This window comes from Macaca fascicularis, chromosome 14 (genome assembly GCF_037993035.2).
Source record: "Macaca fascicularis isolate 582-1 chromosome 14, T2T-MFA8v1.1".
Lineage (NCBI taxonomy): Eukaryota > Metazoa > Chordata > Mammalia > Primates > Cercopithecidae > Macaca > Macaca fascicularis.
Genome location: NC_088388.1, coordinates 41416188 through 41488276, shown reverse-complemented (window position 1 = coordinate 41488276; position 72089 = coordinate 41416188). Strand labels below are relative to the sequence as shown.

Genomic DNA, 72089 nt, shown 5'->3' with positions numbered 1-72089 from the left:
TACTCAACTGGCAAAACTGAAACTTTATACTCATTGAATAACAACTCTCCATTTTCTCCTTTCCTCAACTCCTGACAACCACAGTTCTAATGTCTGAGTCTATAATGTTGACAATTTTAGATACCTCATGTAAGTTAGATCATGTAGTGTTTGCCTTTCTGTGACTTTCTGATTTCATCTAGCATAGTAACCTCCAGGATTTTATATGTTATACCATATGACAGAGATTCTATTCTTTTTTTTTTTTTTTTTTTTTTTGAGACGGAGTCTCGCTGTGTCTCCCAGCCTGGAGTGCAGTGGCGCGATCTCGGCTCACTGCAAGCTCCGCCTCCCGGGTTCACGCCATTCTCCCGCCTCAGCCTCCGAGTAGCTGGGACTACAGGCGCCCGCCACCACGCCCGGCTAATTTTTTGTATTTTTAGTAGAGACGGGGTTTCACCGTGTTAGCCAGGATGGTCTTGATCTCCTGACCTCGTGATCCGCCCGTCTCGGCCTCCCAAAGTGCTGGGATTACAGGCTTGAGCCACCGCGCCCGGCCCAGAGATTCTATTCTTAATAAGGCCGAATAATATCCCATATAGTGTATGTGTGCATGTGTATATGTGTGTGTATGTACGTGTGCATCTATATACGCAACATTTTCTTTATCCATTTATCTATCTGTGGACAATTGAGTTACTTCCATACCTTTGCTATTGTGGATAATGCTATAATGGCATGGGAATGGGGCATCTCTTCCAGATGCTGATTTTGTTTGCTTTGGTTACATATCCAGAAGTGGGATTGCTAGATCCCATGGTATTTCCATTTTTAAAATGTTTGAGGAACTTCTCTACCATTTTTTCATAATGGCTGCATCATTTTATATTCCCAACAACAATTTACAAAAGTCCCAATTTCTCCACATCCTCACCAGCGCTTGTTATCTTTTGATTTTTTTCATAGTAGCCACTCTAACAAGTATGGCGGGATATCTCACTGTGGTTTTCATTTGCACTGACCTGATAATGGCAATATTGAGCACCTGTTGATCATTTATCTGTCTTAACCAGCAACAAAAGCTAAAAAGGACAAATGGGACTGCATAAAACCAAAAGGTTTCTGCGCAGGAAAGGCAAAGTTAAAATGAAAAAGCAACCTATGAAATGGTAGAAAATATTTACAAACCATATATCAGATTAGAATTTAATATTCACAACGTATAAGGAACTCATACAACTCAATAGCAAAAAACAAAGTAATCCTATTTAAAAATAGGCAAAACACTTGAACAGGTCTTTCTCCAGCTCTGCTTTTTATATTTTAAATTAAAAATCACAGAAGTGCTATCTAGAGACTGGCAATTAAGACCCCCCCCATTCATACCCCACTCTCTGTGGAGAGTCTTATAGCAAATTTTATGTCCCTCAGAAAGAACCAGTGCTTGACAAAGATGAGGACTGGGGTAAGGGCATTAACTGAGGGGAAGGAGGCTGCAAAAAGAATGTCTACCGGGAAACGTGCTTTCCTGAAATGTTTGGAGGAACTGCATTTGAGACAGAGTTAGAAAGGATAAGGAAGAGAGTGGCACATATTTAAAAAATAATAAAGATACAATTATTCAGTAATGTTTTACTTAAGTAAATCAGTGAGAAAGGTATCCCTATAAATAAGTATTCCCTTTGACATAGTCATTGACTTATAATAACAGCAACCTTTTGAATAACTTTATTAAGACCATGCTGCAACCTTATTTTGTGATGTGCAGGTTTAGATTGTGATCCAAACAAATGTGAAATCAGTCTAATTATTTCCTGATGTTACTTTGATTTTTATCTAAAATCACATTTCCTAGATTTATTATTCACCATATTTACTAGATTTGTATAATAATTTGCTTTTGGATATTAAAAGCAGTTACACAATTTTGTGGGTTGTTCTTTAAATAACTTTTCTCTCATCATTAATCTTTATATAGAGGCAGAGGAGAGGGAGAGATGAAGAAACAAAGCAGATAAAAAGATGAAAATAATAAAATACTTACTGAAAGAAACATAATTTAAAATAATTACCACTGAGATAATTTTGCCAATATTTGTAATAATGACACATGTGAATGAAACCCTATTCCCAGTTTATTAATGTTTTTTTTATTTTAGTTCAAACAGTAAGGCAAAATAACTTAGCTATTACCATTCTACATGTTAGTATTCGCATTTCAAAACCTGCTGACGTTTATTTTTCTTCTCCTACGGTCATACAAATAAAGTACTCATGATAATTTTCTCAAAGAAAAAAATAGAATTGCAAAGAGGATAAAAGCTTTACAAAGATGACACAGCTGAGTATAAAAATTTAATTGGCACAGAAACTCAGCCTTATAACTCCCAGGTCATTGTTAATCTTTCTCCTACCAAAATACAGATAATTAAGCTATAGTTTTCCTGACTTCCTTCCACCCTTCCTCCCTCCTTACCTGCCCCCTCTTCTTTTTCCTTATTTTCTTTTGTAGTTGTTGTTTCACATTTATCAAACCAAAAATCTGCTTAAATATCTCTTTAATATTATTTTGTGTTTGTTTTTTATCTTAGAATTCTGGTAATTCCAATTAATCAACTTTGTAAGATGCAATATATATATATATATGCAAGTTTGCTGTAAGTAACAAGACCTGTTTTATTAGTGACATGTGAAAAATGATTCTATTACACTTTCATTAGTATAGAGAGACATATCTCATATTGTTCACTGCACATATCCCTGGCTGAGGATTTTAGTCCCTGGACGACAGGTAAAACACAAATTCAATTCAGGGATACTATTCAAATTGTGACTCTGAGATTACAACTCGCAGATGGGGTACTCAACCTGAAACCCAAAGGACCTCTTAATAATGAGACTATTTTTCATTGTTGATAAATAAGAGCCTTCTGCTTTATGGAGGAATGCACACTGAAGAGAGATATATTGGTAAATATCCTCAAGCTAAAATCAAGGTTATTATAGACCATTGGCTAGGATCATTCAATCTGGCTTGGTAATTAGATATCACTTTCTGGGAAGCATATACATTAGAAAAGGTTAAGTAAGTTACATTTTGGCTCAGGAGCTCTATTATGTAATGATACTATTGTGTATTCACGTTCTATGCTCTTGAAAAACTATCATAGTTTGCCCTTGGAAATACATCTATTGCTTCTTTATTATTTACATCTTTCCGCATTCAAAAATAGCTTCTTTATTAGTTTTTTTTTTCTTTAATCAGTCTCTTCCATAGGATCCTCCAATATATTCTCCACTATTTTGCCAAACAATAAGCTATATTGTCTTTCTGTCATATATAGTGATCAAATGATTGGATTTGGAAGTTACCATGTACTTTCAAATGTCTACTCATTTGTCTAATATGTTAATTATAACATTTAGCAGATAATATGTTTAAAACATTGGTCATTGTTATTACTAATACACAGTTAATGACCAATAGTTTGTATTAGTGATTGTAGTTTTCTTGTAGGAAAGCGAGTTTTTATTATTAAAACATTTTAGAAACTTATTTTATATTTAAAGTAAAGATTGCAAATTTACTATTCCCCAAAGACATTTTCATATAGATAAACTGATCACATCAATGTCTTTTTTTAATTCCTAGCATATCAGATGGTTTTGGTTATATGATCTTTTTCAATTATATATTGCTGCATAAAATACCAATCTGAAATCTAGTGGCTTAAAACAATAACAATATGCATTTTGCTCACAGATCTGCAATCTGGCCAGGTCTCAATAGAGACAGCTCAACCTGAAGGCTTAGTCACTCACATGTCTGGCCACTCACACTGGTTGTGGCCTGGGACTTTAGCTGGGACTATAAAAGAAACACTTAAAAATGGTTTTGTGATATGCCTACCTGGCTTCCTAACCGCATGGTAGCTGGTTTCCTCATGAAACATCTCAGGAAGACTAGGAGTAAATTTTGCCACTTTTTAAAAACTTAACCTCAACAGTTACATAGTGTTCAATTCATTGCAGTCATAAGCCTACCCTTATTTAGATGTAAAGAAGAGATACCTCATATATCAGTAAAAAAGTATCAATATTACATTTTAAGAAGTGTATGGAGGATAAAATAAATGGTTGAAACCATCACTGGGAAATACAATTAGCTAGATTGCCCTCTAATCAAAACAGTTTATTTTCTTTTGATCACACAAAATGCATTCAGACTTTCTCCCCAGGAAACCTGTCAAATTATCATGTATTGTAGCACTAGGCCCAGGCTAGAGGCCTAGGAACTTACCATCAAAATTAGGTTCAAGAATAGTTTAGTCTCTTTAGGTCTGATTCCTTCATTACAGCTCTCCAAGTTCAATTTTCTTTCTTAGAGTTGGACTTTCATCTTGATCTTTAAAGAGCATATAGTAGCTGTTAAATTTACTTTAAAATAGATTCCAATAGACAAATGTCACATTCATGTAAATCTCATAATATTTTCTGAAACACCTATTCATTTTAGGGCATTACTACAGAATTGACTTATATTCTGAAGGAAATAAACACTCTAGTGTCTGTAGCCACAAAATATGTTTACACAGAACCAACTAGAGTTTTAAAGAGACTGATTAGCCTTATTTACAGAGGATAGTCCTCTGAAGTCAATATCTGTATTTCCTATTACCAGCTGATCTCATCTTTGTGGGAACTGTTACATAATGTATTAATGGAAAAGAAAACCAAGATTTAAATGATTAACAGTGTGAAATATAATAGTGTGCATTCTAAACAATATTGATTTTTGCCTTTCATATATTTATTGTCCCATAACATTCATATAGGTAATTTTTTTTCTTACTAACTATAGTATAATTTTCTAAAGCTCTTTTTTATTTTAAAATTTGGTCTCCCATAAAGACTAAAAAAAGGAAACTCTATTGGACATACAATTTCATTTTCACATTGATTACCTAACGGTATCTTTGCACATATCGGTACTGTCCCTTTTTACATTCTGAGCAAAGACCATGAGTTGCAATGTAGCAATATTAGGTTGAAAGCTTAAAATATCTTCAGAAATTAGGGCACATTTGAAAGGAATGAGGTACTAGTGGTAATCAAAATATGACAAAGGGTATACATCAAAATAATTCTGGGCAGAGGACATATTTTTTCCAACACAGCAGATTAGACGTTTTTGCGTGCCTCAGTCATTGGAAATAGCAAGAGAGTACAAAAATATAAACTCTGTGAGATTTAATACAAGAAAGAAAATGTGAATCCACTGGAGTCGTGAAGGACACCTCAGACCCCAGAAAGGAGAACATGGAAAAATTGCCCCTATGATGGCATCTGGCTGATAAAAGTGAGTGAAGAGCCAGTACCTGAGAGAGGCAGAGAGCCCCTCCTGTGACTCACCTTTCCACTGGGGATCCGAGTAACCTAGGCCAAGGAAGAGCACTTTGTCTCTCCCAAGCCCTGGAGGGAACTCCGGCAGAGGATTGGAGGGACTGAGATGGAAAGATACCAGGAAACGCTGCAGGCATTTTCTCAGACCCAGAACCGGGGCCAGGATGCCATTTTTAATTCAATTGTATACAAAATAAGTCATTCTTAGTGTGGCGACCTGACAATGTGGTCATACATTTCTGTCTTGGGGCAAAGATTGGGGCGCTTGATTTATATCAGGGCTGGAGCCTCCACAGCCAGAATTGTAGAAAGTACTTCAACAGTAGACACTGGAATTATTCTCTCCCTTGTCACAGGACTTGGGTGAGAGGAAAGCTATTAAAGCTGCAGTTTCTCCGAGGTGATGAGATTTGCAGCCAGAGACAATTTGGTGTCCAGGAACAGGTCTGTGTGTGTCACTGCTATAGGCTCCAGGCTGCACCCCTGAGGTCATAGTGCAACAGAGACCTCTCCACTCCACCCTCAGGCAGAACCCCAGGCATTCGGAGCACATATGTGTCTCGACCAGAGGCTTGAAGAGCCCTACTTTTCTTGTGCAGAGAGTTTGGTATAGTGGGATCCCCCATACTTCATCCCCAGGAAGATCTATAGGGATTCAAAACACATGCTCACCCAGATTGCCAGCCTGAGCCAATCTACACTTCTTGGGCAAAGATCCTGGTTCAGAAGTTCTCTCTCTGCTCCATGCTTAGGCATATCTCCAGGCATTTGGAGTACTCACTTGCACAGATTGGCAGCCTGAGCTGTCACGCCCTCCCTGTGCAGAAATCCAGGTGCAGCGGGACTCTCTCTGCTCCATGCCCAACCAGATTTCCAGGCATTCAGACATCTGCTTACCCAGATCAGCAGAGCTAAGTCACCCATTCTTTCTATGCAGAGATTGTGGCACAATCAGACCTCAGCTCCAAGCACAGGAAGATCTCCAAGCATCTGGAGCACCTACTCTCTGGGATTAGGAGTTTAGGCTTCCCAGCTATGTACAGAACATCGCTCCAAGGAGGTTTCCCAGCTGTATGCCTCGGCACACTTTTGGGTGCTTGGTGACTGCCCACTGGATTCTCTCTCAGTTCTGGTGCTTCTGTCTGCCTTCGGATAATCTGTAGCTTGGCCTGCCAGATCTGGTCCTGCCCATCTTGCAGCCTATATCCCCTGGGATGAGTAGGAGGTTCAGATCTCTGTGCACTCTACATATCAGGCCATTGCCTGAGACAACAAAGAGCTTCTCCCAGTAAATAAGGATCAAGTATATACCCAACCACATTGGCTAGCTCTTACCCATAAGTGGCACATACTGGCTTTTAGATCAAACTGCACAGCCCAATATAAAACCTAAAATAGACATTCATAAGTCTATAGAAGCAAAGCCAAAAGACCCTACCTAACATTATCTACAGTCACACTCTCCTAGGGAGGAAGGGAAAGGGAAAATTAAAGAAACATCGAACCAATAATATAATAGAAAAAGAAAAAAAAAGAAAAGATATCATCCACATGAAAATAGTTTTCCAACTTAGAAGTGCCAGCATCTCTGGATGTGAGGAAACCAGTGCAAGAATTCTGGTACCATGAAAAATCTGAATATAATGACACCTCCAAAAGATCACACCAACTATCCAACAATGGTCTTTAACCAAAATGGAAACTCAGAAATGACAGATAAAGAATTCAAAGAAAGGACTGTAAGGAAGCTCAATAAGATTCAAGAAAATGTTGAAAATCAATACAAAGTAATGTCTAAGGCAACCCAGGAAATGAAGATATACACATATTAAAAATAAGTCAATCAGAGATTGAGGAATTGAAAAACTTTCTTAGGGAATTACAAACTACAATTGAGAGCTTTATCAATAGATAAGAAGAAGCAGAAAAAATAATTTAAGAGCTTGAAGACTGATCTTCTGAACTTGTTCAGATGAAATATTATAAAAATAAATTTAAAACATGAACAAAGTACTAAAGAAATATGAGATTATATAAAGTGACCCAAACCTATGAATTATTGACATTTTTAAGAGATAAGGAGGAAAGTACATAACTTGGAAAATATATTTGAAGAAATAATTCAATAATATTTCTCTAATCTTGCTAGAGAGGTAAACATTCAGAGATTAGAAATTCAGAGATAAGAAATCCAGAGAACATTTGTGATGTAGTATACAAAATGAACATCATTAAGGCATATAGTCACCAGAGTGTCCAAAGTCAACATTAAAGAAAAAAAATCAAAGACAGCTAGCAAAAAAGCTCAGATCATGGACAAAGGGAATTTCTTCTGCCTAACAGCAGACTTCTTAGCAAAGTTTGCAAGTCAGGAGAGATTGAAAACCTAATTTCAACATTGTTGAAGACAAATTGGAATTAAGAATTTCTTATCTTACTAAACTCTGTAAGTGAAGGAGACATAAAATCTTTCCAGCAAGTAAGTGTTAATGTAATATTTTTAATGACTAGACCGGCTTCTTCAAGAGATCCTTAAGGGAGTGTTAAACATGTTAACAAAAGAATGATATCTGCTACCACAAAAACACACTTAGGTACATAGCCTACTGACCCTGTAAGAAACAATACAATAGAAACTACAAAACCGCCATCTAAAAACATTATGATGGGATCAAAGCATCACATATCAGTATTAACTATGAATATAAATGATCTAAATACTCCACTGAAAAGGCACAGAGCTGCAAGTTGGATTAAAAAAAAAATACATCCGCTGTCTACAAGAGACCCATATCACACACCATAATATCCACAGGTTCAAAGGGTAGAAGAAAGATCTATCACACAAATGAAAATCAAAAAAGAGTGGAAATCACTCTTTTTATATGAGATAAAACAGACATCGCATCAAACATCAACAACATTAAAAGAAGATGAAGAATAACATTACATAATTATAAAATATTCTATCCAAAAATATTACTTAATTATCCTAACTCCATACACATACAATGTTGGAGTACTCAGATTCATAAAACAACTACTTCTAAACCTGAAAGAAACAATCTTAGACATCCACACTGTAATAGTGGGGGACTTCAACAACCTGTTGTCAGCATTAGACAGATCACTGAGGCAGAAAACTAACAAAGAAAATATGGAATTACATTTGATGCTTGAACAAATGTACCTAATAGACATTTACAGAATACTCTGTCCATCAATCCCAGAATATACATTTTTCTCATCTGCACAAAGAATATACTCCAGGACCAACCATATGCTCAGCCATAAAGTGAGTCTCAGAACATTTAAAAATATTAAAATTGTAACAAACATTCTCAGACTACAGTGGAATAAAAATAGAAATCAATACCTCAAATTAATGATCTAACATTATATCTAGAGGAACTAGGAAAAAGAAGCAAACTAACCTCAAACCTAGAAAAAAAGAAATAACTAAAATCAAAGCAGAACCTAATGAAATTGAGATACAGAAATTCATACAAAGAATCAGTGAAATCAAAAGTTTGTTATTGAAAATGTGAACAAGTTTGATAGAGAGAGCCAGATTTAGAAAGAAAAAAAGAGAGAACATCCAAATAAGCACAAACAGAAATGACAAAGTGACATTACAACCAATCCCACAGAAAAACAAAAAATTCAGATACTATTATAAACACTTCTAAGAACACAAACCAGAAATCTATAGACAACTGATATATTTCTGAAAAGACACATCCTCCTGAAATTAAAACCCTGAACATACTAATATTGAGGGGAGAAATTGAATCAATAGGAAAACACCTGCCAAACATTAAAAGCTCAAGCCCAAATGTATTCACACCTGAATTCACAGACATACAAACAAGTGCTAGTACCAACTCTACTGAAGTTATTCCAAAAATTCAAGGAGGATGGACTCACTTCCTCATTTATTCTCTGTAGTAAAATTACCCTGATGCCACAACCAGGTAAACACACAACCAAAAAGGAACTACAGGCCAATATCTCTAATGAATATAGACACAAAATTTTTTAAGAAAATATTAACAAACCAAATTCAGTACCACATCAGAAAGTTAATTCACCACAATCAAGTAGACTTTATTCCTGCAAGGTTTGTTTAACATACACAAATTAATAAATGTGATTCAGAGCTAAAAACAAAAACAATATGATCATCTCAATAGATGTGATAAAAGCTTTTGATAATATCCCAAAGTGTTTTATGATATAAAATCTTCAACAAATTATGCATAGAAGAAGCATACTAAAATAATAAGACTCATCTGTGACAAACCCACAGCCAACATTATACTGAATGGCAAAAGCTGGAAGCATTCCCACCGAGAACTGGAACAAGACAAGGATACCCACTCTCCTCACTCATTTTCAACATAGTACTAGAAGGGATGGCCAGAACATTCAGGCAAGAGAAAAAAATAAAAGACATCCAAATAGGAAAAGAAGTCAAACTATCTCTCAATATGAATGATATTAAATTTCCTAAATTTCATATCATTTCCTGAAATTCCCAACAGAATCTAACAAAAAGCTCCTGGAAATGATAAAGGATTTGGTAAAGTTTCAGGATATAAAATTGGTATACAAAAATTAGTAACATTTCCATGCACAAATACTATTCAAGCTGAGAGCCAAATCAAGAATTCAATCCCATTTACAATAACCAGAAACAAAAACTAAATTATTGAGGAATACATCTAACCCAGGATGTGAAATATTTCTAGAAGGTGAACTACAAAACATGGCTGAAAAAAAATCATAGATGACAATAACAAATGGAAAAAACACTCTAAGCTCATGAACTGAAAGAGTCAATATTCAACATTGTTCCTTTCAAACTAACAATATAATTCTAATTACAAATTTCATATGGAACCAAAGAGAGCCTCAATAGCCAAAGCAATCCTAAGCAAAAAGAAAAATGCCAGACATCACGACATGGTTTGACTCTGTGTTCCCATTCAAATCTTATCTCAAATTGTAATCCCTATGAGTTAGGGGAGGGACCAGGTGGGAGGTAATTGGATCATGGGGGTGGTTCCCCATGCTAGTCTTGTGATAGTGAGTACTCATAAAAATTGATGGTTTTAAATTATAGCATTTCCTCATGCTCGTGCAAACTCTCTCCTGCTCCCTTGTGAAGAAGGTACCTGCTTCCCCTTTGCCTTCTGTCATGATTGTAAGTTTCATGAGGCTTCCTATCCAAGATTCCTGTTAAGCCTGTGGAACAGTGAGTCAATTAGTCCTTTTTCTTTTATAATTACCCAGTCTCAGGTAGTATTCTTTATCAACGTGTGAGAATGGACTAATAAAGTAAATTGGTAACAGGAGTGGGATACTGATATAAAACTAATATAGTAAATTGGTACCAGGAGTGGGATACTGATATAAAGATACTTGTAAATGTGGAATAAACTTTGGAACTTTGTAATCGGTAGAAGTTGGAACAGTTTGGAGGGCTCAGAAGAAGACAGAAAGATGTGGGAAAGTTTGGAACTTCCTAGAGACTTATTGAATGGTTTTGACCAAAATATAGATAATGATGTGGACAGTTTCCTCATTGTCTTAGTTATTAATGTTTGGCTCCTAGTTACATAAAGTGTTCTGCAGCTGGCTTGAATTTCTCCTCAGAAAATAAATTTTTCTTTTCTATCATATCATCAGGCTGCAAATTTTCCAAACCCTTATGCTTTGGTTCTCTTTTAAACATATTTTCCAATTCCAAATCATCTCTCTCAAGTTTGAAGTTCTACAAATCTCTAGGACAGGGGCAAAATGCTGCAGTCACTTTGCTAAAGCATAGTAAGAGTGACCTTTGCTCCAGCTCCCAAGAAATTCCTCATATCTATCTGAGACCACCTCAGTCTGTACTGAGCAGTTGCCCCCATGATGTTTTCTTCACAGGGAGTGAGTTCTAATGAGAGTTGATGGTTTTAAAGTTGTCACTTTCTTGTTCTGGCACACACTCTCTCCTGTCACCTTGTCAAGAAAGTGCCTGCTTCCCCTTGCCTTCAGTCATGATTTTAAGTTTCCTAAGGCATCCTAACTGTGCTTCCTATTAAGCCTGCAAAACTGTGGTCAGTTAAACCTCTTTCCTTTATAATTACCCAGTCTCAGGTAGTATTCTTTATAGCAGTGTGAGAACAGACTAATATATATCACAATACTTGACTTTAAATTATACTATAGGTAACAGTAACCAAAACAGTATGGTACTGGTACCAAAAAATGACACATAGATCAATGGAGCAGAATAGACAATCCAGATACAAAGGCCACACACTGAAAAGCCATCTGATCATGGACAAATTTGACAAAAATCAGCAATGGGGAAAAGACTCCCTATTCAATACAATATCTGGTGCTGGAATAGCTGGCTAGCCATATGCAGAAAAAGGAAACTAGGCTCTGACATTTCGTGATACACAAAAATTAGCTCAGGATGGATTAATGATTTAAATGTAAAACCTCAAATTATAAGAATCCCAGAAACCTAGGAAACACCTTCCTGGACATTGTCCTTGGAAAAAAAAAATATGCTTAAGTCCTCAGAAGCAATTGCAACCAAACCAAAATTGACGAGTGGGACCTAATGAAACTAAAGAGTTTCTGCACAGCAAAAGAAACCATCAACAGAGAAAATAGACAACTTACAGAATGGGAGAAAATATTCATAAAGTCTGTATCCAACAAAGGTCAAATATCTAAAGCCCATAATGAACTTAAGTCAACAAGCAAAAAGCAAATAGCACATTTAAAAGTGGGCAAAAGATGTGAACAGAATCTCTTAAAAGAAGACATTTAGGCAGCAAACACACATAAAAAAAGAGTTCAAGATTATTAATCATTAGAAAAATGGAAATGAAAACCTCAATGAGATACCATCTCACACCAGACAGAATGGCTATTATTAAAAAGTCAGAAAACAACAGATCTTGCCAACGCTATGGAGAAAAGAGAATGCTAATACACTATTAAGGAGAAGATAAATTAGTTCAGCCACTGTGGAAATCAGTTTAGAGATTTCTCCAAGATGTTGAAACAGAACTACTGGGTAAATATCCAAAAGGAAATAAATCGTCTATTGAAAAGACACGTGCACTCGCGGCACTAGGTTATGTATTCATGGTGGCACTATTCACCAATAACCAAGCCGTGGAATCAACCCAGGTGCCCATCATCAGTAGACTGTACAAAGAACTGGAAGCCATTATCCTAAGTGAATTAATGCTGGAACTGACAGTCAAATATTGCACGTTATCACTTATAAGGGGCAGCTAAACCCTGGGTACTCATGGATGTAAAGATGGCAACAATAGACACTGGGAACTACTAGAGGGGTGCCGGCTGGGAGATAGCGGGCTAAATGTGGAAAACCTAACTGTTGAATACAAGGTTCACTACCTGGGTGACAGGATCATTAATATCCCAAACCTCAGCATTACACAATATACACATGTAACAAACTGGCAGATGTGGCCCCTGAATTTAAAATAAAATTTGAAATGATAAAAAATACAAAAATATCAAAATCAGAGTGTACTTTGGATTTATTCCAGTTTGAATTCTTATACTCCCTCTTATAAGTGATCTCATTCAATATACTTACCACCTCTCAGAGTCTCAGTTTTCTTATATGAAAATAATCAGACTTATCTCATTTCTTATGACTATTAAATCATATAAAGTACTTTGATTATTCTTGACACAATGAAGGCCCTCAGCAACTAATAATTAGTGTTATCATTAGCTTTGCTATTATTGTTTCCTGAGTGCCCAGAGCAGAGCCTGACTTGTGAAAGAACTGCAATAATTCATTGTTCGATGAACAATTTAATGAAATAATGAATACATACATAGATAAATAAATTATAGAAATAGCATTATAATAAATTGTGTTTACAGAATAGTGTGATTCTGGTAAATATCACAGAAGGAAAAGCAGACAGGCAAATAAATGTCCTTGGAGATAGTCAATGTGGATTCACAGAAAGCATAAGTTGACTTTTAATGTAATATATCAGAAAATTAATCTGCATACATTGTATATATATTTGAAATCTCAGAAGTCATAGTTTCCATTTATTCTACTTAATCATATAAAATAGCTTTTTTTAATTATAATTTTTTTATTGTTCTGTGTTATTGGAGGTTGGATTAATTAGGATAGGCTAGATTGTGTTGCATTATAATTAACTACATAGCAAATAAAAATAGTAACATAAACGGGTTTTTTTATGTTCCACATGCATGATCATAGTTACATGGTAAATCAATTTGTATACCTTTAGTATTCTTTAATATTATTCCTTAATATTTTTATGTTCTTTAAAATAGTTTCTTTAAGAATTATATTGTATTTCCTCATGTTAAGTTACTCAAATTAGTTTCTTGGGGCAGCCATAGCAAATTACCATGAACTTCATGGCTTAAAACAACAGAAATTCATTCTTGCAGTTAAGGAGGTTAGAAGTCTGAAATCAAGGTGCTGAGAGTGGTACATTTCCTCTGAAATCTCTGAGAAAATATCCTTTCTTGCCTTTTTTAGATTCTGGTAGTTCCGGGCATTCCTTGACTTGTAGAAGCGTGGTTCCTATTTCTTCCTTCACCTTTACACAGATTTTCACATGGTCTTCTTCTTCAGGTTTCTCTGCTGTTCTTCTCTTACAAGGACACTTGCCACTACATTTACGGCCCACCCTAACTCAAGATGGTCTTATCCTTAACTTAGTTATATCTCTAAAAACACCTTTTCCAAATAAACATATTTCCAGGTTCTTGGTGGACTGATCTGCTTGGAGTGGAGGTAGGAGGCACCGTTCAAGCCACTATGGTACAACAGTTTACTACATCTAAGTATTTCTGGTTTAAATGTTAAATTTTATAAGGTACATAAAGAGTTCAGATCTGAGTAAAGATTGAATTATGGGAGAGAAAAGCCTGGAGATAGAAAACAAATAAGAATTCAAGTACAATAATGAAAACAATTCAAATATGGGAAACTAATAATATTTGTACTAGAAGGGGGTTAAATGTGAGCCATTTAACAAAAGTATTTTACAGGTTTAGAAAATGTTTGGGAAAGGGCCACTAACAAGTCTATCACGGAGCATAAGCATATTTGTAAACAAAGCTAACTTTTGATTTTGAATATGCCAAATTTAACGTTTAAAGAGAAATGTTGACTTTTCACCTCTGTTCCCTACAGCTTTCATTATCAACGCATGTTTCTACCCACTCTCAGTCCCTGTTCATGAATTTTGGTGAAGGTTACTCTACATTTACAGGCATTGAATAAAGCAGCAGAATATTTTACCAATATATTCTAAACTTGAAAAATGTAGGTTCTCGCATTTTAGGATCCTTTTTTTAGGATGCTTCTTCAAGTCGAGTTTCTCAAAAGCTGAAAATAGAATGAGGATTTGAATCAAGTAATTCATGAAGGAAGTGTTCTCATAAGAAACTATTAGAGGAGTGAAGAAAGCAGGAAAGAAGAGAAATCTAAACACAGTTGCTATTTCAAGCAAAATCTTACCTCAGCTTCATCATGCTGGGGACTTCTGGGTGTACATTTTGTCTTAGGTTTAGTCCCAAATCCAAGACACTCTTGGCTAAGGACTTCTCTAGATTAGTACAAACTCAGATACTTCTGCATCTCTGCATGTATAATAAATGTGACTAGAATAGGTGAAAAGCAGACCTTCAAAGATAGTCACAAGTGTGAGTCTTCTATAGTTAACTCTGCACTTCTGTGATCCATTCCCCTGTTACATGAAGTTCACTGTGTCCTGTTAGAGTTTTCTCAAAGTGATGATTACTCACAATTTCTACAGAATAATTTTCAATACAATGTTTGGAATGATCAGCTATATCTAGCTACTGTAGTTTATCCTGACGTGATAACTGATATTGGTTAGGTTCCTCTTCGGTCAACCATCGTTGATTCCACTCACCCTACACTAGTTATTCTATGATAAAAGGAGTTTTTCTGATGAGAAGCATTGCAATTTCTAAGCATGCTCCCAATCGAAAGTTGTAAAAAAAGATATATTGAAAAATGGGTAGTGGCATTACTCAAAAACAAATAAAAGGAAGAAAAAAAAAGTAAGAAAAGATGAAAAAATAAGAGAAAAGAAAAAGGAAAAAGTAACAACAAAAAGATCTTGAAAATATCCAGACGTCACTATATTTATGCAATAGAACAGTTTTTGTTAGTAACAATAAATATGTTACAGGTACCTGAATAACATTAATGCCATTTAATAATCTAATAAGGAGTAAGGAAATATGGGTATAACTATCATTTTATGAAGTTCAAAAGCAAGTAAAACAAAAACATGCATTTTTAGGCATATCAATGTACACATGTGTGAAAAATATATACAATCCAGAGGGTCGGTTTTGTGTGGAGGAAACAGAATTACTATAACAAAGGTATATGTATATACATATATATAATATAGGGGTAACAAAGGAGCTCACAAATGTTCATTATATTAACAAAGTGAACGAATAAATGTAGGCCAAACATGACTCTGTATCTAGTACCAGTGATTATCGCTAATCCATTCTGTGCACCTGTTTTCCAATTAAAAATAAAAATGTTTCAGGTTAACTTATTTGAAAGCACAGCTAAGATTGAGAACGATTATGTTACATGACCTGTAATGAAGCTCAATTTATTTTTCAATCCGCTGAGGCAAATACTAACGGGGAATATTTTATTTGTAAAGGAATTATGATTCAATATTCAGAGAAAAGAGGTTTTTTTTAAAATTAAATATTTTAAAGCATGTGATTTTGCTATATCATAAAGGCATGAAATAAAATATATAATATACTAAAAGTTTAAATTTTATCTCACAATGCCCATTCAAATGCTAAATGAAACACTTCAACAGGAGAGAAATAATGTGTCTGAGTAAACTGACTTCAACAGCCTGAAACAGAATTTGCTTCACAAAGTCACATAACCCAAGTAGTTCAATTACATATCTAATGGAGAGTGTTTAGAAATATGAAGTTTACCTTAAAACATGAAAAATCAAGAGGAGTTATGCATTTAATTTTATATGGAGTTGAGGATCTTCTTAACAATGTGCAAGTTCTGTTTTAACATTCTTATTTCAACAATACAAGAACCTGATAAATTGTTTATTCACATAGACACTTTGACCACTTTAACACAAAGATGGGCCATAGTATATTAATGTACCTGACATGAAGATAAATGACTGCAATTAGCTTTCTCATTAGTTTTAACTAACATTACTTCTTTAGCCATGACTGATTTATCTCCATTTCACTTCTCTAATGCTTCAGGAAATTGTCTGCTAGACATTGAAGGCAGGTAAAGAGAGTTAATTTGAAAATCCGGACAGCAAGTTTCTTTTTTTTTCTTTGGGTTTACTTGAGGCTGACACTCAAGGGAGGATGCATAGACATGTGCTTTTGCCATTAATCTATAGGAAAATGATCAATGATATAAAAAGTGAACATATGAAATATAGTCAGAGAGATATATATATGACATATTTAATGCGACGAAAAAAAGCTAAACATTTTGAACAAGTATCTAAAGAACTCTTGAAAAATCTTGAATTTATGTTTCTGTCTCCCAACCAATGTGTGTAATAATACCACAGAGGGGAGGTATTAAACATAGGGATTGGCACATTGATAAGATGACCTAAATGAGTCCATCAAGAGTTTACAATTATTTTTGGGTGATCAGGTTGCCAAAGTGAGAGCAAAAATGAAATTGTATTTTTCTTCAGATTTACAGAAAGCCATAGAACAGTAGTAGAAAGAGGACTTTGCTTTACCTCAGATCTCAGATGAAGATTCCCCTTTCATGATTTTACGATGATGGCTTGTCTTACAGAAGCCTGTGAGTTCCTTCTGAAAAATCTGTGTGTGCCTGTGACCAGAGTATAGTCTAGAGAAGAATTTTCTATTTTCTCTTCCTCATACCTCCCTCATGTGAAGGTGGTATGGGATTTGTGCAATAAAGTGTTTTTAAACATGAATGTTGGAAAAGAGACAGGTGCTTTTACCCAAAAATCTGAGATCAGAGAGGCTCTCTCTGTCTCTGTGCCTAAGTGGACAATAAATGATTTGCTTATTTAGGTACTTCAATACCAGCTTTAGTTCTACAGTTGAGGAAACACCACCACAGAGGCAGGCAAAACAAAACAAAACAAAACAAAACAAAACATTAACAACAAAAGAAGCCACTTAGACTTGGAGCCTGAGAATAAAAGACCAAGATGTACAATTAGACCAGGGCATACCCTTTGAAATAGCGCTGACAGAAGAGTCACATCTAGAATTAGACATTTCTCTTAAGCAATTCTGGTTTCTTTTAGTGGAAGGAATTAGCAAAGAAAATGGTTAGGTTAGGGGTGCTCACTACTGCTGAAATGACATTGCTTCCAAGACATCTCAGAGGAAAAAAGGAGAAGAAATACATGTTTTAAACTGTGGAGTCCAAAGTCAGATTTGTAATCCAATTTGAATACTATAGTTTTTACCTCAATTTCTTTAATAGTAATTATGTCCTCTGTAGCAATGGAAGTTATTGATTATAAAAACCATTAACATAATTTCGTTCTTGCTTTATTCTACTCTATGAAGAAAACAGTTTCAAAATAATGATGCTTATGACAGTATTAAGTGGTTCACGTAGTTATATACATATTATTATTATTTGCATCTTGTATAATAGTAGATTTGTAGAAAATAAAATCTGTCAAATACTCTCAGTAAAAGTATATAATAAGGAAAAAAGAAAATATAAACAAAAGGGAGAAAGAGAAGGAGGTCATGGTCTTACCTTGAAGTAACACACTTCATAATAAGAAAAACTCACACTAAACTAAGTATTGCACAAGGAAAAATGCAATAAGAAGATGGTAATAAAATATAGCCAAAATACTACGGGAGAAAAAGCAAGTCGTTTTGACTTGGAGTCTAGGGATATTTTTACATCATTGCAGCTTAGCATTAAATAATGAGAAGCACTTCTAAGACTAAGAAGAACTGAGACATCATTCTATACTGAAAGGATTCAGTTTATAATCAAAATAAAACTACATAATTTAGAAAGTAAATGTAATGGGACTATAACTTATTTTTATCCTGATATTAAGCATGAATTATGTTATGGTAGCCTTACTTCTACTTAATTGGAGATTCAGATAGTGGTTGTATTTAATTCCCATATTTTCCACATAGAATCCAGGGAAATTATTTGATATTGCTTAATTTTCTATTTATGTCATTCTATTAATAGTTCTATAATTGTCACTCCTTACCTTTCTCTATCAAAAATATTATTACATTCAAGATTGAAAAGTAAAGATATATTTAGAATGCATATTTTCTAAGAAGTTAGGTGATACTTTGAAAGTATGAAGTTATAGACAGGAAAACGCACAAATACGTCCTTTTGAAATGATACATTCCAAAATTGCGATGGTGAAATTGAAATGTGATGAAAAATAATGCAAATGATTGATTCTTAAGGCACAGACATTAACGATTCACAATGAGCTCTAGAATTCACAGAACTCAATGATATGCAGAAAACAAATACATGGTAGGTGTATAATTTCCTTTTCCAAGGAAGATAAGACCTATACATGAAAGTGATTCACCCCAAAAGAACAAACTGATTGCATTTTCTTGTATTTAAAATGTAATGTATGCTTTCTGAAATGATTTTATTCTTTGATAAATATACATCTAGCAAAAATCAAAATGTGTGAAGCTTTATGTATAATAACAGAACTTGGCCGGGCGCGGTGGCTCAAGCCTATAATCCCAGCACTTTGGGAGGCCGAGACGGGCGGATCACGAGGTCAGGAGATCGAGACCATCCTGGCTAACACGGTGAAACCCCGTCTCTAATAAAAAAATACAAAAAAAAACTAGCCGGGCGAGGTGGCGGGTGCCTGTAGTCCCAGCTACTCGGGAGGCTGAGGCAGGAGAATGGCGTGAACCCGGCAGGCGGAGCTTGCAGTGAGCCGAGATCTGGCCATTGCACTCCAGCCTGGGTGACACAGCAAGACTCCGTCTCAAAAAAAAAAAAAATAAAATAAAATAAAAAATAATAATAATAATAATAATAATAACAGAACTCCAATTTTAGTCTCTAATGTTAAACCTGCAGCAATAGACTCCTTTATTCTAAATTACACTTCCATAAATAAGGCATTTACACCTACTTTGGTATGGCATAATAGAATGATGTTAGACATTTATTTCTTGTTCTTTCTTTCACATAATAATGAATGATTCCAATGATTCTCTAGATTGTATCCAAGGTGATTTTAGCTACTTGCAACAGAAAATATGTCTGTAGTGACTTTGACAATTGGTTTAGGTGGCTTCATGTGACAAGAATTAGAAAGACGTAAGTTAGGTTGATACAATCAATCATTTTATTAGGAACCCATATTCCTCTTATTTTCCCCCTTTTGATTTTTAGTAAACTGACTTATTCTTCAAAGTCACATGCTAATTCGTGTTTACCAAGCATTAATTATTCCCACCCAAAGAAGGGGGGCAGGCATATAAGGCAAAGTAATAGAGCCCTGATGACCACTTTTATTAAAAAAGAAAATCAGGAAGTCCAGAGTTTTCCAGAAACTACATCTAAATATCTAATATATATCTTTGGTAAAAACTAGGGAAATTGGCTATACCTACCTACATTGGTGTCTTAGAAATGAAGTCTATAGCTGAGCACAATACTATCTAAAACAAAATCTAGGTTATACAAGTAAAAAAGGGAATACAAAGATATTCGATAGGCAACAAACAAACAAACAAAAAACAGACAAACAAAAAAACAATGCCCAAGTCAGCAACCTGAGTAATACTATGGACTCCATCAAGCTTGTGTGGAGAGATGTACTCTGTTGGTGGATCAAAATATTTCACATGACTAATATGCGAATTACCTCCAACTTGTCCTATAAATGTAATGCATATAAATTGAAATTTCAGTAGAATTGTAAAATATCACTTCACACCTGTTGGCTATTATCAAAGGGACAAGAGATAAATATTGGCAAAAGCATAGAAAAAAGGAAATTCTAGTACACTGTTGGCAGTACATTCATTATGGAAAACAGTATGGAAGTTCCTGAGGAAATTTAAACTAGTATTATCATATGACTCAGCAATCTCTTTTCTGGGTTTATCCCAAAACAGATGAAATCACAATCCTATACATATATCTAGACTCCCATGTTCATTGCAGCATTCTTCAAAATAGTCAAGATATGAAAACAACCTGAATGCTTATTGATGAAAAAATAGACAATAACACATGGTATATATAGAAAATGGAATATTATTTATCCTCAGAAAAGAAGATCTTGTCATTTGACACAGCATGAATGAAACCGAAGGACATTTAGCTTAGTGCTAAATGCAATAAGCCAAAAAGAGGAGAAAATTATTGCACAATTTGACTTATATGTGGAATTAAAGAGAGAGAGAGAGCGCGCTCAAATACACAGAGATGGAGAAAGAAACAATGGTTACCATGTGTAGAGGTTACTGTGAGTAGTGGCAGGAAATTTGGAAATGTAGGTCAAAGGATAAAAATATAGATATGTAAGTTGCACAATTTAGAGATCTAATGTACAACATGAGGACTAAAATTTATAAAACTATTGTTTTAGGGATTTTTGTTAAATAACTAGATTTTAGCTGCTCTTGTCAAAAAAAAATAATAATAATTATAAGATGACAGACATGTTAATCTGTTTTACTATACAGGTTGAGTACCCAAAATGCTAGCAACCAGAAATATTTCAGATTTTGATCTTTTTGGCTTTTTGGAATATTTGCATTACACATACTGGTTAAGCATCCTATATCTGATAATGTGAAATAGGAAATGTTCTAAATGAGAATTTCCTTTAAATGTCATGTTAACACTAAACAAGTTTCAGATGTGACCAGGTTCAGTGGCATGAGCCTGTAGTCCCAGGCACTCAGGAAGCTGAAGCAAGAAGATCACTTGAGCCCAAGAGTTCAGGAAAGCAGTGAGCTATGATCGTGCCTGTCAGTAGCCACTGCACTACAGCTTGGACAATATAGAAAGACTCTATCCCTAAAAAGAGAGAAAAAAGCCAGGCTCAGTGGCTCATACCTATAATCCTAGTACTTTGGGTGGCTGAGATGGGAAAATCACGTGAGACCAGGAGTTTGAGACCAACCAGATCAATATAGTGAGACCCCAAAAATAAAATTAAAAAAAAAAAAAAAAAAAAAAAAAGCAAAAACAGGCTTTAAAAAAAGAAAGAAAGGAAAAAGTTTCAAATTTTGGAATAATGCAGATTTTAGATTTTTAGATTTCAGATGCCAAACCTGTAGTAACTATTTTTCTATCTACATGTATTTCATAATATCATGTTATAAACCTCAAATATACACAATAAAATTTATGTTAAAAAATAAGCTAATTCTATAATTTATATGTGAAATGAAGGAACTCAAATTTCCTAAATTTTTCAAAAAGAATAAAGTTGGAGAACACATACTATTTTATTTCAAGAATAATCAAGTGTGATAGTTGTAAAAAAGTTATAAAATATTAGGTCTTATAGCCAATAATGATTTATTGTATATTTTATAATAATTCAAAGAGTGGAATTGGAATGTTCCTAACACAAAGAAATGAGAAATGGTATCTAGATGTAACAGATACCAATTACCTGGATTTGATAATTATACATTATATACTTGTATGAAAACATCACATGTACACTATAAATATATATAGCTAATTATTATGAACCCATAATAATAAAAACAAAAAGTTCAATTAAAAATAGCAAAAAAATGCAGTTGATGACACATTATATGCTTGTATCCAAATATGACATGCATCCTATAAATATATATGCCTAATTATTATGAACCCATAATAATTACAAACAAAAATTTAATTAAAATACAGCAAGAAAATGGAGGCACAGACCAATGGAACAAAATTGAGTCAAAAAATGAAGCCTCACATATATAGTCAACTGATTTCCAACAAAGATGTCAAGGTTGACAAGAAAGGAAGATATTTTCATTGAAAAAAATGGACATGAACATGCAAAAAAAAGTGATCTTTGATCAAATACAAGTACAACAAAAACAAAAATTAACTCAAAATCAATGAGATCTAAATATAAGATTAAAATGATAAAATATCCAGAAATAAACATAGAAAAAATGTACAATGTCTTCAGGAAAGGATTGTTAAACAGGACATGAAAAGGTAATATATTTTTAAAAATAATACACTTGGCCTCATTAAAACTTAAAATTTCTGCTATTAAAAAATCACTGTAAGTAAAATATAAGGGAAAGCCACAGACTGGGAGGAAATATTTCAGATTGTATATATGACATAGTACTTACATCCAGAATACAAAATGAACTCTCGCTTCCCTTTTCCAGCTTCCAGCTTCCCATGCCTGGCAGTAGGTTTTGTAGATTACTCTATGATAGAAAGATACAGTGGGATTAGAACATTGTTCAGAGAATTAGGTCAACTGAGGAAAGCAGAATTAATTTAACCCATAACTTAATAAACTTCACTAGGACATACTTACAAGAAACTTCAAGTTCTGACTCCTAATTAACTTCAGCCTTATTTCTCACCATATCTCCATCAGACTACATGTGAGGAATTATCATTAGTGCAACAATTTGAACAGCAATTTTAGAACTGGATGCAAATTTACCTGTAGGCCAGTCTATCAGTGATTCAATATTCAACAGGTCTAGGGATCAACTTAATGTTATTTGTGAACTTTTGCCCTTGTTTTAGAATCTTTGGTTCTTTTGGTACCAAAAATATACCATCAAATTTAGTTAATTGTTGATCAGCATACTGCAAACAAAGACATCTGAGTAATTATCTGAAATGACTAAATGGTTTGTGATTTTATATATACAATCACTGTTAAGAATGGGTAATAGGATCAAAGAGCTATTAAAACACAACGAAGCGATGAATAAATAATCATGAACTCATTCACATTTACAAGTGAAACTGTAATTGTACATTAGAAAGGAACTGGGACTAACACTGATTAAGCATCTACTATATATCAAACATCTTGCTATTTAACTTGCAAATCTTATCCCTTTGAAGTAAACAATAAAATGTTCATTTTATCCACATATGGAAATGTAGGCCTGGGGAGAATGGAAACATTTGAGAAGATCACACAGTTATTAGAAAGTGATCTGGGATTTGAACCCAAGCCTATACCTGACTCCTAAGACCTGACTCCTAAGACTCTTCTATAAATTAAAAATTGCTTTAAAATGGGAGATAATTTTGCATTATCTGGGGAAAGGTCAATACTGAGAAAGAAAATATATAACAATTTGAGGTAGCATTTAGAATTTTATACCTTATGTCATATCTCATTTGGACTATATAATCCATCAACTGATATTTTGCCTATTCATAATTTAATGATTTCTATAATAGCTTTCTAACATTTCTATTTTAGTAAAAAACATAATTTTTGAATCAAAGAAAACACAAATTATTCTGTTGGCATCTACTGTTGTGCATGTAATTCCTAGTAAAACCAAGCTTTTAAGATTGTATAATAATTTATTGTCATGGGAATAGTTTACAGAAAATCGCTAGTATAAATTTTCATTTATTTTTCACAGAAAAGTTTAATTGACATAATATGTTCTGAAAATGTTATTCCCTAAAGATAAATAAACACACAAAATTGATTTATCTCTGACCATTATTTAGAGAACATGGACATTTGAGATATATGAGGAAAACAAGAAAAATAATTTCACCACTAGCTAAATAACCCACATTGAGACCGACATAACACACTCCTCAGAATAATCTTCAGTATATGAACATTTTTTTCCCAGTTTTAAACAGTATCTTTTGCAGTCAAAGGACATTATAAAGATTATAAACAGTGTGAAAAGAAACATCAAGAAACTGTAGCGTACTGAAATGTTCTTTCTGAATGTATACTATAACCATTTTTAATGATTTTGCACAAGACATGAACAATATTAGAGAACAAAAACAAGTAATTATTGAGTTGACCATTTCAGCATATCAGCCAGTTCTTGTAGAGCACAGAGGCATACTTGGTACTGGGATAGCAGCCTTTCACACCTCTGCTGTCCCAGGCAATCACATTTAGAATAAACTGCTAAATGAAAATTTGAAATGAAATATATATTCAAGGCCTTAAGTATTTCTGACATTACATATACTTCAGTGTAAAATTTAACTCCCCTAATATTGCTCCAGAAGTTATCTGATTTTTTATACAGATACTTAAATGTGTGGAATATAATTATGTAGAAACTACAAAACTATCATGATGATCAATAGAAATGTAAATAAAATGTGATTTAATGACTGTGCGAGTTGTTTATCTTGCCTGCCTACAGAGCTGCTTTGTGTCTTACCATTCACGTATAGAAAACATGATTTTATTAATCACTGTGAAATAGAACTGGCATATTTCTTCTTTCATATCTGTTTTATATACCAGTTGATAAAATCTATCCTTAAAACGACATGAGTTTTCAACATAAATAACAACTTAATAACAACTGTGGCATTTCTCCCAATTTGTAGGCATGCATGCACATATCTCTCTCTCTCTTTTTTTTTTTATTATTATTTTTTAACTTTTTTTTAATTTTGAGCATTTCACTCTTTCACCCAGGCTGGAATGCAATAGTGTGATCTGGACTCATTGCAACCTCCACCTCTTGGGCTCAAGCAATTCTTATGTTTCAGCCTCCGGAGTAGCTGGAACTACAGTTTCACACTATGGACGCTCAGATAATTTTTGTTTTTTAGTAGAGACAGAGTTTCACTATGCTGCCCAGGCTGGTCTAGAACTCCTGACCTCAGGTGATCCGCCTACTTCTACCTCTCAAAGTGCTGGGATTACAGGTCTGAGCTACTGCATCTGACCAGGCATATATTTTTAAAGCAAACTCTCAAAATGCTGTAGAACTGTCAGCAAAGAGTTAAATGGTTGCTGATACAGGATATACTAATGAAACAGTTTGGATAACTGAACAGATCACTTCTAATATCAGATCTTGCTACAAGAATTTCAGATTAAAATATCTATGAGTTCACTGAGATTTTTAGGACAATAAAAACAGAAAAAATGCACTTATTGGCTTACTGTCCCTGTGCTCCTCTCATAATTCAAACCTGGAGGAGAAAATGTCACCTTAAATTGGAAAGATTATGGTAGCCAGGTACCAAATACATTACTTTACTATTCCTTAATATTTATCCCTGGGAGATACAGTTACATAAAGATAAGCAAAGCATATCCAACCATACGTGTTAAAAACAACAACAAAACTTGAAAGTATTTTGTTGTGAGGATTATTAGTCACAGTAGAATTCTTCAGATCTAATTACATTCTTTGAAATAAAATGTAAATAGAGATATGGAGGAATAATTTTTAATTTTTAAAAGAATTATTTAAAGACTTACTGAATATTCTTAATAAGAAACCATTTTTAAAAGGAAAAACTTGATTGTTTATTGTACGTTTAAAAAAATTATCACCCATATATGGTGAAAATGGTAAAATAAGTCTTCTTAAATGTTGGCAAAATGAAGTAATAGATTTTTATCAATTTGAATCAGATTGTCTCCTACAGCTGTTGGATTGTCAAACTCGGTTGAATAATGACAAAATTCACAGTACTTTGAATGACTAATGAAAAATTAAAAAATACAAATTGAGTAGGGAATAATTACACAGTAATGTGCCAGAATAACAAAAATGCATCCCTGGTTTCCAAGAATTCCAACACTCGGCTAAAAATAAGAAAGTTTTCGTTCTCTGTCTCTGCCAGTACTTCACTGCGTGTCCTCTGATAACCCACTTAGTCTTCCAGAGCCTCATTTTCCTTCCTTGTAAAATGAGAGAAAATATCCTAAAGTCCTTCTAGTATCCAAGTTCTCCTATTTTGCATTATTATTCTCTCTACTCTATGTTTCTATCTTTTATCTTTACTTCTCTCTCCTCCTTTTTCTCTCTGAATCCCCTTTCCTCTCTTGTCCACTCTTTCTTCCACATCTGTTTGTGTATGTGAGGGTGAGAGATGTGTGTCTGTATCGATATCCATCTAGATAGAGAACTTGAGAGTGTGGAAAATTTCTTTTGTAACACATATACAATTTATTTTAAACAGATTGTATATTTTTGATAATTGAATTATTAACAAATTAAAGTTATGTTATATTCAGCCCTTAATATAAATGAAATGTGTTAAGGAAACATTTCTTTCTTTTTAAATTTTGTAAATTATTTTATTATCAAAATTAAGTAATAGAGCTGGTGAATGTTCTAAAATATAATTAGGAACTTTTTACATTTGGCTGGATAACCGGATAGAAACATACACAATGAAATTAACCAAACCTAAAGAATAAGTTAACTTTCATTCAGTTTAATGAGTAGCTAATTTAAAATATCAATGTTGGTAAAGAAGTGCTGAAAATGCAAATTTTTTGTGTATTTAATATTAGGATATTCTACATGCACTATTGACAGTGAACTGCTACCACCTCTTTATTCTGAGACTAATAGTTGTCCTGGAGGAGAACCCCTAGGACAGGCTTTTCTGCAGACATACTTCATCGACACTATCTCATCATCCATTGGTTCATTGTTCTCAGTTTTGTATGAAAAAAATGTCTTCTTGGTCCTTATTCACTTATCTGACACCACAGATGATGCCTTTGTGAATCAGTAACTTTTTGTTCATGACATCTCAGTTGGTGTCAATAGAAGTGATGGTAATTTCAGTTAGAGAAGAAACACTTGAAGAGAAATGGAAATAGAGATGAGATAGAAATTGAGATAGAGACAAGAGAAGAAAGTTTTTCCAGTGTAAATATCTTTAGAAATACATTCCCTAAAATTTATGTGCCCTAATTTTAATATTTAACCTGAGACTTTAAATCATTTGACCACTTTTAGAAGGGTCCAATTCTATGCTTCACTCTCACTTCAACTCTGTTATGTTGAAGCTGCTTGTTTTGCATTGTTTTCTCTGCTATTCCATAAAGTAAGAAGAGTAAGTTAGTCTTTTCGCTTATGCATAACCATGACCGGACCTGGGACACAGTAGGCACTTAAATATTCATTGAAGGAAGAATTTAAAGAAAATAATAGCGGATTACACTGCATCTATTATTTTCTATAATTTAATAGCTCAATAGCGACTGGTTTTGAATGGTGAATCCAACTTGGAAGATTACTGTAGCTTTGCACCATGTCTTTGCTTTAAAATAAAGTATTATCAGTATAGAAGGAACAGAATCATTGCAAAATTCTCACTAACGATATTTAGATAAAATATATAATGAGAACCAAGGAAACAGAACACATCTGGCAATTGCAGAGCACTTGCACTTCCATTCTTTTGTTTGTTCTTCATGTAATCACTCATCTTTCCATAAATCATGTATTTATTCAACAATTATTAAACAGTATTTCTCTGCCGCTTTTTAAATGTTATTTACTTATTTATTTTAATTTTGGGGGGGGGCGGGGGGATGGAGTCCCACTCTGTCGCCCAGGCTGGAGTGCAATTGAGTGATCTCGACTCACTGTAACCTCCACCTCCCGAGTTCAAGTGATTCTCCCGCCTCAGCCTCCTGACTAGCTGGGATTACAGGCAACCACCACCATGCCCGGCTAATTTTAGTAGAGAGGGAGTTTTACTATGTTGGCCAGGCTGGTCTCAAACTCCTGACCTCAGGTGATCCACCCGTCTTGGCCTCCCAAATTGCTGGGATTACAGGCATAAGCCACCAAGTCCAGCTTACAACTTTTAATGATAGTTGGAGATATAGAAACAGTTAATACAACAATAATGTAAGACCTCTTAAAGGAAAACTATAAACAACAAAGAGTCAAAATAAAATTTAGCCTTTGGATCTCTATACTATATAAATGTATACATTATCTCCTAGAAAGTTAAGAACTACATGTAAGAGAGAAGTGTAGGATTTTAGAAAGGAATTCCTTTCTGATTCTTAAAATATACTAAATAGGACCATTTTCTTGTGAATCACCTGTATTTCCATTTCTTGAATATATATTTTACAGCTAAAATACCATGGTATAGGTATCTATGCTTAAGACCACATTAAACAAATATATCAAAAGAAAGTATAAATACACATTCCATTTTTTGTATACCTACCCAAGGCAGCTGCTTCTCTCCAGCCATGATCGAACCACAACCCATATGTATTCCTTCACTTTCCACTTCACTTAACTAGTTTCAGCTGCATTGACCATTCTCTAATGCTCATCAGTGCTCTAAATCTCTTTCCCATTAATCAACAATATGAGAAGGGAGGCCGTGTTCCCTAACTACTTTCAGTGGAAGGGAAAAATTGGATTGAGAAGGAATTGGCAGGAATTTTTATACACAGAAGTGGTGAAATCAGATGGGATCCACTCCTACCAAGATGGAAATCTCCCTCCAGCTGGTACACTCCAGAATTTTACTTTATTAAATATACAGAAAACTTCACTTGATTTTGGTAACTACTGATTGATTGATTTCACGAAAATATTTCTTTTGCTATATTTAAAACAAATCACCATGAACCAAACCACCCATGTTGTTGTATGACTCCTGTGGCTGGAAATTCTCATATCCGGAAACTGTGATGTGACTTAGGGGTATCTGCACTTTCCGTCTCTTGTGGTTCACAGAACATTTGAAAAAATGCACTTAGAGGGGACAACGGAAAAACATAAAGCCACTGTAGGCTTTACATGCACAGAGGATATGTAAGGCTAAATTAGTCAATAAGGAATTATTGCCTCTCTGCCCAGAATTAAACCCTCTGTAAATAGAAATTTCCCTTGGTTTAATCTTGCAGGGTCTTCATTTTTCTGATTATTCGCTGAGTATTTCCTGTATTAGTTACAACATTCTGCTCATGCCTGCTCTTAACTCATTCAATTAATAGTCTCAGGCTTCTCAGCAATTCATCCATTGAGGAAACAAATCCCTTCTCCCACGGCTCAGGGAAAGAAAAACTGAAAGGGTCTACTTTGAAATGAAAATGAGGGAACAGAAAGATGAAGGAAATAAAATTAGTACTGAAGGCAGTGCTTTCCATATATTCCCCCTTGAAGTATTGCTAAGAGCAGAGATGAGTGAAGCTGTACCCTCCTACTAAGTCCCTGGGCAGAGCCAGGAGTAACACATCTCTAACAGATTTTCTTTGAACTCTCGAGTTTAATCATTAAAAGTAAAATAATTTGCAGGCTACTATACAACATAGATGTTCATCTTAGTATCATATAATATAGGTTAATGTTTTATTAGAATTGATTTAACTGTAATATCACCTGGAAAACAATGGCATCTTTATGTCATTTCCTTCAGCTATTCACAAGTGTTACATATTTGTCCATTTGATAAACTTTTTTCTGAGTACTTCAGGAGTCTTTTATATTTTTGTCTCATATATGTTTTGCTATCCATATGTGTTTTATTTCCCTTCTATCATAAATGAAACTTTCTCTTCCATTATATCTCCTGATTTTCATTTGAATATAGAATGACTATTGATTGTATGCTAATTTTATTACCTTCTACTTTACTACATTCTCTTATTGTGAAAAGGATTAGCTTTTTTTTTAAGATTGTTTTGGAGTTTCTACAAAATAAAATAAAATAAAATGTATAAATAAAATAAATAATAAATAATAATAAATAAAATAAAATACAAGTATCTGATTGTATCATCTGTAACTAAAGTAGTTTTTACTTTTTGTTTTCCTTCTAGGTTTTTACATTATTATTTGTTTTAGATGCCGGGCAATTTCTTCTAAAACAATGTTAAAAGGCCATGGAAATAATGGGTTTCCTTTTCTTCTTCCTGTGTTTGGTGAAAGATTATTTAATGTTTCTTCTTTAAGTAAGATACTGTGTTTTCAGCAGAGGCATATTATGTGTTAAAAGATAGTTTTCTTGTTAAAAAATTATTAGCTTCTATTTTAACTGTCTTTTACTTGAATGGATGCTGAATTTTGCCAAGTATCTGTTGTAATGCTATATAAATAATCATATTATTTTTTATTCTATTACAATGAAGAAGTTTATTAATTATAATATATTCACCTCACGGTACCCTTGTATTCTGCAATTAACTTCACTTGGTCATGATGTGTAATTTTTCAATTGTTCCTGAATTATCTTTGTTGATATTTAACATTTAACAATTATTTGATGTTATGCTTCTAATTTTTTATAGCATTTGTTTTGTGTTTTTTCAGTTTACTTTATTGTTTTTAATTGAAAGTTGTTAATTGAGCACTTATTAATGCTTCATTTTATTTTATTTTATGGACCCAATTATATTTTTCCTTGATAGTTCTTTAGCTTTACCCCATGATTCTGATATATTTGATTTTCATTATCACTTTTAACATAAATTTTGAAATTTAATTTTTGTACATTTTCATTAATATCTCCTTTTTAAGAAAACCTGCATGCGATTATTTTACTTCTATTATTATTTTTAGTTGTATCTTTACACGTGGAGAACAATTTTTTTTTTTACTTTTCTTCTAGGGAGTTCATTGGGGTTTAGTATGTGGCCTACAGTGCAGTCCATTTTTATGCATAGCCAAGGTACTCTGAAAGGGAGATATATCTTTTATTATCAAAGTTCAGAGTTTTATCTGATATGTATTTGTTCTGTGTTAGATTACAAGAGATGTGCTAAAGTCTTTCTTCTTAATAAATTTCACCAAGATTTGCCTGTCCATACCATAAAATCCAGGAATAATCCTCAATGCCTCTCAAATCCACATATATATCATAATTCTCACATTATTACTCCATTATAGGTAGCTACTGTTTTCTGCCTAGAATATCTCCTAATGACATTAATGGCTCTTCTCCCATTCTGCCCAAAGCCAGGAAATAAGATCAAACATTTCCTATCTAAATATCATTAATGTTAGCTTAAGATACAATTAAAATTTCTTCATGTGTTTTACAATGACCTGCCTGTTCACCATTCTCATTTTGCAGTGCCTTCCACATCTCTCAGTAGACATCAGCCTAGGCTAAAATTTTTCCATTTTCTCCAAAATGTTAAGAACTTTAAATTTCTAGAACTTTGCATGCGCTAGTCTCCTTAACTGAAATATTTGCCCCATCACTCTTCTCCTACTAAACACATATAGTTCCTTTGTCACTTAGGGAAAGAATTCTTCCTGTCTTTTGTCTCCCAATATTTCCCAATTTAACTTAATTCTTGAAGTTTTCTATCATTGCAGTTACATAAATTTGTAATTATACTTTATTTTGTAAGTATTTACTTAATGTGTTACTCTCCACTAGTCTGCAAATTTTTTGAAGGCAAGAACTATTTCTGGCTGGATTTTTTCCACATAATATCTCTACAATCTAGCGTAGTACTTACAAACCCTCAATAAATAATTGTGGAATAAAGATATACAAGTGTTTTTAATAATTTCAAAACAACATAAATGTTTTAACATAATGCTTTTGGACTTATAATGGGAGGTGCATTGTAACACATTGAGCAATTTAGAAATGGGCTGAATTTATCTAGTAGATTCCTTAGGTTGGATATCTGACAATAAAGTAGGAAAAGAAACTTTACACATGCATAATACCCCACCTGTAAAAAAAAATGACTAAAACAATAAAACTTTAGCATAATCAGCATAATCACCTGTGTATTAATTAGAGGCAGATAACTGTTGATTTGTCTTTAATTTATGGTGAAGATGTATCTGCTGAGTTTTTGTTATATTTAATAGCTACATGAGAAAAATGCCGAAAAATGTTCTGAATGAGATTCAAATTGTGACCTGTTGCATATCTAAAACAGATCTTGTTAGCTGTAAGTCTAATTAAAAGCGAAAAGTAAGTGTAATAAAAATATTCAAAGGTAATACTTTTTATCAAAACTACTTCTATAAAGTTTCCCCATGCTTCTGTGGGATCAACTACACATTACCCCAGAGATATGAAAATTGCAAAATTAATTACCATTTTAGAAAGATCAATCAAACTGTACTCTCAATTCCTGTAAAATATATGAAGAAGGTGACACCTAGAAGTAGAAGTTAATCACTGAACTTCCATCAGGTCTTGTCTTGCACTCTCAAGGTCCCTGCTATGGTTTGAATGTGTCCTCCAAAGATCCTGTTTTCAAAGCATGATCCCCAAAGTGAATGTGTTGAAATGGGGGATCTCTAAGAGCTATTTAGGTAATGACAGATGTGCCTTCGTGAATTGATTAGTGCCATTATTGTGAGAATATTCAAATCATTAATTCATCTAGAGTTAATTTTTGAATATGGTAAAGATAGTGGCCAGTTTTGTTCCTCTGCATATGCCTAGTCAATGTATCCAGCACAATTTTTTGAATAGGGTGTCCTTTGCTCATTCTTTATTCTTGTCCACTTTGTCTAAGATTAGTTGATTGCAGTTATATGGCTTTACTTACAAATTCTTTATTCTGCTCCATTGATCTGTATGTCTGTTTTTGTACCAGTACCATGCTGAGTTTGTTACTATTGCCTTGTAGAATAGTTGGGAGTTGGATATGTGATTTCTCTGGCTTTGTTCTTTTCTGTTAGGATTACTTTGGTTTTGGGGCTCTTTTTTGGTTCCACATAAATTCTAGAATTGTTTCTTCTAATTATTTGAGAAGTGACCTTTATAATTTGGTAGGAATTGCATTGAATCTGTAGGTTTCTTTGGCAGCATGATTGTTTTAATGATATTGATTCCTTTAATTCATGAGAATGTATTTTTTTTTTCCTTCTGTTTCTGTCATCTCTGATTTCTTTCATCAGTGTTTGTAGTTTTCTTCGTATAGATTTTGTAACCTCCTTGGTTAAAGGTATTCTTAGGTATTCTTTTTTTGACCCTTTCAAATGGTATTGAGTTATTGATTTGGTTCTCAGCTTGAGTGCTGTTGGCATTTAGAAATGCAAGTTATTACTATATGTTGATTTGCTGTTGTAAAACTTTACTAAAGTTGTTTATCAAATCTAGCATATTTTTTTTTGGAGAAATCTTTAGTGTTTTCTATGCATAATATCATATTATCAGCAAAACAAAAGATCATTTAACATCCTCTTTTCCTATTTGGATGCTTTTTATTTCTCTTCTTTTGCTTGATTGCTCTGACTGGAACTTCCAGTACTTTGTTGAATTGGAGTGGTGAGAGTGGGTATCCTTGTCTTGTTCCAGTTCTTAGTGACATGCTTTCAACTTTTCCCCTTCCATAAAATGTTGGTTGTGGGTTTTTCATAGACAGCTCTTATTATTTTAATAAATGTTCCTTCTATGTTTAGGGTTTGAGGGTTTTTATTATGAAGGTGAAAGGTGAAGCCAACTGGACTTCCTGGGTCGAGTGGGGACTTGGAGAACTTGTCTGTCTAGCAAAAGGTTTGTAAATGCACCAATCAGCACTCTGTAAAAATGCACCAATCAGTGCTCTGTGTCTAGCTAAAAGTTTGTAAATGCACCAATCAGCACTCTGTAAAAATGCACTAAACAGTGCTGTGTCTAAAGGTTTATAAATGCACCAATAAACATTCTGTAAAAATGGGTCAATCAGCACTCTGTAAAATGGACCAATCAGCAGGATGTGGGTGGGGCCAAATAAGGGAATAAAAGTTGGCCACTCCAGCTAGCAGTGGCAACCCATTTGGGTCTCCTTCCATGCTGTGGAAGTTTTGTTCTTTTGCTCTTCACAATAAATCTTGCTGCTGCTCACTCTTTGGGTTTGTGCCACCTTGAAGAGCTGTAACACTGTGAAAGTCTGTGACTTCACTCTTGAAGTCAGCAACACCACGAACCCACCAGAAGGAAGAAACTCTGGACACATCTGAACATCTGAAGGAACAAACTCTGGACACACCATGTTTAAGAACTGTAACCTTCACCATCAGGGTCCATGGCTTCCTTCTTGAAGTCAGTGAGACCAATAAACCACCAGAAGGAACCAGTTCTGGACACAAAGGGATGTTGGATTTTATCAAATGCTTTTTAGTATCTAAAGAGATCATCATAGAGTTTTTGTTTTTAATTCTGTTCATGTGGTGAATAACATTTATTGATTTACATATGTTGAACCATCCTTGCATCCCATTTGATAATGGATCAAGTGGATGAAATCTATTTTATTGTGATATCTTTTTGCTATGCTATTGAAATTAGTTGGCTAGTATTTCCTTAAGAACTTTTGTATCTATGTTCATCAGAAATATTGGCCTGCAGTTTTCTGTTTTTTGTTGTTGTTGTTGTTATTGTTGTTGTTGTGCCCTTACTAGATTTTGGTATCAGTATTATACTGGTTTTAAAGAATTAGTTAGGGAGTCACTAAAGAACTTATTCATGTAACCTAAACCACTTGTATCCCAAAAACTACTGGAATAAAACAAACAAACAAAAAACCCTCCAGGGAGCCAGGCATGCTAGTGCATGCCTGTAGTCCTAGGTACTCAGGAGTTTAGAGGGAAGAATAGCTTGAGGCCAGGACTTCAAGGTTACAGTGAGCTATGATTGCATACTGCACTCCAGATTGGGTGACAAAGCAAGACGTAGTTTCTGAAAATAAAAGTCAAAAAAAAAAAAAAAAAAGAATTAGGGAGGAATTTCTGCTGCAAGAATGGTAAAGGCTCTTCACTATGTATCTCATAAAATTTGGCTGTGAATCTCTCTGGTGTTTGACTTTTATTTGTTGGTATATTTTAAATTACTGATTAAATTTTATTACTCACAACTGGTTTGTTCAGGATTTCAATTTCTTCCTGATTCAATCTTCAGGGATTGTATGTTTCCAGGAGATTAGCCATTTCCTCTATGTTTTCTAATTTGTGCTCATAGTTATGTTCATAGACGTCTCTGATAATCTTTTTTTTTTTTTTAATTTTGTGGTATGAGTGGCAATGTTTCCTTTTCCATTTCTGATTGTGCTTATTTGAATCTTTTCTCCTTTTTTATTCGTTAATTTAGTTAGTGCATTATCAATTTTGTTTAGCCTTGCAAAGGGTCAAGTTTTCATTTCATTGATTCTTTGTACATTTTTTTATCTCAATTTAATTTAGCTCTGCTTTGATCTTCATTGTTTCTTTTCTTCCACTAGCTTTGTGTTTTGTTTGTCCTTGTTTATCTAGATTCTTCATGTATGACATTGGGTTTTTAATTTGAGATCTTTCCAACTTTTTTATTCAGGATTTCGTGCTATAATCTTTCCTCTTAGCACAACTTTTGCTGTATTCCTAATATTTTGGTAGGTTATGTCTCTACTTTCATTTGGTCAAACTTTTTTTTTGGTTTCTGATTTAATTACGATGTTTTCCCAGAAATCAGCTCCAAATATATGTGTTTGTATTTGAGTATCTGGTTAGCTTATTTTGGGCTTCTGTTTTGTAGTTTTTTAGTAACTAAAATAAGGTTAGTTAGATTTAGTGACCCAACTATGCAAATACAATCTTAATTAGCATGTTACTATTTATGTAGCATATGCAGATGAAGAAATAGAGAAAAGAAAGTTCATGGAAAGCCATCCAAACAAAATATTTTTATAATACTATTAACAGGCCAAAAACTTTTATGTTTAGAGTTGAAAAATCAGTGTGAGCAAGGAAGGAAAGCACAAATGTGTCACAGCAATTCCTCAACTCTATCAATTCTGCAGCCAGTTAAAGGTGGCTATCGGTTCCAATATTATTTTTAGGTTACTTTAGAAAGTTTTGGATAGGAATGCATGCATCTTTGTTAGATTAAAGGAAGATGAATCCTGGAAAAAATAGACAGAAAATTGTTTATAGAAAAGAGAAATGGAAATAGTGTAATGCCAAAAAACGTATTTCAAAATTTGCCTGTGTATTTAAGTTTAAATTTAAAATTTAAAATTATTGCAGCAATAATGTTTTTACATTATTGCTGTAAGGATGTTGGAGCTTCTATGGAATAAGAAGGCAGGGATTTCAATCTTGTTGGCCACTTAGTAGGTGTGTTACCTTGGACATGCAACATCTCCCTGAGCTTTTGTTTTCTTACAAATAAAATGGACGTGAGGACTATATTACTGTTTTACTATGAGAATTAGTTGAGATATTCAATATGAAAATATGTTTTATAAGTGTGATGCAAATGTGTAGCATTTTATTAGTTTTTATCATCATCAGGTAATATTTAATGATATAACTTTAAGTCTGAATTCTAATAACTATGTTATCATTTTATTTCTCCATGATACTCTTGAGAGATTGTAAGTAACCTGTTAAATAAATGTTAAATATTCCACTTCAATTGTAAATGAGATTTTGAACTTAATAACAGCTTAGGTTATATTTCAAATGAATTGCATTAATCACAGTTATAATAGATAATGTCATAATGATAGTCATAGTAACCACCCACATAGAAGGATTGAGGAAATTAAATATGCCAAGTAACTTTTTGCAGCATTTTTCCTCTGAACCACGTGCTAAAATCTGAGAGAAAGGAAAAGAAAAAGAGGGTAAATTTTTCTATTGGAACTTTCTTTTTCCTTGTTGAGTTTGACAAAATTGAATCCACAGAAGTAGAAGTATTTTAAGTTTGTATTAAAGTGTATAAACCATGTTTTATTTTCTATCAGTCTACAGTTAGGTTTTGAAGCAGCTCCAGACAAAAGACAAATTTTGCTGAACCACAGTGCACCTCTACTCTCCCTTGGCTCTTTCTTAGCTCTCTTTCCTTGTCCATTCCTTCTCCCAGCTCACAGATACTATAGATCTTTTATTATACTCTGTTGTCATCTACCCCAGAAGAGTACCAGGATATAGTTCAAGACACTCTCCAAACTTTCTTGCCTATGTTTTCATCAGAATATAATGATTTCAAACTCTTTGCCTAGCCTATGTTATTCAACAGCCCTTTTATCATCTGACTTAGCTTCTTCCCTGTGATCTTTGACATATTGCATCACAGGTCATATTGCATCAGAGTTTCTGCATTAGCTGCGAATATGTGCTTCCTTCGCTGAAAAGAAACTTCAACCATTTTATTGAACAAATATTAAATTCCAAACTTCCTAGTTTATAATTTGGACATCATTATAAGCTACTCTCAGTAACAGTTTCTATTCCTATAAATCAAAATAGTAGATGCTCATATCAATTAGATATATTTCTTCAATTCAATTAAGACAAAAGAATCAAGCTACGCATTGTGCTAAGCAGTGGAATATAGGAAAAACAAAGGATCCATTAAATTTCTAAATTGACAAATATGCTGATGACATCTAATTAATTAAAGCTTACATACAAATTTATATGACATTGTAAGTCTTAAAGAGGCTTAAAGAGTATTATAACAACCCTTATATGCCAATCCTGTCAGCGTGTTATATTTCTTCTTTAGTCTATTATCTTATTTGTACCTACTGGCTTCACAGTACATGTGATTCAGATTCGTATGTTAACAAATTACAAATCCTTACCTGTGGTAGACATTTAGTGCTATTTTAAAATACAAAATTAAAATCATTAATTCTAAGATTGCTGGATATAGACTGAATTACCCTTAATATTTTTAACTGTGTCCAGAATTTTAAGCATTTTATTAGCATTACCATCCTCAAGAGCTTTACTATTTATGTAACATTTTTTATAGTTTATATGATATTTGTATTTATAGTGATTTTAGATAAATCCCTCCATCTACTTTTATTTACCATTGCCTTGTTAAAATCAATAGCATTAGTAACATTCTAATTTAGATTGGGTTTGAAATCACAGTTATTCATTGATTTTTAGTATACATTTTAATAAACACATAAACTTGAGTTAAAAATGGATAGCCATGTACCACTTAAAATCATCTCCTAACGTGCTTGTGTTAATTTGGTAGGGATGTCTCAACAAAATACTATTGATCATGTGGTTTAATCATCATAAATTTATTTTCTTACAATTCTGGAGGTTAGAATCCTGAGACCAAATTGTTGCTAGGGTTATCTTATTCTGAGGGCTGTGAAGAAAGAATTTGTTTCCAGCCTTTCCTCTTGGCTTGTAAATGGCCATCTTTTCCCTGAAGTTCCTCTTCCTTCTGCTCATGTGTGTGTCCAAATATCCTCTTAAAGACACAAATCATATTGGATTAGGTCCCACAATAATGGCCTTGTTTTAACTTAATTACCACTGTAAAGACCCTATTTTCAAACATGGTCACATTCTGAGTTATTGGTGGTTAAGATTTCAGTGTAAGACTTGTTTGGGAGACATAATTCAACCCATAACAGTGCCTAATGGAATACTTCCTTGTATGTGACATGAACTTTTCCTTTATTTTGCCTTTTCTAGACTGATGGCTCTATTTGGAATGACCTTCCTTTTTCTATGTAGCAATCAATTTCTGCATATTTCAATTTTATTTTCCTTCAAGGAAAACCACTAATAATGCCCTTTTATACAATTTTTCTGATTTCCCTATTTCTTTCCCCACCATCCAAATAAATGACACCTCTCATTCTCTAAACCCTAAGAGTATATTAGTTGCATCTCTTCTTAGGATTATTTCCCTTTAACAGAAATGCATGGGTTTAATATTAAGGAAAAAATTGTTTTAAAGAAAATTTGTTTTATAAGAGACATATTGTGTTCTTTTCCCTTCATAGAACAATTATTTAAAGGTAATATTTCTAATATTTCAATAGAGGATAAGGAGAAATAACAACAACAAAAGAGAGAGTTGTAAAATAAGAGTGACAATAAGAAAGAGATAAGGAAAGAGATAAGGAAAAGAAGGCACTATTTTTTTTGAGACGGAATCTCACTCTGTCGCCCAGGCTGGAGAGCAGTGGCATGATCTTTGCTCACTGCAACCTTCTCCTCCTGGGTTCAGGTGATTCTCCTGCTTTAGCCTTCCAAGTAGCTGGGATTACAGATATGCACTACCATGCCTGGTAGCTTTGCTTGTGCAAATGGAAAGATTAACCACATTTCCAAATAATTTATTTTCTGGTTTTAGTCACTGATTATTCTCTCCATATTGGGTTTGTGATATAGCTGAATCCTTCCTTAAATCCACATCCCTCACTTTTCTTTTTTTCTTGTTGTTGGGGGGGAGACTTTTTACTCATCACTACTTCAGCCCCTTTGAAGGCGTATTTTAGTGTATTTAAGTAATACTTCATAAAAGTTTCATGAGAAAATTCTTATGCTATTTTTAAGTTTACAATATCATGAGATCTGTGATTTTACCATCATAGGAAAAAAATGACATTTCTTTCCGCTTATTATAAGCATAAAGATTTCTGCCCTTGTTATACATCTAATCCACTAAACCACTATCCCTTAACTCTAGATTACCTTAGGAATAAGGATGTCCCAAAAGTTAAAGTGATAAAAAATAAGAATTTGAGAGTTTAATGTTCCCACTCAAGTCCTTTTCATTAATGTGAATATTATATATGTTTTTAGAGACATTTTGTTTTTATTTATGGACATACTCATTTCTCCATCAGAAGAAAAATAAAACTATGTATTAGCTTCATCATCAGTAAATACTAGCCAAACACCAACTGTGTACAACGTCTACTGTTAGAATCTGAAGATATCACAGAGCTCTAAGACACATAGCATTGCAATTAAAAAAAAAAAAAAAAGCACATGTTAAGAAAAAGAGCTCACAAATATATATGTATTCATAAATTTATATACTTATATGTATATTTATAACAATATATATTCATAAAAGAGAACATGTGATAAATATCAAATAAGTGGCTTAGACACATAATGTTTACAGGAGTTTAGAAAATGGCTCAGAATTTGTAACAATTCAAATAGGTTTCATGAGTGAAACAACTCAAGTAGATCTTTGGATGAAAGGCAGTTTACAATTAAGATACAAACAGTAGTGAAAAGTGTGGTAGTATGCATATATCCCCTTAGTGCTTCAGCAGAATGTGTTATAACTGTATTTCAGTGCTCATTATTGCTACTTGTTCATATGACCTAGGTTCTGATTTATCACAGCACTTAAAGTACCCTTATCAAGTGTGCTGAATTCACATGCAAATTACTATATTCTTGCCTTCCTTGGGAGGGAAAAACAACAGGAGATAAAGCAAGAGAAGGCAAGTTCTATTGAAGTCTATAAATTCCAAGCTAAAAATTAAGTTGATGAGCAATAAAATTATTACAGATCTTGAGGAATAATGGAAAAAAATTTAAAGCATGCAGCACTCTCGGAAAGTCATTGCACATATCTTGTTTTGAGTTAAAGGGTCTTTTAGAATGTTGTCAGTAGGAGTACAAGGAGATGAATTTCAAAGTATTTTAACAACAAATCTGCAACTCTGTTTAATCTATTATTCATTAAAATACACAGAAAAATGATTTGATCAGAAGACAGTTTTGCAAAGATGATGATGTATAGCAGGTTGACAACATTTATTTCCCTGAATATTTAATGTAATAAAAAAGTAACTAAAACTAGGCCGGGCGCGGTGGCTCAAGCCTGTAATCCCAGCACTTTGGGAGGCCGAGACGGGCGGATCACGAGGTCGGGAGATCGAGACCATCCTGGCGAACACAGTGAAACCCCGTCTCTACTAAAAAAATACAAAAAACTAGCCGGGCGAGGTGGCGGGCGCCTGTAGTCCCAGCTACTCGGGAGGCTGAGGCAGGAGAATGGCGGGAACCCGGGAGGCGGAGCTTGCAGTGAGCTGAGATCCGGCCACTGCACTCCAGCCTGGGAGACAGAGCGAGACTCCGTCTCAAAAAAAAAAAAAAAAAAAAGTAACTAAAACTAACCAAAATAGTAACAGTAATAATGAAATAATAAGAGCAAGAATATTATAAACTAAGAAATATTTATAAACCTATGCCTAAACTTGTTGCCAAGGAAAGAAGCAGAAAAATGTTAATGTATGTTAACCTTAAGGTTAACATATAGAAAAGCTGTGGTTTCAAACAAGCAGAAATTGGGAAAGAAGGTAAGTCAACAGAATCATCACATTTCCCCCATCAACATAGAAACTAGCACATAAGTCAAGGGCAAACCTTTGAGAACATTCTGCATACCTACATTGTACCTCATCAGGGATAAAAATGGCCATTAAGCTTTCCTTCTTTTAGGGAATAGCACTGAAGTGGAGAATTGGTAAACTCTATCATCAGATTTGTGAAGTTATTCCTAGTACACGGCATTTCAAAAATCAGGGACATCACAGAGCCCAGATTCCACAGCAAACTGCATTCTCCATCAGTGAATCTGTCAACTCACATCATGCAGTCCTCAAACTTCACACTCAACTTGCAGTAAAAAGGACAGAAAAATAATATCCTGTTATTATAATTTTGGCAACATGTACATGGGTAGTAGTTTCAAAGAAGATGGAAAATATTTTAATACTAACTCGACTGGGCATGGTGGCTCACGCCTGTAATCCCAGTACTTTGGGAGGCTGAGGTGGGCAGATCACAGGGTCAAGCGTTCAAGACCATCCTGGCCAACATGGTGAAACCCTGTCTCTACTAAAAATACAAAAATTAGCTGGGCATGGTGGTGTGTTCCTGTAGTTCCAGCTATCCAGGAGGCTGAGGCAGGAGAATTGCTTGAACCCAGGAGGCCAAGTTTGCAGTGAGCCGAGATCGTGCCACTGCAACTCTGACTCAAAAAAATAATAATAATAATAACAATAATACTCACTGAAATCCATTATATCAAATGAAGAAATGAAGGTTATGATTGATGGGAAATTAAATACATAAGTGAATAATAAATTCTACACAAGATTTCTCAATATTGCCTTCTCCCTCCCTTGTATGAACATGATAAATATAAATGCCATGATGTTGCAGACACTGTTCATTGCCTATAATATTACCCTACACTTTTTCTTCCACTTTGCAGAAAAGCCCAATTTCACTCAGAACTGCCATGTCTCTAGGCCTAGAAAACGAATCACGATGGTTTTAAATCCTTTGATAAAGTCATTTTTTTCTGCTTACCTTGCACCTGGGAGTCACCATGGGAATGAAGATTACATTCCCATGGATAAAATCATAGCCCTTCCTATCATACCCCTGCAGAAAGAATATAAATAAAATTATAGTATTAAAAAGTACATATGAATGAAGACAAGAAATTCAATATACATTTTTTTTTAATTTCTTTCTTTTTTTTATTATTATTATACTTTGAGATCTAGGGTACATGTGCATAACGTGCAGGTTTGTTACATATGTATACTTGTGCCATGTTGGTGTGCTGCAACCATCAACTCGTCAGCACCCATCAACTCGTCATTTACATCAGGTATAACTCCCAATGCAATCCCTCCCCCCTCCCCCCTCCCCATGATAGGCCCCGGTGTGTGATGTTCCCCTTCCTGAGTCCAAGTGATCTCATTGTTCAGTTCCCACCTATGAGTGAGAACGTGCGGTGTTTGGTTTTCTGTTCTTGTGATAGTTTGCTAAGAATGATGGTTTCCAGCTGCATCCATGTCCCTACAAAGGACACAAACTCATCCTTTTTATGGCTGCATAGTATTGCATGGTATATATGTGCCACATTTTCTTAATCCAGTCTATCACTGATGGACATTTGGGTTGATTCCAAGTCTTTGCTATTGTGAATAGTGCTGCAATAAACATACGTGTGCATGTGTCTTTATAGCAGCATGATTTATAATCCTTTGGGTATATACCCAGTAATGGGATGGCTGGGTCATATGGTACATCTAATTCTAGATCCTTGAGGAATCGCCATACTGTTTTCCATAATGGTTGAACTAATTTAATTTCTACAACCTCTTGTTGCTCACACAATTGCTGGACTTTAAGCCTAACATAGTCTGGGTATTGAAATGAAAATTATAGTAGATAAGTGAAAGATTATACCCCAAAGGCACTGGTCCATCTGTATTATCTACAATCTTGCAAATAGTATCCGAGTGTGCTGGACCAAGGAAGACTGAGTTTAATTTTGCTTCAGTCAGAATATATTGATACAGATGTCCTAACACAATGTTATGTTTGCAGCAATCTAGCTCTGGTGGACAATCTGCAGTTTTATTTTCTGGCTTAGCTAAAGCAAAGTTAGATCTAAATCTGTACCACAGATATTGCAGGACAGAAATGTGTTTACATAATATAGTAAAAGCTACTTTAAAAACTTGGGAGATGGAAATGTTTTGGATTCATCATGTGCTTATGCTCCCTCTAAACATGACTCATTTAAAAAAAGAGAGAGAGATTTGAAAGACTTGTCCTTCATTCTAATTTGGAGGAATTGTTTGTGTGTCAGAATCTTAATAGTCCTATGCTGTTTTACCATACTGTGTATGCTGGTGGGGAGATCTTCAATTAAAACATGGGCTCCCAATTTTCAATTGTACTGGAAGGGACTAAGGATTGCCAAGCAGAGGTGGCTACAGTTTTCCACCAAAAGGAAAGTAGTAACGGTACTTATCATAGTTAGCAGAAGAATCAGATATCTAAAATTGTTTTATTACATAGAAGAGTCAGGTTTTAACTTGTTAAATTAGTGATTCCAAATGATAAAGTCAATAGGCAAACTAATAAGAATATATGATTAACATAGCATACCTATGACATCAGTCCCTACGCTAGAGGGTTTGGTACCACCATCTTCTGTAATACCCAGAACAACTTGACTGAAGGTGGGTATTTCTGTTCTGGGGAAAGATTAAAACCCATAGCTATGTAGAACTATTGAGTACCTAATCCAGTTCCATATTAAGTCCAAAGAACATGGAATACTCGTCCCGACGGGTCCATAAAAGAAATTATAGGAGGACAAGAGATAAAAGTCTCAACTAAGTCTACTTTTGTCCCATTTAGAACTAAAAAAATTTATATTTATATCATTGTCTGAAAAAATACTCTCTGAATTGGGTTTTTAAATTTATAGAGAATCATAATACACATGAAATAATAAATATGATACCAAGTATGGTCATTGACCAGAACTTAATTTTATTAAAAATATTGTATTAACTGAACCTCAGGATCTCCCTTTATGCTCCCCTCCAATTACTTCTCCCTCCCTGTCTTAACTGATTTTCTCACTTATAATTAGTTATTCTAATTTATAATAGTTTTGCCTATTTTGTATTTTTTACCAATGTAACTATATAATATATACTATTTTGAGTTTGTCTCCTTTCACTACATATTATGTTTGTGAAGTTTAGCAAGATTGTTGTATATATTGTAAATTATTCTCTCTCGGTATACTATAGTATTTCCTTGTATGAGAATACCATTAATCCATTCTATGGTAGAGAATATTTGAGCAGTTTTGACAAACCCATTTTATAAATTGGTTATACTAATTTAAATTCCCACAAACCATGTATGAAAATTCAGAACATTTCATCTGTTCAACTCTGATGTTCATAGTAGGAATTTTCATTTAGTCATTTTTGTGTGATTGTACTGGTATATGTATAGCAGTTTGATTTTAATTTGCATTCTCTGGTGATTAATGAAATTGAACACTTTTTCTTATATTTATCACTAATTTGGAAACCTCTTTTTCAGTGAGTATTTTAAAACATTTTACCTGTTTAAGTTAGGTTTTCTTTTTTAATGCATTTTCTGAATGAATACAAGATCATTTTCCATGATAAAAGTGTTCTTACTAACCCAGTGGACAAGCTAACCCAATTTTCATATACTTGTGAGTATTCTTCTCCACTCAGCGCAGGACTTAATTTTCTCATGAGCAAAACAGCCAGCTGGCAGGAATGTAATCCAAACATAGTTTCAAACGTGAACTCCCTCAACAAGGCACGAGTTGATTTTGGTACCATCATTACTGAAAGTCTAATTTGCTATCCAAAATGATAAATATAAGTAATATCTGTGAGGCTGTTCGAAACTGTGTCTACACACTTTTCATGTCAGGCATTCTGTCACAAAGTGTTGCTGCCTCCTTGGGCCGTATTTAGGAAACAGCAGATAGGACTTGTCTCTTTTCATCTCTTTTCCCTTCTCTGTAGCTCTGTGCAGTCTTTTATTTTAAGGAAGTGGGGCATTAGAAGGAGGAGTCCAAGCTCGCTTCGGCAGCACATATAGAAGGAGGAGGAGTCCTATTTTCACTTTTCTTTTTTTTTTTTAATTGCCTCTAACTCTATTGGCCTGTTTTTTTCTTTTTTTTTTAATTAATTAATTAATTTATTATTATTATACTTTAAGTTGTAGGGTACAGGTGCATAACGTGCAGGTTTGTTACATATGTATACTTGTGCCATGTTGGTGTGCTGCACCCATCAACTCGTCATTTACATCAGGTATAACTCCCAATGCAATCCCTCCCCCCTCCCCATGATAGGCCCCGGTGTGTGATGTTCCCCTTCCTGAGTCCAAGTGATCTCATTGTTCAGTTCCCACCTATGAGTGAGAACATGCGGTGTTTGGTTTTGTGTTCTTGTGATAGTTTGCTAAGAATGATGGTTTCCAGCTGCATCCATGTCCCTACAAAGGACACAAGCTCATCCTTTTTGATGGCTGCATAGTATTCCATGGTGTATATGTGCCACATTTTCTTAATCCAATCTGTCACTGATGGACATTTGGGTTGATTCCAAGTCTTTGCTATTGTGAATAGTGCTGCAATAAACATACGTGTGCATGTGTCTTTATAGCAGCATAATTTATAATCCTTTGGGTATATACCCAGTAATGGGATGGCTGGGTTATGTTTCTCCCAAATCTCTCTCTTACCTAGAGTTTCTTAAGGCTTCAGGGCTTCAAACCCAAAACGAGAAAGACTCTTTATTTTTTTTTCTTTCTACCAAATCTCATTACTGAAGCCATGATCATGAGGCTGATAAAATCTTAGTTGGAGGAAAATAATAATTATATAAATATCATAAAAATGGTATTATTGTGATAACATTATCCCTACACAATGAATTTTTCACAGTAGTCTCAGTGTTTTGTTTTGTTTTGTTTTTTTCATTTTAACTGAGTGAACTTGAACAAGTTAACCTTTCTAAGCCTCATTTCCTTCAATTAGAAGGTCTGTAATAGCAATGTTTCAGCAATTTCCTGATTAGTAAGTGAGTCAGTACAGCATCTGGCTCCTTTTACACTTGTTCAATTCATGATAGCTATATATGAGCCATGTACTGTTATTTAAATAATTTATAGAAGGCAGCTTAGAAGAGAGAATTTATGTGAACTTTCCCTGCAGTGGTTCTTTAACTCAAATAGCTACAGTCATTATGTTTAGTACTATTCATATGCCACCAATAATTTCAGAAAACGTCTTGACAATAGCTCAAGTTCTAAGAGAAGGTCTAAAAGACCTTCAAGAATGAGGCTGTAGAAGTCAGGAAGAAAACCTAAAGAACTAGCAGAATTGACAGCATCCCCAAGGAAAAAGGGCCAGGCTAATGCTCACTGCCAGGAATTTTTGCTCCAGCATTTTCATAACTCACAGGAGCTCACAGAGGAGACAGGCTCTCAGAATCTCCCATGACTTCCTGATGTCGCAAGTGCCCTTGCGGTCCTGTCATGTCACAGGCCAAAAATACAATCTCTTCCTGTGCTCTTCCTTAGCAAAGCTCTGTGGTCTTCGTATTTCAGATATAAGAGGAGACGAGTGCAGCAATGTATATGCTGTGACTTGAGGATCAAAAGTCTTCTTAAAATCTTATTTAGAGATCACAAATAGTAATATTTGAGTGTAAAAGGGGGCCAAGATTTTAATGTTTCTTTTGCTATTTATTTTTATTTTTTTTTATTTTTATTTTTTGAGACGGAGTCTCGCTCTGTCGCCCAGGCTGGCGTGCAGTGGCCGGATCTCAGCTCACTGCAAGCTCCGCCTCCTGGGTTCACGCCATTCTCCTGCCTCAGCCTCCCCAGTAGCTGGGACTACAGGCGCCCGCCACCTCGCCCGGCTAGTTTTTTGTATTTTTTAGTAGAGACGGGGTTTCACCGTGTCAGCCAGGATGGTCTCGATCTCCTGACCTCGTGATCCGCCCGCCTCGGCCTCCCAAAGTGCTGGGATTACAGGCTTGAGCCACCGCACCCGGCCGCTATTTATTTTTTAGAAATAAGATATTTTAGTGCGGCAATACATGGGGGCGTGTGTGCATGTTGTGCACATGTGTGTGTTTGAGCCTGAAGGTATTTATTCATGTCCCTGCTATGACTGTTAAGCATCTTTAACAGAAATTAGACAACTGAGATAGGGGAAGCCTTTAAAGATTACTTATTAATTCTCAAAATTTTAGAGTGTAATGGGAAAATAGTGATGGAAAAATATTATAAGCAAAACAAGGATTGAAAATTAGATTTTTTATTTTCTCACTTGTATACATCAACAGAAAATAAGTAGCTCTTCTAGGTATATTCCCTTCCTATTGTATTTTGCCTATTGTCACTCGTTACATTATCTATCCTACCCTACGCCCATCATATACACACTTACAATAAATAAAGCTTTGTTTTCCATTCATACCTCAATAGTTTGCATCTGAAGGTTTTTATTTTAATGCTTTTCTCTCTTTGAATGAAATGTTGTTCCATATAACCACGTCTCTAAATAACTTACTCACAATGATTGGGAACATATTATGCCCTAAGCATTGGACTGGACCTTTGGAACATTTTGTAGAATAAACCATACTTAAGAAGTCATCTCATTTCTACTTGCTAAATAAAAACACTCTCTTATTTGAAGCTTCATAAAATTTAAACTGGATATTTCTTAGAGCCTACATTGTTTTCTGTTATATTATAATTAAATGAATTTATTCTAAAACTTTTTAAATCTATATAACTTTAGGTTGAACAATGTAAACATTTCATAAACATAAAAGTATCAATAGATAAGGGAATCAATACAATGAATTTATTCTTGCAATCAACATATTTTCCTATAGAGCAGTCCACATTTAATCAGATACAAATATTAAAGCAGTACCTTAATATTGAGGGTAATAAACAATTCTAAAAATTCCTGGTGTGCTTATTTTTAGTACAATAAAGCATTTATGATATGCCTACTATATGCATGGCTTCATATTAAATAATCAAGATACAGAAACAAATTAAAAAGAAATAATCCTTTTAAATAATTTGTTAGTTGAAATTATTATGCAAACAAATCGTAATACCTAATGACAAAATAATGAAATACTAATGTAAAAGATTATCAAAATAGCATTTAAAAAGACTGATTAACAGTATTTCACAGGGGAAATATTATTTAAGGAGATTACTTTAGCCTGGATATTCTTTATAGAATGTGCCTTGTTGATAAAGGTACAGTTAAAAAGAGAATCTGGAGTGATAAAGAAGCTGTATATTATCATTGAAACACAACTGAAGTGAGGGAAGTGTTTTCCTGCTTTGATGGGTAATTAGCTCTATGAGATAGGCATGGGCCATGATGTGAAAAATATTGCATTTCATGCTTAAGAATGTTATATCGTGAATATTGAAAACCATAATAGGATTTTCAGCAGTTTGGTGGCATGACCCTTGATGGAGTGGTGAAAATTATGGGCTCTGAATCCACACTGCCAGGATTTGGAAACCACGTTTGCCAATAACAAATTATCAGACCTTACTTTATATAATTTTTTTGTGCATCAATTTTAACATCTATAAATGATGAATAAAATATTGCCCAAATCATTGAGTTGTGAGAATCGAATTAATATATCAAAATCACTTAAAGTCTTTCATATAGAAAAGCTAATAAAAGTATGAGTCATTCTTCTGTTTTTGTTGGTATGTCAAAGTGTTAGCAGTGTCATAAATATAGGAAGAGTAAAGTTAGATTTAGTGAGATGGTTAGAGTAATATTGTTATAACATGTTACACAATGAAGCATATAATAATGCAGGCAGAAGATAATGAGAAACCAAAATCAAGCCACAGAAGCTGTAACAAGAAGTGAAATAATTGAAAACGCAAGTTTGCCTGTGTGTAGTTACTTTACTTTGGTTTTATTTACCTTCATCTTTTTGAAAGATGAATTTTTAAAAGAAATATATTACACTTATAAATATAAATATATGTATGTATACACATCCCCATTTTAAACAGAAGAAAATTATTCTCATATGCATCTTTTTTATTTAAAATATGATTTGAGAGCTGAGCTTCTATATTTATACATGTAGATATGCTTTCTATATTTTTATCTGTCTTATTCTCTTATTTCTGTATTATTATGATAGACAAATTCAGAAAATTTTATAATACATAAATGGTAGAACAATTTATGTTCCTTTGGGTAAATACCTAGTAATGAGATGGTTGGGTCATTACAATAAGATTGTTAGTTCTGTTTATGTTCTTTGAGAAATTTTCAAAACACTTTTCACAATGGCTGAACTAATTTTCATTCCAAACAGTAGTTTATAAGCATACCCTTGTCTCTGCATCCTTACCAACATCTGCTATACTATTTTTTGACTTTTTACTAATAGCTATTCTGACTGGTGTGACATGGTATCATATTGCAGTTTTGATTTACATTTCTCTAATAATTAGTGATTTTTTTCCCATGGGCTTTTTGGCTGCTTGTATGTTCTTTTAAGAAGTGTCTGTTCAAGCCCATTTTTAGATGTTTTTTTTTTTCTCTTTTTTGGTTTTTCTCTTGGTGATTTGTTTAAGTTCCTTATATATAGTAGGTATTACAATCTGTTGGATGTATAGTTTACAAATATTTTCTCCCTCTCTGTAGGTTGTCTATTTACTCTGTTGATAGTTTCTTTGTGCAGAAGCTCTGTAGTTTTATGAGATACTATTTGTCCATTTTTGTTTTTATTGCAATTGCTTTTGAAATCTTCATCGTGAAATCTTTGCCAAGGTCAATGACCAGAATAGAATTTCCTATGCTTTCTTCTAGGGTTTTTACAGTTTTAGATTTTACATTTAATCTTAAATTCATCATGTATTGATTTTTTTCATATAGTGAAAGGAAGGCATCCAGCTTCAGTCTTCCACATATGGCTAGCCACTTATTCCAGCACCATTTGTTGAATAGGAAATCTTTTCTCCATTGCTTGATATTGTCAACTTCATCAATGATCAGATAATTAGAAGCACGTGGCTTTATTTCTGGTTTCTCTAAGCTGTCTATGTGTCTGTTTATATAGCAGTACCACGCTGTTTTGGAGACTGTAGCCTTGTAGTATAGTCTGAAGTTGAGTAATGCAATGTTTTCAGTTTAATTCTCTTTGCTTAGGATTGCTTTGGGTATTCAGGCTGTTTTGAGGAACCCTAAAATTCAAGTTCCATATGAATTTTAGAATGTGATTTTCTAATTCTTTGAAGAATGACATTGGTAATTTTAAAGGAATGGTACTAAATCTGTAAATTGCTTTGGTCTGTGTCACTATTTTTTAATGATATTAGTTCTTCCTAAGCATGAGCATGGGATATTTTTCCAACTTGCTGTATCATCTTGATTTCTTTCAGCAGTGTTTTGTAATTCTTATTCCAGAGATCTTCCAAATCCTTGGTTAGGTGTATTACTATGTGTTTTCTTATTTTTGTGGCTATTGCATATGGGATTGTGTTCTTGACTTGGCTCTCAGCTCAGATGTTACTGGTATTTAGAAATGCTACTGATTTATGCACATCGATTTTATATTCTGACATTTTATTGAAGTTGTTTATCAGGTCTAGGAGCCTTTGGAAAGAGATCAAGGGGTTTTCTTGATAGCTTTTAGGGTGTTTTATATTTCTGTGAGGTCAGTGGTAATGTTACCTTTGTCATTTCTTAATGTGTTTATTTGAATCTTCTCTCTTTCTTTATTAGCCTGAATAGCAGTCTATATATCTCATTTCTTATTTCAAAACATGAACTTTCACTGATCTTTTATATGGATTTTCTTGTCTCTATTTCACTCAGTTCAGCTCTGATTTTGGTTACTTCTTTTGTTCTATTAGTTTTGGGGTTGATTTACTCCTGCTTTTCTAGTTTGTCTAGGTATAATGTTCCGTTGTTAATTTGCAGTATTTCTAATTTCTTGATATAAGCATTTAGCACTATAAACTTCCTCTTAACACTGCTTCAGCCATGTCCCAGAGTTTCTAGTATGCTGTATCTTTATTTTAATTTTTTTCAAAATATTTTTTGACTTCTTCAATTTCATTCTTTGTCCAAAAGTGATTCAGGAGCAGGTTGTTTAATTTTCATGTAATTTTATGTTTTTGAGAGATCTTGGTATTGATTTCTGTTTTTACTGTGCTGTGTTCCGGGACTGTGGGTTGATATGATTGCAGTTTGTTCGAATTTGTTGAAAATTGCTTTATGACTGCACGTGTGGTCAATCTTAGGGTATATGCCATGTGCAGATGAGAAAAAATGTTGTTGTGTGGCATTGATATGGTTTGAATCTGTGTCCCCATCTAAGTCTCATATTGAATTGTAATCCTCAATGTGGGAGGTGCGGCCCTGTGGGTGGTGATTGGATTATGGGGGTGGTTTCTCATTAATGGGTTGGCACCATCCCCTTGGTGTTGTTCTCATGATAGTGAGTGAGTGAGTTATGATATTTGGTTGTTTAAAAGTGTGTAGCACCTCTTTCTCTCTCTTGGTCCTGCTCCTGCTTTGCGTTCCACTATGAGTAAAAGCTCCCTGAAGCCTCCCCAGAAGCAGATACTGCCATGCATCCTGTACAGCCTGCCGAACTATGAGGCAACTAAACCTCTTTTCTTTACAAATTACTGTGTCTCAGATTATTTATTCATAGGACTAGAGAATGGACTAATAGAGGCTTGTTTAGTAGATGTATGTTAGGTCCATTTGATAGTGTCAAGTTTAGGTGCCAAATGTCTTTGTTAGTGTTCTGCCTTAATGATGTATCTGATACTGTTGGTGTGGTGTCGAAGATTCCCACTATACTTGTGTGATTATATAAGTCTTTTTCATGTTTCTAAGAATTTGTTTTATTAGTCTGGGTTTTCCCGTGTTGGATGCATATATACCTAAGACAGTTAAGTCTTGTTGAAGTAAATCCTTTATCATTATGTAATACCCTTCTTTGTTTTTTAAATTGCTGTTGATTTAAAGGATTTTTTGTCTGAAATAAAAACAGTAATCTCTGTTCTTTTACATTTTCCAATTGCTTGATAGATCTCCATCTGCTTGATAGATCTCCATCCGTTTACTTTTAGCGTATGTGTGTCAATGCATGTGAAATGGGTGTTTGGAGACAGCATAAAGTTAGGTCTTGCTGCTTTATTCAACTTGCTATTCTGTGCCTTTTAAGTGGGGAATTTAGCCTGGTTCATTCAAAGTTAATATTGATATGGGATGATTTGACACTGTCATCATGTTGTTAGCTGGTTGTTATGTAAGCATGATTGTATGTTTGCTTTATAATGTCAGAGAGCTATGTACTTAAGTGTGTTTTTGTGGTGGCAGGTCTTTTATTATGACCACACACAGGTGTGGTGGTAACAAATTACCTTAACTTTTACTTTTCTGAAAAGGATTGTATTTCTCCACTAATGAAGCCTAGTTTGGATGGATATGAAATTCTGGGTTAGAATTTCTTTTCTTAAACAATGGTGAGTATAGGCCCCCAAACTCTTCTGGCTTGTAAGGTTTGTTTCTGAAAGGCCAGCTATTAGCTTGATGGAGTTCCCTTTATAAGTAACCTTCCATATCTGTCTAGCTGCTATTAATTTTTCTTATAAGTAACCTTCCATATCTGTCTAGCTGCCATTAATATTTTTTTTGTGTGTTGACCTTGGAAAATATGATGACAATGTGTCATGGGGATGATCATTTTGTACAGTATCTTGAAGGAGTTCTCTGAATTTTCTGAATTTGCATGTTGACCTCTCTGGTGAGATTGAGGAAATTTTTGTGGATAAATTTTCAGATATGTTTTCCAAGTTACTTGCTCTTTCTCTCTCTTTCTGGGGTGCCAGTGAGTTGTAGGTTTGGTCTCTTTACATAGTCAGATATTTCAAGGAGGTTTTGTTCACGCTTTAGATGCTTTTTAAAATTTTTTTTTCTGAATAAGTTGATTTGAAGAACCAGTCTTTGAGCTTTGAGGCTCTTTTTCTGCTTGGTCTATTCTTCTGTTAAAATTTACAATTCTATTAATAAATTTTTGTAGTGGGTTATTCAGTTCTAAGAAGTGAGTTTGGTTCTTTCTTAAAATGGCTATTTCAGTTTTCTGCTCTTATATTTTATTGGATTGCTTATACTCCTTAGATTGGGTTTTAGCTTTCTCCTATATCTCAATGATATTCATGGACATCCAGATTCTGAATTTTACGTCTGTTATTTCAACCATTTTGGTTTGGTTAAGAACCATTTCTGAGGAGTTACTGTGGTCATCTGTAGGTAAGAAGACACTCTGGCTTTTCGGAGTTGCCAGAGTTCTTGCACTGATCCTTTCTCATGTGTGTGGGCTGATGTTCCTTTAGAGTTTGAAGTTGCTGTCCTATAAAGGGACCTTTTCACTTTTATATTCTTTGATGCCCTTGAGAGTTTGACTATGGTAAAAGTTAGGTTTTCAACTGGCTTTGTTTCTAAGTGATTTCAGGGACTAAAGCTCAACTCAGCATTCCTTGGCTTCCTGATCTATCCTAAGAGACTGTGACCAGGCCTGCAGTTTTTTGTTTTTTTTTTTTTGTTGTTGTTGTTGTTTCCCCTGGCCCCTCAAGGTTAAATACGTACTGCTCTGGAGGAGCTGAGGTGTTCCCAGACCACTGACAACAACACTGTGACGGGAGGCTGTTAGCAAAAGTGCCTCAGCGCAGCACTGGCAGAATGGCATGGGTCCTCCTGCAGGTGTGCACCACCAGTGGGGTGATGGTGGGTCCCACGTGTGCTTGCACTTCAGTGGTGGGACAGCAATGGGTTTAGTGTGTGTGTGCACCAGTAAAGCAGCAGGGACCAGCTGAGGGCAAGTGCCCCCTAGCAGACACTTGCCTGCAAAAGCTCTCAGACTGTTAAGCAGGGTCTGCTGGCAAAAGAGGTACGAGGGTGGCTACCAACAAGCTCCTCTCTGAGGCATCTGAGGTTTCACTGCAAGTGAATATGGCCAGGCAGGGACCCAGAGATAGACCAGCAGACAGGGATTGCTCAGATCAGACTTGCCCCATCTAACAGGCTATATAGCCCTACTCTGTCCAGGTCTGGCAATCAACAAACCCTAGTTTTCTAGAGGAGTATGGTAAGCCTTAGGGGATGGGCGCCCATGGCCTGATCAGCTGCAACTGTTCCTGCTAGTTGGCAATCCTGTGCAGGGTTTCCAGCCTCCTTCTCTTTCAGCCCAGGGTCTGTGTCTTCCTTCTGTCTACTCTCAACGTCTTCTTTCCAAAGATCTGTTCAGAGAGTGCCCATCTTCTTAATGATCTGTTGTCTCAGTGGGTGAAGCTCTTCCTGGCTGTGTTAAATTGGCCATCTTGGTTCCTTCCATCCATTTAATCTTAATTAACTGCTAAAAGTCCTGTCTCCAAATAGTCACACTGGGGGTTAGGGTTTCAACATTGTAGAGACAAGATACCATCCAGAGTGCCTTTTCAATAAACAGAAACATTTATTCTATTTTTATTTATTATAATTACAAAAATGTTCAATTAAAATATGTTATTAACACTTTTGTTTTCTTCTAAGATTCTTATGGTTTTAGCTCTTACATTTAGGTTTTAATTCATTTTGAGGTAACTTTTTGATATATTGTGAGCTATGCGTTTTAAGTATGGCTATAGTAATCATTTACTGAAGTGAGGTCAAAGTGAAAATCCTTGAAGTTGAAGAGAACAAACGTACGTAAAACTAAACAATGGAACGAGTCATTATATTAAAATTGACCAAGCTATTAGTATGGAGTGGAAGGGAGAGGAATATCTCTACCTGGGATTCACAGTCTCATTTTCTGCAAAGAGTAAATTCATTTGCATTGTAGTTAATAACGAAGTCAATATCTCAATTCCTTTATGATTTTCTTCTGGTTGTCATATTTATCATGCAGTTCTGATTACTGTGTAGGTTAATTATCACACACTGCCTCTTTAAAATTCTACAAAAATTAATGAATACATGTTTTATTCTAAGCTGAATATTGGAACTTGTTTTGTGATCAGGAATTAGTATTATACCTGCAGATTCTATCTATCTATCTATCTATCTATCTATCTATCTATCTATCTATCTATCTATCTTCTTCCAATACCTTAAAACATGATTTAAATTCTAATTATATGAGATGAACAAAATACAAGAACCTGTGATGAGAATTTCATGCAATTTATTATGCATACTTAAGAGTAATACATTCTGAAGTTACTGTGTGCACATTGTAAGAACCTTTCTGAAGCACATAAGACTTTTTTTTTTGGAGTCTCGCTCTGTCATTCAGACTGGAGTGCAGTGGCACAATCTTGGCTCACTGCAACATCTGCCTCCTGGGTCAAGTGATTCTCCTACCTCAGCCTCCTCAGTAGTTGGGATTACAGGCACCCGCTACCACACCTGGCTAATTTTTGTATTTTTAGTAAAGAAGGGTCTCACCATGTTGGTCAGGCTGGTCTCAAACTCCTGACCTCAGGTGATCCACCCAGCTTGGCCTCCCAAAGTGCTAGGATCATAGGCATGAGTCACCATCCCCAGCCAAGATAATACAATTTTAAGGAAAACTTTCATATAGTGTAACCACTGCAGGAGTCTTAGCCATACTCTGAGTGAGGACTACTTTGTTCACCACAGCTATCCACTCACATTCCCCACAAAATGCCAGTTTTTGCAATAGTGTAATCTGCCACAGGAATTCACAATGCCCTCTAAATATTGAGAGTTTGCCTAGGATGCCAAGACCTGTCATTTCTTAAAAAATGAAGTAGGCGGCCGGGCACAGTGGATCACGCCTGTAATCCCAGCACTTTGGGAGGCTGAGGCAGGCGGATCATGAGGTCAGGAGATAGAGAACATCCTGACTAACACGGTGAAACCCCGTCTCTACTAAAAATACAAACAAATTAGCCGGGCGTAGTGGTGGGAGCCTATAGTCCCAGCTACTCAGAAGGCTGAGGCAGGACAATGACATGAACCTCGGAGGTGGAGCTTGCAGTGAGCCGAGATTGCGCCACTGCACTCCAGCCTTGGCAACAGAGCGAGACTTCTTAAAAAAAAAAAAAAAAAAAAAAGAAAGAAAAGAAGGCAAAATAATTGTTCTTCCAAAATGCTCACATGCTGATATTTAGAGTTGATGAATATGATATTTTACATGGCAAAGGGGGATTCTGGTTGCTGTTAGAAAAGTACGTTCCTAATCAGCAGATTTAAAAATAGGGAAAAAGATTATCCTGGATTATCTAGGTGAACGCAGTGCAATCACAAAGTACAAAGTGCCTTAAAGTGAAAGAAAATCAGAGAGACATGGGAGTATGACAAAAAGGGACAGAGAGAGGCAATATTACTCACTTTGGAGATGAAAGAACTGAACCTTTAGAAGCTTGAAGAGACAAGGAAACAAAATTTGTTTCGAGATCCCAGAAAGAAACACAGACCTGAAAACAAGAAACACAGACCTGAAAACACCTTGATATTTGCCCCTTAAGACCTTTGTCGTACTCTAACCTACAACATACGAAGACAATTTGTGTTGCTTAGCTTTGTGATATTTGTCACAATAACAAATGAATACTAATACAAGGAGCCAATATACATTTTTTCTTATAAGCAATGTCCCCAGAATGACTTTATTAAAAAAAACGTTTAATTGAAAGGCACCTTTATTTATAGCTAGAAAGAAATAAAACAGCCAATCTAGTGCTATAGATGCCATGATCATATTCATTTTGCATTAAGTAATCAATACATCATGAGTAGTGGGTCAATCATGAGAAAGCCAGGATTCAAACTAGGTGAACTCGTTTGAGAAAACATATTCCTAATAATTAAACTATCCTCTTTGTCACTACATTCTTTGGGATGTGTCCATGGTATGTGCAGCCTGAGAAGCTTACTAGGTAATTCTGATATTCATTCCTGATTGAAAAGTGCTACTCTAAGCACAAAACTCTGTGCATGATAACTGCTTGAGCAGCTTTGTACTCAAAGTGTCAGCTTTTTTCTACTTGATAAGAAAAGGGGATATAGAATTGAATTAAAAGCCCCATTCTGTTAGAAGTGTGAAGTTAAGCTAGATGCCATAATACTTCCTGCAGTGTGCAATAAAACAGTTCTTGTGAAAATGTAGTTTAGCAACTTACTTTTAATCCCGTTCAATATTATGTAGATTCTTCAATAAATGTGATACTGTCACTTCATATATCTTAGTGTGCTATAACACTTCCAAGGACAGCATAAGGACACTGTACATATTTGGAGGCACCTGTAAAATACAGTTTGAGGTGCCCTTTCATATTATTCATATCACATTATTTAATTGTCAATCAGGTCTTTAACGAATAGTGTTCTTGTTTTCTCTATTTAGTCCCCCAAAACTTGAATATCAGAGTGATGGTTATTACTGGTTCAAAAAATGCCTTCTGAATTCTTATTTTGTGACCTGCCTTTGTTTAAAAATGACTTTTCTCAGACTTATGAAACGCAGGGTCTCAATATTATTCAGGACAACAAATTATTTGTCTTGCATATGCATTTTTAATAACAATCATTTCACAAATAAGAAAGTCATATAAAAAGGAAGATACTATGTAATCAAGCATCTGGTAGGCATCAACCACGATTTATCAAACTCTATGTAAGAAAAGAGGGCCTTGGGCATAGCAAAAACAAATGCACTCCTTGTGAATCCAGTCACCTGAAAAAAAATTGGGACGAAGAAAGCATAAACACCTGCTTTACCATGTGTGGGGAAAAATCAAATGAACAGAACAGATGAAGCATCAGTAAAATTATTTGATGACTAGGGAAGAAAGAGAAAGCACAAAGTGAAAATAAGTGGCTTAATTAAAATGTTTGCCTGCACCTCTGTTATGAAATAAACACAAAATCTTTTTGTTTAATCAAATTTTCTTCATATTTAAATTATTCTCTGGAGTTCCACATTGGTGATTTAGGTCAAGCTCATTCTTCAGACGTTAAAAAGAAAAACATGCCCTTTGAAGAAGGACTATTATTTAGCTTTGAAAATCCATGCTGGATTGTACTTTCCCATCCTGCTTACATTGATATGACACTTAAAACCATACATTTTTCTTCTGGTATTTATTCTCATGACCTGATAATGAAATATGCATTTCAAAGAATGTCATAAGAGTGAAGAAAATTACATTAAACATCTATGAGTTTATTCCACATATTAAATCCAACAACAAGGCCTATAATTCTGCCTGTTAAATAATATTTCAAATATATCCAGTGATGAGAAAAGCTAAGGTGGTTGATTAGAAGCAGCTAGTGCATGCCGTTCTTACAGAGAAGAGACAGAATGACAAATAAGCACTAATTTTTCAAGTGGATCGCCCAGGAGGCTGTGTTGGAATTCATCAAGGAAGCAATAGTGACCCACAGAGAGCAGAAAAGAGAAAGGCAGGAGAACTGCCCACAGGTGTTGGCACAGAGCCCCGGGGAGCTCCCTGCTGTAGGGAAGAGGTGAGTGTCCCTGGGGACTCACACTTCTGCCAAGGAACTTTGTAATCCTTGGCTCAGAAGATCCCTCATGAATCCTCTGGTCTCTAGAACCACATGCAGGGCTGCCTGGAGTCTGGACAGAGCCACTGCTCAAGCCTCCATGGAGCCCCATTGACTTTGGATATCTAAGTATCCTGGTGCCAACAGCAATAGCTCTGGCAACAAGGGCGCCCAGGCTCTCGTGTGCACCTCCGGATAGGGCTATATCTATGGTGCTGAGCAGCAGATGGACTACAGTTTGCTCCTCCTCTATATCTCTCCAGGCAGGGCCTCCTCGCCTAGGCCCCCAGTACAACTGCCCCATCACACTTGATTATTTAAATCAGTAGCAGTCCTGCATTTCTCTGGGATGGAGCTCCCAAAGACAACTAAAGGATCGTCTGTCATTGCTGCCACAGTGGTACTCATTGTTGCTTCCCCCAGCTAGAGAGGAAACAAACACCCTGTTTTTGTGCTCATATAGTGTGCTTTCACTGTCCTAAGGAGAGGAGGACAGACTGCTCTCCCCATGAGCTCCCAGACCCCCTGTTCTTCACCAGGCAGGGCCCCATGGCTTAGGCCCGCAGCGTAATTGTCCTATCCCAGCTGATCAAACTTTGATCAGCCATGAATCTGTTTCTATGGCACAGAACTCCCAGAGAAAACTCACAGGCCCACTGCCATTGCGATTGCTGAGGTCACTGCCCCGTTGCCTCAAACTTTGTGGTCGGGGGGAACAAAAAGTCTGAGCTCGTCCCAGGGCTGCAGCGCTGACATCTGTGGCCAGCACTCAAACATTCAAATGGGAAAGGAGCCCTCACTCTCAGTGCACTGAGATGGATGAGGCTCATGCGTCCACAGGCTGCTCCAGGAACCAGAACTGCCTCCCTCCACAGGACTGGCCCAGAAAACGTATGGCTTATCTCCCTGCGGTGGCTTGTCGAGGGAGCTCCATAGCCTGGAACACCTAACAAAGGACTCACAAGTGCAGTGCCAGTCACTGGAGGGGGCTCCTTTAAGGTCCAAGAGTGAACATGGTGAGGCGCGTCACCACTCTCTCTGCTGCACTCCACAGCGCGCCCGCAAACACCAGAAATACAAAGGAGCTATGTGGCTAAGAACTATCTATTATCCATTATTTTTAAGTGTCATCTAATGGATAAAAGTCCAAACTACAACCCCAAAGTCGCTTTGCTAATATTTTCCCCTGTGCAACCAATGGCAAGGATTCAAACACGAATAAAGACCCTGCACAAAGTCTTGGCTCTCTGAAAAATCCAGAAGCAAAGCCAAGTGACTATACTCAAGTTACAGCATAATTAAAAAAACACCAATTCTCTCAGATGAGGAAGAATCAGCACAAGAACTCTGGTAATAAAAATAAAGAAATAAAAACAGTGTTCTTTTATCTTCAAATGAGTTAACTAGCTCCCTAGCAATGGTTCTTAACCAGGAAGAAGTGACTGAAGTGACAGACATTAAATTCAGAATCTGGATGGCAAGGAAGTTCATTGAGATTCAGGAAAAAGTTGAAACCCAATTCAAGATATCCAGTAAAATGCCAAGAGCTGAAAGAAAAAAATAGCCACTTTAAAAAAGAGCTGAACTGATCTTCTAGAGTTAAAAAGTATACTAAAATAATTTCATGATACAATTAGAGCTACTAACAGCAGAATATACCAAAACAAAGAAAGAGAAGCTATGAACTTGAAGACAAGTGCTTTGAATTACCTCGATCAGACAAAAATCAAGAATAAAGAATTAAGAAATATGAACAAAACCTCCAAGAAATATGAGACTATGTAAAGAGTTCAAATCTAGGACTCATTGGCATTCCTGAGAGAGGATAAACAATATTGAAATTACGTTTGAAAATATAGTCCATAAAAATGTTTACAATCTTGCTACAGTGATTGATACACAAACCTAAGCAATAGACAGAACCCTGGCTAGATACTATGCAAGATGATAATTTCAATGCATGTAGTCATCACATTCACCAAGGACAATGCAAAAACATAAAATTAAAAAAATAAAATTAAAGGCAGCTAGAGAGAAGGGTCAAGTCATGTACAGAGGGAATGCCATCAGGCTAGCAGCAGACCTCTCAGCAGAAACTTTATAAACCATTAGAGATTGGGAGTATATTTTCATCATATTTAAAGAAAAATTCTAACCAAGAATTTCATATCCTGCCAAACTAAACTTCATTAATGAAGGAGAATTAAAATCTTTATCAGACAAGAAGATGTAGAGGAAAATGATTTCAATTAGACCAGTCTTACAAGAGGTACTTAAGGGAATGCTAAACATGGAACTGAAAGACCACCAACTGTTAACACAAAAGCATACTTAAGCACATTTCCCAAAGGAAATATAAAGCCACGATACAGTCAATTCTACATAACAACCAGCTAACAATATCAAGAAAAAATCTCACATAGCAATTCTAACCCCGAATGTAAATGGACTAAACACCCCACTTAAAAGGCTTAGAGTGGTCAGCAGGATAAAAAGACAAGGCTCAACCATGTGTTACCTTAAAAAGACCAATCTCACATGGAATGACACAGATAAGCCCAAAGTACAGGGATAGAGGAAAATCTACCATGCAAATAAAAAACAACAAAGAGCAGGAGTTGTTATTCTTATATCAGATAAAACACACTTTAAACCAATAAATATGAAGAAGGACAAAGAATGACATTACTTAATAATAGCCCAACAAGAGACATAACTATTCTAAATATATACACACCCCATGACAAGTTCTTCTGGGCCTACAAAAAGACACAGAGAACCACACAATAACAGTGGGAGACTTCATCTTCTCATTGACAGCATTAGACAGATCATCAAGGCAGAAAACTAACAAAATAATTGTGGACATAAATTAGGCACTTGGCCAATTGGACTTAATAGACATCTACAGAAAGCTCCACCCAACAAACAGAATATATATTCTTCTCACCTGCACACACAACGTATTCTAAAATCAACCACATACTCGGTCATAAAATAAGTCTGAATAAATTTAAAAAATTAAAATCAAGCACACTCTTAGACTACTCTGAAATAAAATTAGAAATCTGTATGAAGAATCTCTCTCAAAACTATCCAAATTCATGGAAATCAAACAGCTTATTCCTGAATAACTCCCTGTTAAACATAAAAATTAAGATAGAAATAAAAAAATTCTTTGAAATTAAAGAAAATAAGAACACAACTTACCAAAATATCTGAGATGCAGCTAAAGCCAGTGTTAAGGGGAAGGTTAATACCACCAAATGCTGTCATCAAGAAGTTAGAAAAATTTCAATTAACAAACTCAATTTGGACGTAAAAGAACTAAGAGGGGGGAAAAAAACCAATCCCATAGCTAGTAGAAGAAAAGAAATGACTAAATTTAGAAAATAAATAAAATTTACATGCAAAAATCTCCACAGCATATCAATTAAATCAAAAGCTGATTCAAAATAAACAATGTTAATACACTGTTAGCTAGATTAAAACAAATCCAAATAAGTAAAATCAGAAATGACAATTATGATATTACAACAAATCCCACCAAAAGGCAAAAGATTCTTAGAAAAAACTATGAAGAATTCTATGCACGCAAATTAGAAAATCTAGTGGAAATAGACACATTTCTGGAAACACACATCTTCTAAGATTGAATCAAGAGGAGATTGAGACCCTGAATAGATCAATGTTGAGCCCTGAAATTGAATCAGTTATATATATGTATAATATATATAATATTACGTATATTATATATATATTTTATATACACACACATACATATATATATATCCCTACCATACAAAAAAAGCTCTGGACCAGATGGATGCACAGCTGAATTCTACAAGTTGTACTAAATTCTTACTGAAACTATTCCAAAAAGTTGAGGAGATACTCCTCCCTAGCTCACTCTGTGGAGCCAGCATCAGTCTAATACCCAAATCTGGTAGAGACACAGCAAAAAAGGAGAACTTCAGATCAATTCCCCTGGTTAACCTAAATGCAAAAATACTCAACAAAATACTAGCTAATGGAATCCAGATTTATATCATAAACATAACACATCACAATCAAGTAAGCTTTATTCCTGGGATGCAAGGATATTCCGACTTAACAGATCAATAAATGTAATTCACCACATAAACAGAATAAAAAACAAAAACGATATGCTCATCTCAATAGATATGGAAAATATTTTTGATAAAATCCACCATCCCTTCATAATAAAAACCCTCAACAGTATAGGCATTGAAGGAACATACCTCGAAATAATGAGCCATCTATCACAAACCCACAGCCAACATTATAACAAATGGACAAAAGTTGGAAGCATTCCCCTTGAGGACTAGTACAAGACAAGGATGTCCACTCTCACTAGTCCTATTTAACATTGCACTGAAGGTCCTAGCCAGGAAATTCAGGCAAGAGAAAGAAAAAGATGGCATACAAATAAGAAAAGAATATGTCAAATATCTCACTTCCCTAACAATATGATTCTATATGTAGAAAATCCTAAATACTCCAAACAGCTACTAGAACTGATAAATGATTTTAGTAAAGATTCAGGATACAAAATCAATGTACAAAAATCAATACCATTTCTATACATTAATAATGTCCAAGCTGAGAGTCAAATCGGGGACACAAAACCATTTACAATAGCCACAAATAATATGAAATACCTGGGAACATAGCTAAACAAAGAGGTGAAATATCTTCACAAAGATAAATACAAACTTTGCTAAAAGAAATCAGACACAACACAAATAAGTGGTAAAAAAAAATTCTGTACTCATGTAGAATAATAAATATGGTTAAATGGTCATATTGCCCAAAGCAATTTATAGACTCAACACTATTTATATCAAACTGCCAATGTCATTCTTCACAGAACTAGAACAATCTATTCTAACATTCATGTTTGTGATGGTTAATATTAAGTGCCAATTTGACAAGATTGAAGGATGCCTTGATAGCTGATAAAGTATAGTTTCTGGGTGTGTCTGTGAGGGTGTTACCAGAGGAGATTGACATTTGAGTCAGTGGATTGAGAGAGGAAGATCTACCCTCCTTGTGGGTGGGCACCATTCAATTGGTTGCCAGTGTGGATAGAACAAAGCAGGTGGAAGAAGGTGGGATGAGCTGGCTTGCTGAGTCTTCTGGGTTCATCTTTCTTCCTTTCTGGATGCTTCAGTCCATTCCTGCCACCCTTGGACATCAGACTCCAGGGTTTTTGGCCTTTAGAATCTTGGGCTTTCACCAGTGGTTTGCCGGGGACTCTCAGGCCTTCAGCCACAGACTGAAGACTACACTGTCAACTTTCCTGCTTTTGAAACTTTTGGACTCAGACTGAGCCACTACTGCTTTCTTTCTTCCACAGCTTGCAGACAGCCTATTGTGGGACTTCACCCTATGATTGTGCGAGCCAATTTTCCTTAATAAACTCCCTTTCATATAAATATATATCCTGTTAGTTCTGTCCCTCTGGATAACCCTAATACAATATAGAACACAAAATGAGCCTGAATAGTCAAAGCAATTCTAAGAAAAAGAACAAAGCCAGAGGCATCACACTATCCAACTTCAAGCTACTATAAAGCTATAGTAACCAAAACAGCATGGTACTGGTACAAAAACAGACTCATAGACCAATGGAACAGGTTATAAAACTCAGAAATAAAGTCACACACTTACAACCATCTGATCTTCAGCAAGACTGACAAAACAAGTAACAGGGAAAGGACTCCCTATTCAATAATCTATGCTGGAATAACTGGTTAGCCATATAAAATAGAATGAAACTGGACCCTTAACTTTAAGCATATAAAAGATTAACTTATGATCAATTAAATATTTAAATGTAAGACTTCAAACTATAAAAATCCTAGAATAAATCCTAGGAACTACCCTTCCTGACATCAGCCTTAACTAAAAGCTTCTAAGTCCCCAAAGCAATTGTAACAAAAAACAAAATTGACAAGTGGGACCATCTAATTAAACTAAAAAGCTTCTGCAAAGCTGAAGAAATTATCAACAGAGTAAACATGCATCTTCCAGAATGGGAGAAAATATTTGCAAACAATGAATGTCACAAAGGTCTAACATCCAGAATTTGTAATCAAATTAAACAAGTCAACACGCAAACGCTAATAACCTCATTAAAAATGAGCCAATGACATGAACAGACACTTCTCAAAGGAAGAGATTTGAGCAGCCAAGAAACATAGAAAACTGTTCAACATTACTAATCATCTGAGAAAAGCCAATAAAAACCACAATGAGATATCACACACAAGTCAAAATGGCTATCATCAAAAAGTCAGAAACAACAGTTATTTGTGAAGATTCAGAGAAAAAGGAACACTTACACAAAGCTGGTAGGAATGTAAATTAGCTCAACCATTGTGAAAAACAGTGTAGAATTTCTTAATTTTAATTAATTAATTAATTAATTTGAGACAGAGTTTGGCTCTTTCGCCCAGGCTGGAGTGCAATGGCACGATCTCCACTCCCTGCAAACTCTGCCTTCTGGTTTCAAGCAATACAACTGGCTCAGCTTCCCGAGTAGCTGTGATTACAGACACCTGCCACCATGCCCAGCTAATTTTTGTATTTTTTGGTAGAGACAGGGTTTCACCATGTTGACCAGGCTGGTCTCCAACTCCTGACGTAAGGATCCACCCGCCTTGGCCTCCCAAAGTGCTGAGATTACAGGTGTGAGTCACTGCGCCCGGACAACAGTATAGAAATTTCTAAAAGAACTTAAGATAGAACTACCATTCAATCCAGCAATTTCATTAACTGGGTATATACCTAAAGGAAAATAAATCCTTATATCATAAAGACACATGCACTCATACGTTCATTTCTGCACTATTTACAATAGTAAAAACATGAAATTAACCTAGGTGCCCATCAATGGTAGCTTGGATAAAGAAAATGAGGTATGTATATACCATCAAATACTAGATAGCCATAAAAAATCACGGCTGTAATCCCAGCTCTCAGAGAAGTGGAAGCGGGAGGATAGCTTGAGCCCAGGAGTTTGAGACCTGCCTGGGCAATATAGCGAGACCCTGTTCTCCATAAATAAATAAATAAATAAAATAATTATGTCCTTTGCAACAATATGTATGGGGCTGGAGGCCATAATCCTAAGGAAATTAACACAGGCACAGAAAACTAAATACCACATGTTCTCGCTTATAAATAGGAGTTCAACACTGAGCACACATGGATGTAAACATGGGAACAACAGACACTCTGGACTACTTTTGGGAGGAGGGAGTGAGAGGTGTATGAGATTAAAAACTACATTTTGTGTGCAATGCTCACTACCCACCTGCAATATACCAGTGTAACAAATCTGCACATACACTCTCTGTATCGAAAATTAAAATTGAATTAACAAAATTAAAATTGTAAAAAGTCCAGTTATCTTTTTCATATTAACTGCTATTTTACTGAATCAGACCATTATCTCTTGTCTGGACAACAAACTCTTTCCAAATTGTCTTCCCATCTTGATTGTCCTCCCCCTTTAATTATCTAAACATAATTCCTAGAGCAATCTGCTTAAAAGATATGTTGAAAACTTCAGTAGGTTCCTGCTCTATGTCAAACACATTTCAAATATCTTATTATGTCCCATACGTGAAGTGACAATATTTTTTATCCTTTCTTTTTATTATACTTTGAGTTCTTGGGTACATGTGCACAACATGCAACCATATTATTTTAATCCAAATTAGGGTACCCGTAAGACTAAAAAGAGGTGCTGTTTATAATTATGTCAGTAAACTAGCCATGACCTTGTAGTCTTAGTGACACAATGGATCATATAATCAATCTACTTGTAAGAGTTGGCCTGATCTGGTCTATATATTTAAACCTCTACCGCATCCTCATCTTCTTGCCCTTCTTCAACTATAGGGGTCTCTTTTTCACTGTTTAAAGATAAAATTTTTGTCTGATGTTGCTTGTTTTCTTTTTATTCACATTGTTTACATGTCCCATCCTGATAGCTGTATTTCCTGAGCATCCCATCTAATACCATTTCACACCCAAAATAATGATCCAAGATTTCTATATGCATATTTCATAGTAGAATTTGTGATTTAATTTGTTTAATTTTTCTCTTTTCTAATAAAATATATAATTAATTGAAAACAAAAACTATATTTTGCTTCTCTAGAACTTAAACAGATATCTGGCACATAGCAGACTCTGGGAAAAAAATCAGATAAAGAATGAGTTGCACAAGTGTTGCCTGATCTATGTGAAAGATGTGGCAAACTATGTAAGTGTGGTCTTGAGACATTGCTCTTCAGTGATGGAACCTGAATAACGAGTTAGGTCTTAACCCAATAACCTGTGATTCTAACCCTTGAGTAAATGAGCCACAAGAAATAGAACATTGCGGTTCACCTAGCCAAAGCATAGTATCCTCTGTGGACAGCTCCTGGTTTTTAAATAATTACCAGGCTTAAACTGAAGATGTCTTAATAGAAATGCACTTTATGTAATAAAAAAACAAGGATGGCAAATTTAATTTGTAAATACAAATAAGATTGTAATAGTAATATTTTACATCTTTTGCCAAATTATAATTGGAATACCACAAATCCACACAGCTATTAATTCACATTTGTGTTACTACAATTAGCTATTCATTTTTTTCTCTAAATCCATCTTTTCTATCGCATACAAATTAATCTTAAATAAGGAATACCTTTTGAAAACTAGAATTGAATCATCTAGTGTGTTATAGTTGCTAATCCACATTTATAGCACTTAGAATATCATTTCCAAATTTATCAGTGCGTATCTTTCTGTACCAAGCTAGAATGAGTGTTAGTGACAGAGAATGAGTCTTATTTTTGTTCTTTGCAACCAAACACAGACTCTGGTTAGTAGTGAGTTCCTCAGCTGGTTATAAGAGTAAATTTTTTTTTCCTGCCTTCTCCCCTCATCAAAATATTTCAAATCTCCCCATTGCCAACAACAAAAAAATGCATAACATTTCATAAACACTTTAGCTTGACATTCAAAACCCTCTGCAATCTGGCCCCACTCTAAGTACTCACCAAATACACAGAACTCTAATATTGCAATGGAAACGTTATACCAGTCCCATTTTTAGGGTGATAAGCAGCAACCAAATGAATATTAGCCTCCTGGTTCATTTTACCTTGTGTCTACTCTTTGGAATTTCTGAATTTGAGAATGCATGCTTGTGTGCGAGTGTGAAGTTTAATTCTTTAAATCTGACCAATTAAAGAAAAAGTAGTGTTCGGAGAAATAGGAGTATTCCACGTTGCTATAACCTAAGACAGAATGTACGACTTGGGGTTGAATTGGTAAGATTTTATGGATTCAAGATCAAAGTCAATGGTCTATGGCTTTGAGTTTAGCCGTTATGCATAGAAAAGCTTTTGATGCATGTTTTCTTTTGTTTCTTCCCCTCCCTCCCTCCCTTCCTTCTTTCCTTCCTTCCCTCACATTTCTTTCTTTTCTCTCCTGCCTGCGTGCCTTCCTTCTCTTCTTCCTTCCTTCCTTCCTTCCATCCATCCATCAAGTAATAGTGCAGGGAATAAAGAGTTAGAAAATTTGTTGGAAGTGAAGGTTTGGTCCTTTATTTTAAAGGTGTTATCATAGCAGTGTAGACAAACTGATACTTTTTATGAGGATGAGATAACAGGAAAACAGAAGATAAAATTTCATAAGTAATTTTGTTGGTTGTGAGAATATTTAATGTACTTTGCTTGCTGTGTGTTACTTTCAAAATAAAAAATATTAATAACAATGTAACCTCCAGTATATTTTATTGTATAAAAATGTACAAGTTAAAGAACAGAAAATACATTTTGTTTTGTTTTTTCCAAACATCATTAATTTGTCCAATGTTTCCATGAAATTCTCTTAAAAGTTTAGCCAAAACATCATTTCCTGGTCTATTAAAAGTGCTTCTAATCTTTCTATTAAGTAAGTGGATGTGAGTAAAATAGATGTTTACACAAAGAGTTTAGAGCGTACTATTGTTAGTATGCTGTCATGTTTATAGCTATTGTGCTATAAATATTGTATGTGATTGTTTTCCTCTCTATTTGAATATTAGAAAGATTAATATTATTCATCTCACATAGACATCATTTATTACTAAAAAAGGAATTCTTATGATATTGGGAGATCAGACTCTGGACAAAAAAATTGCATTAACTACATAAATGTTTTGTTATCAGAGAATCTAATGGAATTAACACCTTTTTATGTAAATGCTTCCCTCTCCTTTTCCAAACATTTATTCACTTAAACCTGGAGAATAGCCTGTCTCTTTATAATATAACTCTTCTCATCATTATGAGGTCTTCTTCAAACTAAATTTACTACTATTCTTCAGAGATAGATATATACATACACATCTCTATGTTAGAGATAATGAGAAGATGACTTCACTAGACTAATTTCCTTAAGGGTTACTAATTGCAGGTCCTATGTAAATGACTTTCATATGTTTATCTTATTAAACTATCATAATTCAAAATGGAATAGATACTAGTTTTATTCCCCATTTTGTAACTAAAGAATGTGAAGACTAGATGATTTATATTGCCTATCCTTTATCACATTATTAAAAAATAAATGAAGGAACACAAAAACACATAAGAATGTTCTTCACCTCTAGTTTACTTTGCTCTGTAACTATCTTTTGGTCATCCCCTCATTTTCTATCTTTACTAGGAAGCATTTATCTTTTACCATACCAAGCCATGCTTCTCTACCTATAATTTTAAAATGTTTGCCTGAGAAAAGCATAGCATTACTTATTTTTAAATTGTTTCATGAATGAAGGTTTATTCTTGCTAAGCATAAAGTAAACACTCAGTATGTTCTCACTAAATGTATCATGAGGCTGAACCAGTTTGTTGTTTCATTCAAATCAACAAAAAATTTTGGCTCCTTAAATCCAACATTTAAAATCAATTGATCATTCAAAATCAGAATCAAGATACATGATTTGACCCAGTTTAAATTTTGTGTGAAAAACTTAATACATAAACTATTCAGTATACCCAAACTGGAAATCAAAAATGAGAGTTATTACAACTATTACTATATTAAATAGAATCCCTCATCCCTGACTTTGCTAATAAACCAATGTTCTTCATATCCTCAGAAACACATACTAATTAATACGCACTACTCACTAAATGCTTATAACTAGCGGGCTACCTTTAAAATGGCCACAGTAGTTTGTTCACTGAGAATGAGAGATACTCTGCTGATTTTCAAACTACTATTATTTCAATGTTTCTGCTAATGACAACACTTTATACTGGTTGAGGAGACCTAAAACTTAAATAAATTTTAAAATATAGATTTTACTTAATTAAAACATATGAACGACACATGGCACAAATCATAAGTATGCAACTCAATAAACATCCCCAAATGAACATTCGTGTAACCAGTAAGCATATCATGAATATAAATATTACCAGCATTCTGGAAGCTTTCAAGAATTAATATTGGCCAGATGCAGCGACTCACGCCTGTAATCTCAGCACTTTTGGAGGCCGAAGCAAGCGGATCACCTGAGGTGGACCAGCCTGGCCAACATGGTGAAACCCCATCTCTACTAAAATTACAAAAAATGGGCCGGGCGCGGTGGCTCACGCCTGTAATCCCAGCACTTTGGGAGGCTGAGGCGGGAGGATCACAAGGTAAGGAGATCGAAACCACGGCGAAACCCCGTCTCTACTAAAAATACAAAAAAATTAGCCGGGCGTAGTGGCGGGCGCCTGTAGTCCCGGCTACTCAGGAGGCTGAGGCAGGAGAATGGCGTCATCCCCGGAGGCGGAGCTTGCAGTGAGCCAAGATCGCGACACTGCACTCCAGCCAGGGGGACAGAGCGAGACTCTGTCTCGAATAAAATAAAAAAATAAAATAAAATAAAATAAAATAAAATAAAAAATAGCTGGGTGTGGTGGCATGTGCCTGTAATCCCAGCTACTCAGGAAACTGAGGCAGGAGAATTACTTGAACCTGGGAGGCAGAGTTGCAGTGAGCCGAGATCGCACCACTGCCCTCCAGCCTGGGCGACAGAGACTCCCTCTCACACACAAAAAAACAAAACAAAACAAAAAACAACAACAAAAAAACTACTAACTACTCTTCTAAATTGTAACATCATAGAATGCTATTAGCTTTTCTTGATATTTCTTTAATTGAAATGATAGAATGCTGATGTTGTGTGAAGCTTTCTTCATGTTATTTCAGGTAGTGGTAGTTCATTCATTCATTCATTCTCATTGCTGTACAGTATTATATAAGTATATGACAATGTAATAATTCATAAACTGTTGAAGAGCGTTTCATTTCCAGTTTGAGGCCATTACATGTAGTGCTGTTATTCAAAGGTATGTGTTTTGATGAACATACATATGCATTTTTGTTGGATATGTACCCTTTAGGTATAGAGTTCCAGGGCTCTGCCTTACGTGTACACTCAGTTTTAGTAGATACTGTCATATGCTTTCTCGTAGAGGTTGTACCACTTCTACAAGAAATCTATGAGAGGGCAAATTGCTTCACATCTTTAACAATGCTTGGCATCCTCTTTTGTTCTGTAGATGGTAGAGCAGCATCATACGATGATTTGATTTGCATTTTCCTGATGGTTAGTGAGTTAAAGCATATTCAAATAATTACTCATATTGATATCATATGGAAGATTATTATAGGAAGTGTCTATATAATCAGTTTTTTCTAGTGAATAATTTTCATTTTATAATTTTTTGATAAATTATAAATAGGGGATATTGCAACTTATGTGATTTAATATGTTACTTGCTGACTCAGTTTATTGTTGGATATATTAGATGCAAAAATACCCCAAACCGAAAAGAAAACAAACAACAAAATGAACAACAAACAAGAACTTGACTGGGTCATTCCTCAAATCCCAGAGTCCCTA

The 72089-nt window shown here is 34.8% G+C and overlaps 1 long non-coding RNA gene across 1 annotated transcript; it reads right to left on the bottom strand.

The window, feature by feature from the left end:
* Window positions 1-14389: 14389 nt before the first annotated feature.
* On the bottom strand, window positions 14390-70840 carry LOC135967246 (uncharacterized). The gene is made up of 3 exons (XR_010581247.1): window positions 70612-70840; window positions 22840-22920; window positions 14390-14812 (listed from the first exon to the last, which is right to left on the bottom strand). It is a non-coding gene; the product is annotated as an uncharacterized lncRNA (long non-coding RNA).
* Between the last annotated feature and the right edge of the window lie 1249 nt (window positions 70841-72089).